This window comes from Lolium perenne, chromosome 7 (genome assembly GCF_019359855.2).
Source record: "Lolium perenne isolate Kyuss_39 chromosome 7, Kyuss_2.0, whole genome shotgun sequence".
Taxonomy (NCBI): Eukaryota; Viridiplantae; Streptophyta; class Magnoliopsida; order Poales; family Poaceae; genus Lolium; species Lolium perenne.
The window spans coordinates 27,362,520-27,434,608 of NC_067250.2; the positions used below are offsets into that span (position 1 = coordinate 27,362,520).

Genomic DNA, 72,089 nt, shown 5'->3' on the forward strand with positions numbered 1-72,089 from the left:
CTGGATCTGGATCTGGAACATTTTTTTTGAATTTTTTTTGGCTCGTTATTTTTTCTCGTTTTTGTTGCTAGAATTATTTGTGCAATGTTCATTCTCATTTTTCTTAGCCTAACCGCTGGTGAGGATGGATGAGAGAGGTAGGAGAGGTGAAGAGAGGTGAAGAGAGGTGAGGAGATGGAGGATGTAGAAGAGGATGAACAAGAGGACGAAGGCTAGAGGTAATGGAGGCCAGAGGGTCGCCGGAGGGTCGCCGGAGGATCGTCGGAGAGTAAGGTCACCGGAGGTCACCATAGCGGAGGAGCTCGCCGGAAAGTAAGGTCACCGGAGGTGGTCACCGGAGGTCGACATAGTGAGGAGGTCGCCGGAGGTGAAGAGAGGAGGAGAGGAGAGGAGAGGAGGAGAGGAGAGCAGGAGGAGAGGAGAATGAGAGCAGCAGAATGTGTGGAGGAGGAGGGAGGAGGGGGTAAGTGGCTGGCTCCTTCCACTTTGAATCCCGGCCATTTTGAAATTCGTGGGCGGGAAGCTTAGCTGTGGCGCACCAAGGCATGGGTGCGCCACCGCTATTTTTTTTCTATTTTTTGAAAAAAATTCATCAAAATCTAAAACCTGAAAAAGTCATGTTTCTGTTTTCCAATTGACGAATCCATTTTTTGTCCAAACGGCCGTAGGCAGTTGAATTCGAATAGGAAATTTCGAGTAGATCGATTTTGATATAAAAAAGTTTTTCATCGGAGGTCGTATGCAACCAGAAATCTCGTTTTACCGAAACATGACGCCATTTTGCATAATACATCGAAATTCAAATTTTCAAAGTTTCACTAAAACTAGATCACATATTACATGGGCATCTCGAAGGATTTTATTTTTTGAAATTTCTATCTATTTCTTTTATTTTTTCCAAACCCGAAAAGGCGATCCACGGGGGGGGGGGGTGTGGAAATGTTTGGGCACCAGTTAGCAGTGGCACACCAAGCATGGTGCACCACTACTAAGTGATGCCCAAACATGTCCATCATCCCCTTTACATAGCAATGGCGCACCATGTAGAGGTGCGCCACTGCTACATAAAATAGCTGTGGCGCACCTCTACATGGTGCGCCATTACTATGTATAAGGCTGGGTCAAACCCATGGTCAAACTTAGTGGTGGCGCACCACAGAAGAGGTGCGCCACTACTACATTTTTTATAGTGGCCCACCACTTTCCGGTGCGCCACTGCTAAGTAGTAGTGGCGCACTGCCCTCCTGGTGCGCCACTAACACCCATCTTACGGCTAGGCCTTTTCGTATTAGTGTGCGCCTGGTGGCAGAGGCTATGGCATGGCGAGGCAGTGCTCGCGCGGCCATAGCAGCTGCAAGACCCAGGGTAGGCGCCGGCGTTACGCCGACGAGCACGAACACCACCACAGCAGCACGACACGGAGACGATGGCACTGGTACTGCAAGCAGCACCGCACCAGGTCGGTCTCAGGGGGCTCGCATGTCGACGGCGAGGACGGGAGTTCGCCGGAGACCACCAAATCGCCCGAGGCGATTCTCCAGTGGATCCAGAGAGGAGGCGATTCGCCAGGAGAGGAGGTAATCGGAGAAACCACGCGGACAGATCGACAGATCGTCTCGCGGCGGTTCAGATCAGGTAGGTGGCGAAGGTAGGGAGGCCAGGAGATGGCCGGAGCACGGCGGCGGCCATGGCGGCGACGCCATCGCCACGGGAGTCGCGAGAGATTAGGGTTAGGGCGAGCGAGTGAGAGAGACGCGTGAGTGAGCGAGGTGGGCCGCTTCGGCGCCACCGAACCGCTATGGGGCATGCCTTAGTGGGTTGTCCCATGGGCTTAGGTTAATGGGCTGGCCCAATAGGGGCCGGGGGGTATTTTGGACTTTTCACAATTTAGAAAAAGGCCAGAATTTCACCAATTTTAAGTAAATGAAATACAACTCTAAAAATCCATTAAAAATTGGATTGGTGAATGAAAAATAATTCTTAACCAGAATAAAATATAAGACAGAATTTAAGAAACAAATTCACATTTATGAATTTGATGAATTTAAAATAATAAATTGGAATTTCAAACTATTATTTCCTTGTATTTAAAAATCAAGGAAAAATCTCAAATAAGTTCAAATACTTATTTTCAAACATTTCAAAATGAAATTATATTATTCCAAGTCATTTCTATTGAGAAAGGTATTTTTCAAAGAAAAATACTCTATTCCCTTTTTATTCCAAAAATATAGATGCAGCTCTATTATTTCAACTCATTTTTGGAATGAATAATGAATCACCAAGTAAAGTAGTTTTACTTTGAATTATTTTACTTTATGTGAATTAAAGTGGTTTACACATTAAATCAATTGCAAGTTACTGCCAAAGGCATAAATCTTAACTCAACCCTAAATTTGCAATAACTCATTGGGGTAAAGGGGTTCAACATAAAATAATACATTCATGATTGCATTATTTGGATTTTATAACATTGTCCTTACCGGACAATGATGCTTCTTACAGAACCCGAGGTCCAGGTTCCATCAACTGCGTTTAACTGCACTATCTCGCAGTCCACAGGCAAGTTCACCCTTGCTCATGTCAACTTGAGTATTTTCTACTACTTTAATGCAAAGCTATATACTTATCATTCCTGCATCGCAAATAAAATGTTACTTTCCAACTATGAATATGACTATGTGGCTGGCAATGGAACCATGGTATGTGTTGATATGGTGGAGGTTCCATTGCATGGGTTATATTAACCTAGGATTAACCACCAATACCGTACAGTGATTCTAGCGCCGTACGAACCGCGTTAACCATGAGATCTATAATGGCTCTAGGGAAGCCAGCCGTATCTTTTCCCTTCTGCACGCTGACGGACTGGTAGAGCTGCGGGGTGTTGGAGGCACTGTCGTAGGTTGGGATAGCCTTTTAAATCCCCATCCATTAGTGATGTTAGCTCTACGGTCTATGATGGATTGTCCGGAGTACACCGTGAGTAAAGCCGTATTATCGGAAGAAGTCTACTGGGGGTGTACGGTCGGACAAAAGGGTGGGTTTGCAGTCGCGAAGAAGGCGGTGTGGGCTTGGATATTTATACCTGGCCTCACACCAAAGGAAGTGTGAACGGGGGCAAGTCCCTGCGGATGGCAAAAAGGGTGGGATCTCTTGTGGGAAAAGTAACGCACCTCTGCAGAGTGTATCAAATTGTGGCTATCACTCCTTGTTCCGGGAAGGGAACTGCGAACGCGGCAGGAAAGGAACTCCACGAAGTTCTGGTCAACCTGTGAAGACTGACGGGCATAGTTTTCATAATAAAAGCAACCTTTTGAAGAAATGATTTCAAAACATGCATTGACCTGCGATTTCCTGATCAATGGTCGTAGCTAGTGCATCAAACATTTTTTACTCTTTTAGAACTTGCTGAGTACCTCTGTACTCACTTTCTTTCGACACCCTTGCTAGACTGTGATCCGGAAGTGGAGGCCATCAACGATGGAGCACCAGAAGGAAGCTACGAGCTGGTCTACGAGGAACCTGATCTTACCGGTGGAGTTGAAGGAGTAGACTATGGGATAGTCTACGTAAGCGATGACACGGAGGTGGAGGAGTAGTGATATACCCTAGCATCATAGAGCCGAGCAACGTAGAACTTACCTAAATAAGTTGTTGAGCTCTCTTTTATATATGTTATAAGTTGTAATCGTACTTAAGTAGTATCTTAGGGTGTTCTCATAGGACCTGTGAGAATACCAACTTGTTAAGACAATGTTTGTAATAATATATGGAGTGTTATGACCTGCAATATTTCTGTTGTACCACTCTGAGGGATATGGCAATTTGTGAAGAAGTCCCTTCACAAAGATCATATCAACGACTTGTATACTACAACATGCAGTGGTATGCTGGGTCACCGCAAATAAGTTCCAGGCGGCGTATGATCATGTGAGGTGGGTTCCCGTTAGCGGCATCGGCATGAAGGACTTGGTATAGTTCTCAACCTCAACTTGTTCTTTCGTTGTTTGCACATACGTTTGTCATTGTTGTCTCGCTTTGCTCTAGGTGTGGCAAGCTTTGGATTACTTCAAAACGGTGAATGAAGGAAGGACCTTTGCCTTCTCTCATTATTGGAAGGAACTCCCGGGAACCCCCAAGTTCAACGAGGGGTACAAGGGGTACATGGCGAGCTTGATTGGCAGCAAGACTGCCAAAGATACCACTGTCATTGACCTTGATGGTGGCCAGCCTTGCGGTAGCTCCGCTTCTCGTGCAAGCCGTCCACGAGGCCACAAGGCAACCAAGGCCAACATGAAGCGTTATGCTTCGGCCATGCATTTGTTCGGCACCTTGAAAGTATTGTATGCTGAAAAAGAGGTGTCCACGGACAAGAGGGATGAGAGGAAGCGCCGGGAGAAGGAAGAGGACATGAAGAACAAATACGATGTCTAAAACAGGAAGCTTGAGATTGAAGAGGCCAATGCCAAGACAAGGGCTAGGGAAGTGGAGCTCAAAGAGAAAGAATTGGATCTCATTGCAGCGGTAAAGGCCAAAAAGGTGGATCTGAAGGAGGAAGAAGTTGAGCTAAAACGCCAATCCGGGGACCACATGATCATGACCGCCGACTTGACCGCTATGAACGAGGTCACGAGATCTTGATTCGAGAAGAGGTAGAAGGGGATGTCATGGTACATTTTATTTGATATTAATCTATATTTTTAGATGTTATTTATAAATCTATGTGACCAAATGGCCGATATTGGCCGCGTTGGCCAAATGAGGTGGCCGCTGCGTCGGGTGCACATCGCGACCCAAAATTTCGGACGCCCACCCAAACGGACGCAAACGGGCTCGCGGGCGCGCCCATTTGGGTCGCCCATTAGAGATGGCCTTAGAGCATCTTCAACAGACACACTTGGCGCACCGCGCGGAAAAACAATCATCCATCGTTGCTTTTCCAGTTTTAGCGCGCACGTTAGCGAGTCGCTTCACCAGATGCTGGAAAATTTAGCGCTTCGCTATCAAGCGCTTCACCACGCGCGTGGGGCAGGATTTTGGCACTTGATCAAATACAATATGCAACCACGTGAACACAAAAAAATGAAATATATGGGAGACATGGTTCAAGAGCAAGACATAATTCAAGACCACCAACTAAAGGAAACATAGTTCATTCATCATCACCATCTTCTTTTGCACCTCCATCTTATTTTTCATCTTCATTTTGAACTTCGGTTGTGTGTGCACCATTGGGAGTAGAATGAATTGGAGGGGATGATGTGAAGCTACCATTGGGAGTAGGCATGAATGACATTGTAGAAACCATTGACATGAATCCACCCGGAGTAGGCATGGATGACATTGGAGCTCCCATGGCATCCATTCCTACATTCCCTCACATGCCTTCCATTCATCCAATTGAACTCATCCCTCCCATGGAACTCATCTCTCCCTTGGAACGCATTCCTCCCATGCTTCCCATGGTACTCATGCCTCCCATGATACTTATTCCTCCATAGCCTCCCATGCCACCCATAGAACTCATTCCACCCATGACTTCATAGCATCCCATGGCTCTCATGGTACTCAACCTTTTCTGCGCCAAGATTTGATCATGCATGAGGTTGATGTACTCCTTTTGTCTGTCATCAAGGTTGTATGTGTCCATCAAAAAGAAGTTCTTCGATCTCATTCTCAATGAGGCACCTCAGTCTCGGCCCTCTTCTCCTCTAGTGCCAACCTTCTCTCGTCAGCGGCCGACACCCTCCTCCTTTCAGCCTCGACATCTTTCTCTCTACTCAACTTCCTCTCCTCTGCCGCATCATTTCTCTCTTGCACCATAGCTGCTATAACTTTGTTAAAATCTTCATCTTTGGACTTGTTCCTTGCTAGTTTAGCTTGTTTCTTTTCAATTGGTCTTCCCCTTGTTGTTTTTGCAATCGAGTTAGGAGCTTCTTCACTTGATGATGAATCTTCAAGGCCAGTGACACCATCTATTGTTTCCTTGATTGCTTTTCTTAACTTGATTGGGACTTCAAATCCATCATGATTCCTCCACTTTTCTTCATTCTTTAGTTTACTCCAACAATGGTACAAAACAAATTTCTTCCCTTCAACCATCTTGCCCTTCTTGTTCGGCTTAGGATCTCCCATGAATAAATTCTGAGCAATCTTGTTCTACATAAGTAAAAATAGTTATTAGTGCAAATAGCACAAATAAACATGATGAAAGTAACAATTTAGTGCATATGAAACTTACCCTATCTTTCTCATTGGTGCCACTTGTGTTTATTTTGTCAAGTTGTGCCAACACCCCCGACAACTTTGAACAATCGGTGTTGATAACTCCCCATCACCATCTGCATCCCCTTGTGCAAATTCTATTGTATAAGTCTATAATTCTTGCCTAGTATGTATCTTTTGTTTGATCTGTGACGGTAGACAGATCCATACCCACCTTGCACCACGTTTGGCAAAGCAAAACATCTTCTTTGGCAGTGACCAAACCCTCACCATCTGCATCCACTCTATATGTACGTACCACTATCAAGATGTATAGACGAATATTCTTGCGAATAACTAGAGCCAACATTCATGTGTGACATAAATGTCTCATCATAACACTACATACAAATTGCTATCAAATCCTATTTATCCACACAAATACTATTCATCTAAACATGTATGTAGCAAAGAGTAAGTCCATAACTTGATGTCATATCGTCGCCCATGTTGGGCGTGCCTGAATCCGGTGCAAATGATCGTGAAAAATGTTTAACTATGAATCTATGATGTCCAGCCACCTCCGTCCCTGTAGATTTTCACAACAAAAGTTAAGCTGGAGTAGCATACAGCTGGCTACTTGCTCCTAGGCAGCAGGGCGCTGTTGGATTGCCTATGAACTGCCCAATTGATGAACTGGAAATTAAGGAGAGCGACCAGATCGTAACAAGCACTCCGTCCAGCACAAAGAATCGTACTATGACAAGAACTCAGAGTTATTCAAAGACAAGAGTACGGACCAGACTCTCATCAGTTTTCTACATCTCGTAGAGGACGGCCGACTCATGCCGGAAGTCGGGATCCTCCACTGCTATATAAGCAGAAGTACCCGCCCTCTTGTCTCCACCAAACGAACCAAGCAAATCAATCGAGCCAGCACCACAAACCACATACCAGCATCGAAAACAACTTCTCCAGCCAGCGAAACACGAAACCTCGAGCAGCTAGCTACCGACGGGAATCAACATGGCCATCGGCACTAGGGGTCTCGCCGCCGTCGCGATGATCTCCGTCGCCCTCCTGCTCCTGCTCATCTTTCCTACCACCGCCGCCGCGGCCGCCGTTCCAAGCATCGACGCCAGGCGGACGCGCCACCTGCCGCTGCCACCAGGACTCCTGCGCGGCCCGGAGAGCGTCGCCTTTGACAACAAAGGCCAGGGCCCCTACAGCGGCGTCTCCGACGGCCGCGTGCTCAGGTGGAACGGGGACGCTCTCGGATGGACGACCTACTCGTACAGCCCTGGCTACAGCAGCGAAGCGTGCACGGCGTCCGCCCTTCGCCCGGAGACTGCCACCGAGAGCCAGTGTGGCCGCCCGCTCGGCCTGCGCTTCCACCTCAACTCCGGCTACCTGTATGTGGCCGACGCCTACAAGGGGCTCATGCGGGTTGCGCCAGGTGGTGGCGAGGCGATGGTGTTGGTCACCGAGGTTGATGGCGTGCCTCTCCGATTCACCAACGGGGTGGACGTTGACCAAGTCACCGGTGAGGTCTATTTCACCGACAGCTCCATGACCTACCAAAGGTCGCAACATGAGATGGTCACGCGAACCGGAGACTCGACTGGACGGCTGATGAGGTACGACCCACGAACAGGAAAGGTTGTCGTGCTCCAGTCCGGCATCACTTACCCCAATGGCCTTGCCATGAGCGCCGATAGGACACATCTCATCATCTCATCGACTGGACCATGCAAGCTACTAAGGTATTGGATCAAGGGCTCCAAGATTGGCACAATGGAGCTATTCGCTAATCTTCCGGGCTATCCCGATAATGTGAGGCCCGACAAGAGAGGAGGATATTGGGTGGCGCTACACCGTGAGAAGAACGAAGATCCCTTCAGGGTCGATAGCCACTTGCTAGCTTTGAGGGTAAGTGGTCAAGGACAAATCATTGAGGAAATGCGAGGACCCAAGAGCGTCAGGCCAACCGAGATAGTGGAGAGGAAAGGTGGAAGACTATTCATGGGATCCGTCGAGCTTCCTTACGTATCCGTTGTCACACGCAAATCAACGCAAATAGAGATCAATTAGGGATGTGTAGTATAAGATATTTCGTAGTGTTACCTTATTTTTTTTCTGTTTCGTATATTTTATTATTATTAGCATATATTTTTTTACTTGATTTTTCTATTGTAAGACGATCATATACCATCATTAATAATATATATATCAACTGATCTTCATGTTCAAAATAAAAATATATCAACTGATCTTCTATGAAAACACTATAAAATAGTTCAGTCATGAGTTTAAAAAGACACTTGCGGTTTGCAGTGAATACCGAGAACTGTTACAAGTCACAAGAACGAAAACTCTAATCTGCTTGCAAAAAGAAAAATTCAATGGAAGCCAGGCCACGACTCAAACTACAAACCCTGACAGCGTTACCGCTGAACAAGGAGATGATTTTGGACTACGCAACCCACAAACTTAACAACATATTCGTTCATGCATTTGATCCAGAAAAGAAAAACCGTTCACGGACCAACACAGGGTAACTTGTATGTTGCACAAAAACATCACAGATCTTCCTTTACACTACAAAGAATTGTCACATTATTGTTCATCGCACCAACTGTCCATGAATAATCCAATCTCCAGACGTATATATATCCCCACTCACCTGCACATACGAAAAACGCCATATACAAAATACACAAGTGCCAACTCGGACCGATTCAATGAACAGCTACACCCCTCACTCCCGATCAACAGCTGTGTCACTCCCTTCTCCTACCTGTGCTACAACATGCCGTCACAGCGGCAGCCAAGAAAAAAAGAGCGTGAAAAGAACATGGGTAGAATAAGTTTCCATCTGCGAACCACTGTACTTCCTGCCTAGATTAGCCCGGTGTAGGTATTGCCTGTGCCTGCGTGGAGGGGCATCATTCCGGTGCTGGCACCACCATAAGGGTGGTGAGCACCGGCAGGTGCGAACGGGTTGGCTCCGAACGGGTTCGCAGGGGCTGCCTGGAATTGCTGCTGCTGGTGGACCTGAGGGTGGTGGCTGGCCATCATCATCTGCTGCTGGAGCATGAAGGCCTGCTGCTGCTGGGCCATGGTGGCCATCTGCACAGCATGGGGCGCCGCGTACCCGTTCGAGCCGTAGAATGGATCCTGCATTGGTGCTGGCTGCTGCATCATCAGGGCGGCACCGGGGGTCTCCCAGGGGTTATAGCTCGCGGGCTGGCTCGCTCGTCGGTTCGCATCATCGTATAGGCTGTCAAGGGTGAGCAAGTCTAGTCCACCAGCCTGCAAAGAAGCCAAGTTCAGCATGGTCAAGGATTGTTCAGCAAGACAGAGTGTTGTTGCACATACAGAAAAAATGTATCGTACCAATTTTTTGCCTGAAGCGGCAGCAGTTTCATTTGAACTGGGTGCAGTGACAAGGGCCAGTTCCCAGCCCGTGACTCCATTTTCAAAAGAGGGAGCGGCTTTGGGCACGTCATCTGCAGTGATGAGCAGACAGTAAGTGGCGTGCATTTCACTTGGACCAAAGTCAAGCAGTGAAAGAAGCACCAGTTTTTTGTTCACCAAAGGGATATTTACCTATTGGAATAATTGCCAGCGCTAGAGCGTTCTTCTCATCAATTTCAGCTACAGAAGGGTGTGTCTCATTCAGACCCTAACAAGGAAAGGAAGTATTAGCAGGATCATACATGGCTAGTGACCTCTTTGTCAGTAGCACGGAATGTTACCAGCAAGTCAGCTGGTTGAGATGCAGGTGCTTCCTCTGTTACTGGTTCTGGTTCTGGCTCCGGCTCTTGTTCCACTTCGGGTTCTGAAACAGGAGGAGGTGAAGTTGGCTTCACTTCCTCCTCTGGCTCTTTGTTGTACTCTATAGCCAGTATGGCCTAAAAACAGATCAAATGTGATTAGAGAGAACTCAACAAGGGACTCATAAGGAAGGAAAATCGCGCGAATCAATGATTGAAATGGTTGAAGGGCATCCTAAAAGACTCCATACTAAGTAATTACTACCAATTTGCATTAGATGAGAAATTCCAATTTTATGCAATTGTGCACAGATCTGATCATGCTAATCAATTATTAGGATCAACATATTTGTTCTTCTAGTTTAAAGCTCATTTGGCATGCAGTGCATGAATTTAAGCTACAACTTCTTATATATTCAGATCAGGACTAACACACCCGCTTACCACAAAGCTAACTGGAGAGAGTAACATAATTAAAAAGAAATCCCAAATAACAACAGTAGCAACCAATGCTAGTTCTTTTGTTAGAACTCGTTCTAAACTAAATTTATTATCTTCTTGATAGTGAATATACTCTGATATCCTCATAAAACATATCTTACTTGGTGTCCAAACAGACCAATAACAAAGTTCAGGTTTTAACAGTTTCCAGACCTTATCTTTCATTGCAGGAGCATCTGCCACATATTCTTCCATAGTTTGCAAAAATGACAACGGAGGCTGCATACGTTACCATTAGAATATTGTCAGCAGCTTGCTAATGTAGAAAACAAATACCAGAGAATTGAAAATCAAATATTTAACGAACCTGTTCAATTTTCAAAAACTTCTCACCACGTCCTACATGAATTGTTTTACACACTTCATAAAATTCCGATAATCTCTCAGACTGGGTAACACAAATGAAAAAGAAAAGTATATGAGCACCCAATGATATCAGTTAGGTTACATACTTAGTCAACATAGTTCACAAAGATGAAATCAGTGATTCAGAATTTCAATTTGAAAATGGCCCAGCATCACTAGAGCTGATGATGTTGAAGTGGGAAAAAAACATGCTTGAGATGCATACAGCTAACTCTCATTGAAGAGAAATATCACATGGAGAAGAGATTGCTTAAATGGACTGAGGTGGCTGCCTCAATATTAGTCAGACTGTTTTCATCAAATCAAGCACCGAAGAAAAAATAGTCTATCTATGGGCAAGATCACAAGAATCTATAAATAACCCTAGTCTGTCTTGCCGAAGTGCTAATATATTTCCAGCACACTTTATACTGGCCAAGATTTTGAGTTATGTTGTGATAAGCAATGGAAAAACAATCCAACAAACAATTTAAGAGTGGGTGGGCACCAGAACGGAATAGGAGATGTACCTGGTTAGTTGCTCTTTTGTATATATCAAGTGCCCTAACAGCGTCATTTCTTTGCATCTCAAAGAACTGCAACAGTGAATATGGTGTAAATTGGACAATAATAAAATAGCTAGTGATTTAGCAGTTTTATTGTAAACTTATCGCAAGTGGCAAGGACAGGAATTTCACCTTGTCAACAAGATTGATTGTTCCATCACTAATGGCGGTGTAGATCTTAACACTCTCCAAAGCAACCTTCCAGTGATGCATAAAACAAAGTCAAGTGATGCCGAAACCGTTCATATAGTAATATACAATGATAAAAATGAAACAAGCATGACATCTAAAAAAAGAAAGAGAGGAAATAAGCATGCTACTTACCATTGAAAGCGCATGTTGGATTATAACATTATAAGAGGATGCCCCTTGTGGCTGCAAAATTGGAGTACTTCGCATTTAACACTTCAACATTACATAAAAATAGGAGTTGGTGAAACTGAAGACATCATGGTGGGCAAAATCCTCATTACCTGGCAAGCAAGGAGTCGGAAAAGAAGCTGCTGCAGTGGTGGCAGATGATCAAGCACACCAACAGTATCAAGATCCCTAGTCCTCTGGGAATATCAGAATTGTCCATAAAAACAAAATGTGAATTGACTGTTGTAACACATTCATTTTATGTATTGGCATATATTTCAAATAGTATAAAAAGATAGTTGTAAGTTCAGAGGGAATTATATTATGCATTGAAAATGCTATGTAGTAACCATCCAAACAAATGTAACATGCTCCATATTATTATATTAACTGAAGGAAAATATAAAATGAAAAAATTCAAGAAAGTCTCACAAATACAGGTAAGATGACTAAAACTAAATTGTTTATATTATTACTTCAGTTATTGAAGGGAAAACTAGCATCGGGTTACATACCGGAGGGTCTGACTCCACATCATACTTCAGCACGCGGAAACATTCAAGTCTCTCTTCTAAATATAAAGCATAAGTGCGTACCCATGCAGAATAATCCCAAGCTGAATGGACCAGCAGAGAGCAAACAATCATGAAACATTCTCAAATCATAATCTCCAATGGAAGTACAACGGTAGTACTAGTATGAAACTAGAAATAGTACCTCCTGAACTAGAATCATCCTTAAAGTAGGCCATATTTAGCATATGTGATCTAGATCTTCCATAATTAATTAGCTCTTCACGAAATGTGGGATCAACTTCTCGAAGGGCACGGTGTATGACAATTAATGTCTTCAGTGCAACCTAAAGAATAAATAATCAAGCAAATAATGTCCATAAGTTCTTTGCTGCATCACATCATCAACCATGAAAACCGTTATTAACAAACGGAAAACGTTCACCATTGAAATATAGATTTTTGAGAAAATTATAAAAACCCAAATTTGAATTTGCTGAAGTTTAAACACATATGTAGTTCTTCGAATATTCATAATTAAGCGCCATAACGGAGGAGATAAGTTATTTTAACAGGAAAAAAATCAGATATGCCTCCAAGTTTGGAACAAAATCCAGCATGCCAAGCCAAACCATCCATCCAATCCCGACAATACTATTATAAAAAAGGCAACTAGAGTGGTGTACAAAACTTGAAGTTAAGACATTTCAAGTTTTAGAAAGGGTAAACATATACATTTTATCATAGTTTCATGAATATTATAGATACAAAAGGTTTAAAAAGATTACACATAATACTTGAGGTAAAACAGGTTCCCAATAACGAAACACAACTACTACATTCTAACAGCACATAGTGAGAAGAAAACAAAGGTGACAACATCATATTTGAGTATATCAAATGGCAGAAATAAGTCCATACCGCCCAATTTCGTGTCTTCGAAAGACGCCTGGCAAGGGCATGAATGCAATAAGCTACATCTGCCCGTGGCCTTGCAGCAGAAATGGAAAGGAAAATTTCTGCAAACCAATATTCATGTGATTGATGGAGGTTAGAAAATATAATTACTAATAGTCCAAGTAAAAATTAGCATGTCGGCAATATGATACCATGTTTCTACAAACAAAAGTACGCATTCCAAAATAAGTGAATTTATAGCAGAGCAGTGCATGTCGTTGAAAAATATTTTGTTCTGACATATATTCAGTGGGATTTGAATGCATGCTAAAAAAATTCACAAAGGATGTACAGCTTGGCTTTCATCTAAGAGACAGGATATGCATTACCTCTTATGTATTTCTCCCTTGATGGACGCTCACTATGGTTCGTGGCTTTCACAATTGCAATGTCCAGTTCCTGTTTTCGGGAGAAACATTAAGCCAGCAATGAGTGAAGTGTAATAACACTAGAGGTCCAAACATGGAAAGTTTCAAATACTATACATATGAATCATAAATAAAATAAACTCCAACCTTATAATCACTGTTTACTTTCGCCAAGCTCACAGTCGTCGTGTCCTTGAGGGCTCCAAGGTACTTCCTGAGGCTCTGCTGAGTGCCACCGCCCGCCATTGTCCTCAGTTCAGAGTGTGTATCCTAGCTGGTCTGATTGTGCAGCAAAGAAACAAACATGGTGTAAGAGGTTGTTTTCCAACAGACTGAACTAACAATCAAACATATAATAGTTGGATGACAGATACACCGGGACAGCTTCATTTCAGCAAAGCAAACAAGGGTGGAGGGACAAGACACTATCACCTAACTAAGAATCATTTATAAAAAGTCCACTGCAAGCGTAAGCTCGAATCGACATCAAAACAAGTACTGCATATTATTAACAGAGTTAAACAAGATGTTCACAGCAACGATCCAAGAACAACTTCACCAAAACAAAATGTTTTCAGATGAGCTGCCAACAGAAGAGGGCGATGCAGGCGAACAAACACTACCAAAATCTCTGACGCAAACAACGGCAAAGAGGAACATGAACATGATACGGAAGTGGATTCACATAATTCACCGAATAACAGAGCAAGACACCACTCACCCACAGGCCACAGAGTGGAATCGCAGCAAGAACACCAAGAGGATCAAAGTAGAGCTAACGTGATTGCAAAAGACTAGTTGAGAGTCCGTGACGACTATGATAGATTACCGACGGTGGAACCAAGCCTACGCCGATCTTGGTCAACGTAAACCGACAGCAGCGGGAATGAGATGGATCAGAGGAGCGCGGATGGGTTCCCTGAACTGACTAAGTACAAGGCAGGAACTTCGTCCGGATTCGCCGGAAAAGCAGCCGACAAAGAAGGGGACAAGAATTTTCAAACTTCAGCTCAACGCAATGGACAATTCAATTCAGCGTAGAAAGGCAAGAAGAGTCCACCTGCTCCTACAAGAAAATCCCCAAGAGGTCGGATCCAGTTGAGCAGCCGCAAAACCAGGGATCCGACTGACTGAGCAGGAGTCAAATAACAGCAACACGGGATTTCAAACTGAGCCCGGGCAAAGGGACCAAACAAGCCAAGCGAATAGACAATCATCCGCCTTCACGGCGCCCCAGGAAAACAAAGACTTTAATCAGAGCTCGAGCCCTGCGCCGCCATGGCCAGAAAGAATCGCCCAAAAGCTACCACGCGCAACGCCGCAATCGAGAACTGTAGACCCATACAAAACTAGCAACCAGGGAATCGAGCACTACTAACCAAGGAGTTGCAGGGCCGCCTCCGCAGGACCGCAGGAAAAATCTGGAAAAGGTGCGCCTTTTCTGCACGGGGGAGGACAGGAGAAGGAAGAGGGGGGATGTGCGGGCTCTGGGTTCTTGGCGACGAGGAAGAAGAGGAGGAGGAAGAGGAGGAGGGGAGGTCCCTTTCGAAGCTCGGCCAACCCGGACGCGAACCACCACCCGGTGGCCGGACAGGGACGCGATACCGGAGATTAAAAACAAAGGGGAGACGCCCCGCTGCGGCTGCCGCACAGCGCAGCTACAGCCACAGACAGAACGGATTAGCGTACAGGCTCAGCTTGATAGTTAAGAGCGCATTAAGCTGAGCTCCCCCGCTAACCGTTCCATTGTTTAAGTGCCTGATTGGTTTGCCCCTCCTTTTTCTTTGCACCGTCCTCTTTTTAAATTCGTCTTCTCCCGTCGGTGGAGAGGAATGGGAATACACATTTGTGGCATTTTAGTTCTTTTAGGATTTTCTAGAGGAAGAAGATGCTACCACTAGGACCAAAGTTTTGTTTCAGTCAACAATTAAAGACATCTTTGGTTCCTAGAAAAAGTGGAGAAGAAATAAAGACGATTAGTTTTTTACTGACGTTATTATGCACCCATTCAGCATGGAGCCAATGAAAAAGAGAAAATAGTATCATTTTTGAATTTTAAAGAGAAATATAAGAATCTTACAAATAACTTTGACATCATTTTAGGCTTTACTGCATAAACATCCTAGTTATACTTTTTCTTATGTGGTTTCTCTTTACTACATTATTGGGATTGTTATGCTTTCACTTTAGTTGATAATGTCATGTAGCGTTGGCACCGGTCATATTCTCCATTGATAAAATAATGTAGGATTGAAATGTTATGCCTTTTACAATTTCACATTGTTAGAAAACTACAAGATTTTGTATACATGAGTGTTTAATTGCACGGGAAAAAAGTAGAAAGATATTGGAGTGGAGGGATTTTTTTCCAAAATAGAGTGCAAAAGACTCCTCTGTATGAATTCTAAAGGATTCTAGCTCTGCAAATCAAACAAACTTTTTAGACAAATTCAAATAACGCAATCCTTAAAAAATTCTACACAATTCCTTTGAATCAAAGGAGTCCATAGTGTATAACCCTTATAAACTTGCTTGTTTGGTGTACATGTAAGAAGAGAAAGTTTCATTTCCGCAACCAAAACTAGGGATGTAATTGGATTGGCTTTGGTTGTTATCATATCCCATGTCATATTTTATTGACGGATTCAGAGAGGATCAGATAATGACCGGTTGCAGATTCAAATACATATATATGAAACAACGGATTCACAACGAACACATAGCGGACTTGGGGCAAAAACAAAATTAATCAGATATCTGCCGGCATAAGTAGGTTTGTAAACCATACAATAAAAAATAACTAATAAAATGAGTTTAATAAAACACTCATAAAATAAATAATGTAATACAATAGAGTGAACAAATACGACATAACCACATGAAAAAATAGGGTCATGTGGATGCAATAACCCAAACACAAGAAACAGGATAACATCGACGTATGCTTCAATAGCCGAGTATCGGAACAAGTTTTAACTCCATATTCGATAGAGTGACTATATAAGTGAGTTGTTGTTTAACTGACGAACTTGGCAACTCACTAACTACAAAATATGCTCTATTAGCTTGAATGTTTCCGACGTAAATCAGATCATCGAATACTTCTAAATAATTTTTGGATACAGATATCAAGGTGCTATATGCATGTCATATCCTATACTGTATTTGACATCATGTTTAAAATCAAATATCCTTATTTGTTAGATTCTTTTAAACTGGACATTGATTCTATAAACGGATACGGAAATGAAATCGATTTCCTATCCATCTACACCCCTAACCATAACTTGTTGTGCCTTTTCACTTCCCCGCCCCTATGCAAAATAACTTCACCAATATGTCACTATATTCAGCGAAGATAATCTTTGCAGAGAATTTATGCTATGCCTCATAAAATTTTGTAGGCTATACGATGAACTATTGAAATATGGTTCGATCTATGTTTGAGTGGTATTGTTTGAAAAGAAAAGAATTTAATGTGGAAGACATGTCCTTATTCGCTTTCAAGGTTTGGCAGATGAAACAAAGCATTTGCCGACCCTTGGTTGCATGGAAGGAAACCACAAAAGGAAGGATAAACATAAGAGTAGAGGATTAAGTTATTTTTGTGGACTCACAGTACTCTGGGTAGAAACAGGCCATTATATTATTCCAAGTGTACGTGTATTACCTGCATTGGCAGGGTGTCCTAACTTAATTAAGTGGTATGATTAGGATGAGTGACCGGTGACGCACGTGGGACAACGAATGCAGAAGTGGAAGGAGGTTAGATTAGCTAGATGGTCAGTGCTACCGGCTGTTTTTTTATTCCACACAAGGCATATAGGTGCTCGTTTTTGTGCGAAAAGTTTACGTATTTTTATTGGTGGTCCACCGTAGCCGCTAGTCGAAAGAGAGTGGGATAATAATTGGGGGTGCAATATCGTGGATGCTGAGTAGGACTTGCTTGTCTCAGATTTCCTTTTTTTCTCGCCTCACCAATGGTCGGATTGCCCTTTTTGCACACCGGTGCTCCACGTTTCGCCGTCTCAGTACGTTCATGAGTACGGTCACGTCTTGCGCTACTCCTGCTCCATTATAGGGTAGCTTTAGACCATCTCCAGTCGCGTCCCCCTGACGTTTGGGGAACAGCAGACAAAAATAGAGAAAAATGCGTTCCAGCGCGTTTCCCAAAGCTAAATAGCGCCTCATTTTATGTCCGGCGTCTCCGGTAGAGACTCTATACACAGAGTCTCTACCGGGGACGCCGGACACAAAAAACAGCGTCCGGATCATGCATGCTGCTCCTACTCCCCACATGTCATTCTCTTTCCCCACACTTTCCGTCACCTAATTTTCCCACATGGGATGGTCCCCTCTATTAAAATGCATGCATCCGGATGCTGTTTGAGGGACGCGGCTGGAAAGGGCCTCTTTTTTGTACTCCCTCCGATTCATATTAATTGACTTCAATATGAATGTATCTAAAACTAAAATGTGTCTAGATACATCCATATTAGAGTCAATTAATATGAACCGGAGGGAGTACATATTTTTAGTCTCTTTTTGTCCGGCGCTGTCTCCAAACGAGCCCCAAATCATCATGCCGGATGTTTTTTGAGGGACGCGACTGGAGGTGCTCTTAATAATATGGTGAGGTTGCAGATATATCCTCCACACATCTTGGTAATTTGGGATCCGTGAGTTGAATGAAATTTAGGAATAGGGAAATACATAAATTACATGTCATGGCTTGTTGCATCCTACAAGAAATAAAAACATATGAATAAATTATGAGTGTTGAGTGAACCAAGGCATAGCCCGGGTGGTTGGGAGGTATTGATACCTCCCTACCCGCGAGATCCAGAATTAGAGTACTAGCACCCGCTCTTTCACCGAACACACTCAAAAATTCTTCTACTGAATCGTTTAAAGGCTATCTAACCTCCAAATCTCAATTTTTTCTTCAATTGTGAGTGTTGATTGGTTGCACTACATGAAAAACATAGGATTTGTCAGGGTGCATAATAGTACTAATCATCAAAACAAACCCAAAAAAAATCCATAAGTTTGGACTTGACGGGTTTTCTTTCTACGAGGTTGCATGCGAAGTAACAAAATTATATTGTTACCAGTCATACAAACCAAACAAACTATATAGAAAAAAATTACTATGGAGTAGAATCCTCCCTGAATCTATGAAGTCCCATTGAACCAAAGGTTCCCTAAAAGAGAGAGGAGATGCTGGCAAGTAATTGTCAAATGCCTTGTCAACCCAAGCAAAGTCAATATATATGGCCATGTGGGATGGGAAGGAGGTGTGTTGTGGTGGCTTTTTTTTGGAAGGGAGGGGGAAAAACATCTAGGATTCCTTGAATACTGTGAAATCTCATCCCGAGTTAATCAACAACCCTTCCTCCTCTTACTAATACCGCATAATGTTGTTACAAATTATGGCCAATAGAAGAAGTGATTTCAAATTCAAAGGTGACAACTTTGCTTACGGCGTAATTGTTTATCTTTGTGGGTTAATAATGGAAGAGTTGAGGGATAAATCATCCTTACTATGAGATTTTTATTTCATACGGCTCCTTGGCCAGTTATTTTGAAGGGGTACTTTTTCTCGTTTGAGAGTCTCCATCATTCTTCCACTCCGACCAGAGGACTGCCTAAGACGATTTGAGCATAACTTTATGCCCATGTAAATTTTATGCGATGCTCTTCCGTTGACAATACATAGGTTGATGCAAAAGAAGCCAAATGACAAACAATGTTTTTTTTAATAAAACAAACACTTGGTTCCTAATTAGCACAACCATCTAGCTTGAACGGGAAGGAAGGAATCCATTAGTGGCCATTTCTTCTCCCTTGTACAATTCATTGCTCCACCCAAGCCGAACGAGGACGAGCATTCACATGATCACGTCCATTTCACCCAGGTAACAAAAGAGCCCTGCTCAAACTCCAGCCAGAGCACTTCATCTCTCCAAACTTTTGTGGATTAACCCAGTCGTTTTCGAGGGTCTCCACCGCGAAAGCCGAACCTTTACCTAATCCAGTTGTCCCTTGCGCGGCTGCTTACATGAATATAATTTCGCGTGGCATGTGAGCTGGTGAGACGAATAAACTAGAGCGACCGAGATGGGATCGTTGGAGACTTGGAGTTGAGTAGAATGTGGGGGAGGAAGCTGCACCGAAGAGTACACGTGGTATAAAAAAAAGTAGTGAAGGGGACATAAAAGTCGTAGAAATTGGGTAAAGCATCTAATCCTGCAGGCTAGATCGGCACCATCATCACCAGCCTGCCAGACAGAAGAGCAAAGGCAGCTAGCGGCCTAGCGCCGACATTCCCTGCCACAGGCACGGGACATGGTGATCATCATCCCTTCCTAGTTTCTCGTTCTCTCCTCCGCTTGCTGCTGGTTAATCTAGTTGTTAACTTTTCTAGGATCAACAATAATTGAGCTCGATCACGGCATGTGGTAGTAGATTGCGTTCCTTTGCTGTTTTTGCGAATAGAACTCAGTCATCTGGCACTAAGAGAAACATCGAACAGTATAAAACATCCCACAAAAATAAAAATTACAACAATTTTTTTGAAATGCCTTCATTTTCAACCTCTAGACTGCGTCGACGCGCGTCGCCGCTTCTGCAAAATGGTCTGCCATTGTCTGTTTTTGTCCTCGTGGATAGGACGATATGTAAAACATTGTCCAATAGTCCGACACAAACGGATCGAGGCGTCCGCGGGAAAACCATTCCAAGCCTAAATTTGGGCTTCAAATGTGTCTGCGCGTCCATCTACGTGTCCTCCCGATTCGGGCTTGGGTCCGCATGGCAGCGACCTAACGGTCGCTTCGCCTTCTACGCGCTAGCCCCTTTTGCACCACCATCAATGGTCTTGCCTCGCCTTCCGCACGCATGCTAGTACTAGCATGCAATGCTGGTCTCCCGCGTCGCCATCAATGGTTGACACACTTGGGGTGCTGCCCTGCCATTGATGGCGACCGCATCCATGTCCCCTTAAAGGTAAAACGGGGCACTTGCACACCTCCACACCAATCTGCACCATTGCCACTTTCAACCCCTGTCTCTAGAGAACCAACAGGGCCCCTCTCGAGAGGACCATGGGCTGGCTATGGAAGAAGACGAAGAAAGATAGTGAGGCTAGGTCCTCGCGACCGAAGCTGAAGCGCTCCCCCGTCAACATCAAGATAGACGTGGCGTGGCCACTGTACTGATATAAGAAAAATATAGGATTACAATGGCGTGCTTATTTTATTTTTGTAGAATTACATATGCAGTTAATAGCATAAAACCACTATTTTTGGGCTAAATTTCAACTCTGCTACAACTTTATGTTTTGGTAGCAAAACACCACCACATTTTTCTCCAGTCTTCTCGAAAAACACTAAGCTCGCTCTAAGCATGAATGTGGTAATTTTCTGCTCCCAACATATGAAGTGGTACCAAACTAAAGATTTACCCTGAAAAATGGTGATTTTATGCTATTAATTCTTGCGTATGCACATAAATTTGTTTGGTTTCATCAAAAGAAAACACAAAGGATTCTTACAATGAGGTTTGAGGTGACATTAGATTTTCTACAAGATGTAGTACATATTAAGTGTCACTGATTTAATATAAGCACTAAATCAACGACACTTAACACAGATTGGAGAATACAAAGAATTCCTTAAAAGTATCAATGAATTCAATCTTACAAATCAAACATGCACGATAAAAAAAATTATACTCCCTCCATTTATAAAAAGATATCGTAACTTTGGACAAATTTGGATGTATATAGATATTAATACGGGTCTAGATACATCTAAATTTTAACAAAGTTAAGATATCTTTTATAGATGGAGAAAATATAAGAATCCTTAATCAAAGAAGCCTTTACAAGGGGAAAAACGTACGGCTACATTTCTCTTTGAACTTTTTTCGAAGGGAATATACTAATATCGATAGATACCAATTACACCTAGCCTCTGGAATAATGCAGTACCCTAATGGTAGTACGGATACACACAACCAAAAAAAATAAAAATAAAACTAAGAAAAAGAAGTCTCACTACGGTACCCCAATCCTAGCAACAACAGTACAACCACCACGAAGACAACACCTGAAATCCAGGCTCTCCATAAGCGATGTCTCCAAGAAGGGAACAGTGCACAACTGTCGTCGTCGTCCGATCAAAAGATCTTAGGTTTTCGCCCTGGAGATAGTCCGCGCTCTAAAAAAAAACAATGCCTTCAACAAGACCATTGCCAGACACAACCAATTAAGGCCAGACCTTGGATTTTCAGCCTGAAAGGTAAGACTCTGAACTTCACATGTGTTGCTGCCTCCACTTTCATACTATTGTTATGAGACCGAGAATACCAAGCAAATCCCTCAACAACACCACGACTCGATCCTCCGCTTCTAGTCCTCCAGTCCGGCCTTCAAGAAACTCTCCGTTTCTGATACACCATGGACCAGAATGTCATCTGCTGGCAACACAGAATGGAGCTTCGCGCCGCTCCCTCTAGAACCAAACACAGTGCATTGTCCTTTGAGAGTGGATTTTGTACACCCACGCATGGGTGTGGATGTTTCCGCCATCATTCATTGTGCTTTGAGATTCGGATAAAAAGATGAGAGAGAAAGGAATCTTTCCATCTACCATGGTGGGCACGAATCTCGGGGAATAAATGGACGGTGACGGAAACAACCAAAACCATGCGTGGGTGTACAAAAGTATTTCCTAATTTGAAATATATATAAAATATTTTAATATATATAAACACTATTTAATGTATAGATGCCTTCAAGCTGAAACAAATCTAAAATGCCTAAGCAGACTAGAGCAGTAAGTTTACCAAAGGGGGCACATTGTAAGTCAGCGCGTGATTCTCATTCTGTTGATATATGATACGTCTCAAATGTATCTATAATTTTTGATGATTCATACTTGTTTTACACCAATTGCTATATGTTTTGTTTACACTTCGTGGCACTTTTATGCTTTTTCCGGAACTAACTTATTGACAAGATGCCACAGTGTCAGTTCCCTATTTTCTGTTGTTTTTTGTATTTCAGAAAAGTTTTACAGGAAATATTCTCGGAATGGGACGAAACAAAAGCTAAAGTGCCTATTTTACCGTAACGAAGACGAAGTCCGAAGGAGGGGGGGTCGAAGAGGCGCAGCAGGGCGACCAAACCACCCATAGGCATGGTCTAGACCTGGCCCGCACCTAGGGTAGGTGTGGGGCTACCAGGCCTCCACCGACCTCGCCCTTCTGCCTATATAAAGCTCCTGATGCAAAAAACCCTAAATATAAAAGCCTCCATCCACGAAAAGTTCCGTAGCTCCGTCGCCATCGCAGACAAGATCCGGGGGACAGAAGTCTGTTCCGGCACCCTGCCGGGTTAGGGAATTGCCACCGGAGCCATCTCCATCGACTCCACCACCATCTCCATCGCCGTTGCTGACTCCCATGATGAGGAGGGAGTAGTTCTCCCCGGGGCTGAGGGCTCTACCGATATCTATGTGGTTTATCTCTCTCCCATGGTGTGATCTTTATGTGATCATGAGCTTTGTATCTAGATGTCGTTATGCTATTCAAGTGGATTTTACTAATGTGATCTTCGGAGACTCCTTGTCCCACGTGTGTAAAGGTGGAGTGTGTGCACCGTGTGGGTCTCTTAGGCCATATTTCACAGAATACTTGTTCACCGAATTATGATTTGAGTTGGATGTCTCTATGAAATTGTGGTGTGTTAGTACCTGATGACCCACAAGTATAGGGGATCGCAACAGTCTTCGCAGGAAGTAAAACCCAATTTATTGATTCGACACAAGGGGAGCCAAAGAATAGTTGTAAGCCTTAACAGCGGAGTTATCAATTCAGCTGCACCTGGAAACAGACTTGCTCGCAAGAGTTTATCAGTAGCAACAGTTTTATAGCAGTAGCAGTAGTGAAATATCAGCAGCAGTGTAACAAAGACAGTAGTAGTGATTATAGTAAACAGCAGGATTAAAATACTGTAGGCACAGGGATGGATGAACGGGCGCTGCATGGATGAGAGAAATCATGTAACAATCAAGGCAGGGCATTTGCAGATAGTAATAAAACGGTATCCAAGTACTAAACAATCCATAGGCATGTGTTCCATATTTAGTCGTACGTGCTCGTAATGAGAAACTTGCACAACGTCTTTTGTCCTACCAGCCGGTGGCAGCAGGGCCTCTAGGGAATCTACTGGAAATTAAGGTACTCCTTTTAATAGAGCACCGAAGTAAAGCATTAACACTCCGTGAACACATGTGATCCTCACATCACCGCCTTCCCCTCCGGTTGTCCCAATTTCTGTCACTTTGGGCCTCGGGTTCCGGACAGCAATATGTGTATACAACTTGCAGGTAAGATCATAAAACAATGAATATCATCATGAAACAATAACATGTTCAGATCTGAGATCATGGCACTCGGGCCCTAGTGACAAGCATTAAGCATAACAAGTTGCAACAATATCATAAAAGTACCAATTACGGACACTAGGCACTATGCCCTAACAGTCTTATGCTATTACATGACCAATCTCATCCAATCCCTACCATCCCCTTCAGCCTACAGCGGGGGAATTACTCACACATGGATGGGGGAAACATGGCTGGTCGATGGAGAGGCGTCGGTGGTGATGATGGCGATGATCTCCTCCAATTCCCCGTCCCGGCGGAGTGCCAGAACGGAGTTTCTGGTCCCGAGACGGAGTTTCGCGATGGCGGCGTTGTTCTGGATGGCTTCTGGCGATTTCGTCTATGTTATGTGAAAATAGTGTAGGGATTCGTTGCATAGAAAACAAAAAATTTCCTACCACGAGAACGCAATCCAAGCCAAGATGCAATCTAGAAGACGGTAGCAACGAGGGGATGAACGAGGCTCACCCTTGAAGATTTCCAAAGCCTACAAGATGAGGCTCTTGTTGTTGCGGTAGACGATCACTTGCCGCTTGCAAAAGCGCGTAGAAGATCTTGATGGTGCCACAATCGGGCAGCACCTCCGTACTCGGTCACACGTTCGGTGTTGATGAAGATGGCATCCTTCTCCCCGTTCCAGCGGGTAGCGGAAGTAGTAGCTCCTCCTTGAATCCGGCAGCATGACGGCGTGGTGGCGGTGGCGATGGAGAACTCCGGCGGAGCTTCGCTAAGCGTTGCGGGAGAGGTGGAGGAGAGGGGGGCGGCTAGGGTTTGGGAGAGAGGGAGGTGGCCGGCCACTATGAGGGGTGCGGCCACAATGGCTTTGGTGTGGCCGGCCCCCTCCCCTTGCTCCTCATTATATAGGTGGAACCCCCAAGTGTTGGACTACAAGTCTTCGAATAAGACCCCAACCCAAAACCTTCCATGTGTAGGGAAACCTACCCAAGGTGGGACTCCCACCTCAAGTGGGATTCCCACCCTTCCATGAGGGGAGGTGGCCGGCCCCCTTGGTGGAGTCCACCTTGGACTCCCCCCTCTAGGGTTGGCCGGCCATGGGTGGTGGAGTCCCACCGGGACTCCGCCATCCAAAGTGAATTCTTCCGGACTTTTCTAGAACCTTCCATAAATTCACCGGATCATTTTCAAACTTATAAAATGACTTCCTATATATGAATCTTGTTCTCCGGACCATTCCGGAACTCCTCGTAATGTCCGGGATCCCATCCGAGACTTCGAACAATACTTCGAACTCCATTCCATATTCAAGTTCTACTATTACAACATCAAACCTTAAGTGTGTCACCCTACGGTTCGCGAACTATGTGGATATGGTTGAGAACTCTCTCCGACCAATAACCAATAGCGGGATCTGGAGATCCATAATGGCTCCCACATATTCAACGATGACTTAGTGATCGAATGAACCATTCACATACGATACCAATTCCCTTTGTCACGCGATATTTTACTTGTCCGAGGTTTGATCATCGGTATCACTCTATACCTTGTTCAACCTCGTCTCCTGACAAGTACTCTTTACTCGTACCGTGGTATGTGGTCTCTTATGAACTTATTCATATGCTTGCAAGACATTAGACGACATTCCACCGAGAGGGCCCAGAGTATATCTATCCGTCACCAGGATGGACAGATCCCACTGTTGATCCATATGCCTCAACTCATACTTTCCGGATACTTAATCCCACCTTTATAACCACCCATTTACGCAGTGGCGTTTGATGTAATCAAAGTACATTTCCGGTATAAGTGATTTACATGATCTCATGGTCGAAAGGACTAGGTAACTATTGATGGCGTGTAACTCACACGTTCGTTGGGAACCCCAAGAGGAAGGTATGATGCGCACAGCAGCAAGTTTTCCCTCAGAAAGAAACCAAGGTTTATCGAACCAGGAGGAGCCAAGAAGCACGTTGAAGGTTGATGGCGGGGGGATGTAGTGCGGCGCAACACCAGGGATTCCGGTGCCAACGTGGAACCTGCACAACACAACCAAAGTACTTTGCCCCAACGAAACAGTGAGGTTGTCAATCTCACCGGCTTGCTGTAACAAAGGATTAACCGTATTGTGTGGAAGATGATTGTTTGCAGAAAACAGTAGAACAAGTATTGCAGTAGATTGTATTTCAGTAAAGAGAATTGGACCGGGGTCCACAGTTCACTAGAGGTGTCTCTCCCATAAGACAAACAGCATGTTGGGTGAACAAATTACAGTTGGGCAATTGACAAATAAAGAGGGCATGACCATGCACATACATATCATGATGAGTATAGTGAGATTTAATTGGGCATTACGACAAAGTACATAGACCGCCATCCAACTGCATCTATGCCTAAAAAGTCCACCTTCAGGTTATCATCCGAACCCCCTCCAGTATTAAGTTGCAAAGCAACAGACAATTGCATTAAGTATGGTGCGTAATGTAATCAACAACTACATCCTTAGACATAGCATCAATGTTTTATCCCTAGAGGCAACAGCACAACACAACCTTAGAACTTTCTGTCACTGTCCCAGGTGTCAATGCAGGCATGAACCCACTATCGAGCATAAATACTCCCTCTTGGAGTTACAAGCATCTACTTGGCCAGAGCATCTACTAGTAACGGAGAGCATGCAAGATCATAAACAACACATAGATATAACTTTGATAATCAACATAACAAGTATTCTCTATTCATCGGATCCCAACAAACGCAACATATAGAATTACAGATAGATGATCTTGATCATGTTAGGCAGCTCACAAGATCCGACAATGATAGCACAATGGGGAGAAGACAACCATCTAGCTACTGATATGGACCCATAGTCCAGGGGTAGACTACTCACACATCACTCCGGAGGCGACCATGGCGGCGTAGAGTCCTCCGGGAGATGATTCCCCTCTCCGGCAGGGTGCCGGAGGCGATCTCCTGGATCCCCCGAGATGGGATCGGCGTTGGCGGCGTCTCTGGAAGGTTTTCCGTATCGTGGCTCCCGGTACTGGGGGTTTCATCACGGAGGCTTTAAGTAGGTGGAAGGGCAAGTCAGGAGGGGGCACGGGGGCCCCACATCACAGGCCGGCGCGGCCAGGGGGGGGGGGCCGCGCCGCCCTAGGGTTTGGGCACCCCGTGGCCCCACTTCGTTTCGTCTTCGGACTTCTGGAAGCTTCGTGGCAAAATAGGCCCCTGGGCGTTGATTTCGTCCAATTCCGAGAATATTTCCTTACTAGGATTTCTGAAACCAAAAACAAAGTAGAAAACAAGAATCGGCACTTCGGCATCTTGTTAATAGGTTAGTTCCAGAAAATGCACGAATATGACATAAAGTGTGCATAAAACATGTAGATAACATCAATAATGTGGCATGGAACATAAGAAATTATCGATACGTTGGAGACGTATCAGCATCCCCAAGCTTAGTTCTGCTCGTCCCGAGCAGGTAAAACGATAACACAGATAATTTCTGGAGTGACATGCCATCATAATCTTGATCATACTATTTGTAAAGCATATGTAGTGAATGCAGCGATCAAAACAATGTATATGACATGAGTAAACAAGTGAATCATATAGCAAAGACTTTTCATGAATAGCACTTCAAGACAAGCATTAATAAGTCTTGCATAAGAGTTAACTCATAAAGCAATAAATCAAAGTAAAGGCATTGAAGCAACACAAAAGAAGATTAAGTTTCAGCGGTTGCTTTCAACTTGTAACATGTATATCTCATGGATATTGTCAACATAGAGTAATATAATAAGTGCAATAAACAAATATGTAGGAATCAATGCACAGTTCACACAAGTGTTTGCTTCTTGAGGTGGAGAGAAATAGGTGAACTGACTCAACATTGAAAGTAAAAGAATTGTCCTCCATAGAGGAAAAGCATCGATTGCTATATTTGTGCTAGAGCTTTGATTTTGAAAACATGAAACAATTTTGTCAACGGTAGTAATAAAGCATATGTATCATGTAAATTATATCTTACAAGTTGCAAGCCTCATGCATAGTATACTAATAGTGCCCGCACCTTGTCCTAATTAGCTTGGACTACCGGATCATCACAATGTACATGTTTTGACCAAGTGTCACAAAGGGGTACCTCTATGCCGCCTGTACAAAGGTCTAAGGAGAAAGCTCGCATTGGATTTCTCGCTATTGATTATTCTTCAACTTAGACATCCATACCGGGACAACATAGACAACAGATAATGGACTCCTCTTTTATGCATAAGCATGTAACAACAATTAATAATTTTCTCATTTGAGATTGAGGATATATGTCCAAAACTGAAACTTCCACCATGGATCATGGCTTTAGTTAGCGGCTCAATGTTCTTCTCTAACAATATGCATGCTTAACCATAAGGTGGTAGATCGCTCTTACTTCAGACAAGACGAACATGCATAGCAACTCACATGAAATTCAACAATGAATAGTTGATGGCGTCCCCAGTGAACATGGTTATCGCACAACAAGCAACTTAATAAGAGATAAAGTGCATAATTACATATTCAATACCACAATAGTTTTTAAGCTATTTGTCCCATGAGCTATATATTGCAAAGGTGAATGATGGAATTTTAAAGGTAGCACTCAAGCAATTTACTTTGGAATGGCGGAAAATACCATGTAGTAGGTAGGTATAGTGGACACAAATGGCATAGTGGTTGGCTCAAGTATTTTGGATGCATGAGAAGTATTCCCTCTCGATACAAGGTTTAGGCTAGCAAGGCTTATTTGAAACAAACACAAGGATGAACCGGTGCAGCAAGACTCACATAAAAGACATATTGAAAACATTATAAGACTCTACACCGTCTTCCTTGTTGTTCAAACTCAATACTAGAAATTATCTAGACCTTTGAGAAACCAAATATGCAAACCAAATTTTAGCATGCTCTATGTATTTCTTCATTAATGGGTGCAAAGTATATGATGCAAGAGCTTAATCATGAGCACAACAATTGCCAAGTATCACATTACCCAAGACATTAATAGCAATTACTACATGTATCATTTTCCAATTCCAACCATATAACAATTTAACGAAGAAGAAACTTCGCCATGAATACTATGAGTAGAAACCAAGGACATACTTGTCCATATGCTACAGCGGAGCGTGTCTCTCTCCCATAAAGTGAATGCTAGGATCCATTTTATTCAAACAAAACAAAAACAAAAACAAACCGACGCTCCAAGCAAAGCACATAAGATGTGATGGAATAAAAATATAGTTTCAGGGGAGGAACCTGATAGTATTGTCGATGAAGAAGGGGATGCCTTGGGCATCCCCAAGCTTAGACGCTTGAGTCTTCTTAATATATGCAGGGGTGAACCACCGGGGCATCCCCAAGCTTAGAGCTTTCACTCTCCTTGATCATGTTGCATCATACTCCTCTCTTGATCCTTGAAAACTTCCTCCACACCAAACTCGAAACAACTCATTAGAGGGTTAGTGCACAATAAAAATTAACATATTCAGAGGTGACACAATCATTCTTAACACTTCTGGACATTGCATAATGCTACTGGATATTAGTGGATCAAAGAAATTCATCCAACATAGCAAAAGAGGCAATGCGAAATAAAAGGCAGAATCTGTCAAAACAGAACAGTTCGTATTGACGAATTTTAAAATGGCACCAGACTTTCTCAAATGAAAATGCTCAAATTGAATGAAAGTTGCGTACATATCTGAGGATCATGCACGTAAATTGGCTTAATTTTCTGAGCTACCTACAGGGAGGTAGACCCAGATTCGTGACAGCAAAGAAATCTGGAACTGCGCAGTAATCCAAATCTAGTACTTACTTTACTATCAAAGACTTTACTTGGCACAACAAAACACTAAACTAAGATAAGGAGAGGTTGCTACAGTAGTAAACAACTTCCAAGACACAAAATAAAAACAAAGTACTGTAGGTAAAAACACATGGGTTGTCTCCCATAAGCGCTTTTCTTTAACGCCTTTCAGCTAGGCGCAGAAAGTGTGTATCAAGTATTATCAAGAGATGGTGTGTCGTTATTATGAGCTCCCCCATCCGCAGTGGTACTAAGGGCTTTGTCAATTTTAGGCCTATAATAATACTTCTTTGGTTTAGGCACTTTAGAGACATACATAAACTTTTGCTCCTTACCCACATAAGCTTTCTCCTTATATTTAAGAGAAGAAAATGTTGAACCCAAGGTTCCCATAGCCTTTTCAAGTTCATCAATCCTATTGATTTGATCATCATGGACAACACAAGTTCCTAGGACACTAATTCTTTCATCAATTCCTCCTAAGGATTTATCAAGTTCATCAGTTTTATCAAGTAACATTTCCAATTCAGCTTCAATACTTGGAAAAAATTTCTCTATGGTTTCCAATTTTTTCATAACATCTTCAAGAGAGATTTCAGTTTTAACTTTATCAACAGGGGGTATTCCAAATAAACTCTCAATAATGCAACTAGCTTCTAATGCAGGAGTACTTAGGAAGTCACCTTTTGCGAGACTATCAAGAACATATCTATTCCAGCTAGAGATACCAACATAAAAATTCCTGAGTAAAATAATGGTGGAGTGTTTCTTAGTGCATCTATTATGGGCATCGCTAATTCTATACCAAGCATCTCTCAAACATTCTCCCCCTCGTTGCTTAAACGTACGAACTTCAACTTCAGGATTACTCATTTTAGTAGTAGTAAATAAAGCAAACTAGATAAAGTAAATGCAAGTAACTAATTTTTTTGTGTTTTTAATATAGCAAACAAGATAGCAAATAAAGTAAAACTAGCAACTAATTTTTTTGTATTTTGATTTAGTGCAGCAAACAAAGTAGTAAATAAAACTAAGCAAGACAAAAACAAAGTAAAGAGATTGAGAAGTGGAGACTCCCCTTGCAGCGTGTCTTGATCTCCCCGGCAACGGCGCCAGAAAAAGAGTTGTTGCCGTGGGAGGCAATTCTCTGTGGTGTAGCTTTTCTTCAGTTCCCCGGCAACGGCGCCAGAAAAAGAGCTTGATGGCGTGTAACTCACACGTTCGTTGGGAACCCCAAGAGGAAGGTATGATGCGCACAGCAGCAAGTTTTCCCTCAGAAAGAAACCAAGGTTTATCGAACCAGGAGGAGCCAAGAAGCACGTTGAAGGTTGATGGCGGCGGGATGTAGTGCGGCGCAACACCAGGGATTCCGGTGCCAACGTGGAACCTGCACAACACAACCAAAGTACTTTGCCCCAATGAAACAGTGAGGTTGTCAATCTCACCGGCTTGCTGTAACAAAGGATTAACCGTATTGTGTGGAAGATGATTGTTTGCAGAAAACAGTAGAACAAGTATTGCAGTAGATTGTATTTCAGTAAAGAGAATTGGACCGGGGTCCACAGTTCACTAGAGGTGTCTCTCCCATAAGACAAACAGCATGTTGGGTGAACAAATTACAGTTGGGCAATTGACAAATAAAGAGGGCATGACCATGCACATACATATCATGATGAGTATAGTGAGATTTAATTGGGCATTACGACAAAGTACATAGACCGCCATCCAACTGCATCTATGCCTAAAAAGTCCACCTTCAGGTTATCATCCGAACCCCCTCCAGTATTAAGTTGCAAAGCAACAGACAATTGCATTAAGTATGGCGCGTAATGTAATCAACAACTACATCCTTAGACATAGCATCAATGTTTTATCCCTAGTGGCAACAGCACAACACAACCTTAGAACTTTCTGTCACTGTCCCAGGTGTCAATGCAGGCATGAACCCACTATCGAGCATAAATACTCCCTCTTGGAGTTACAAGCATCTACTTGGCCAGAGCATCTACTAGTAACGGAGAGCATGCAAGATCATAAACAACACATAGATATAACTTTGATAATCAACATAACAAGTATTCTCTATTCATCGGATCCCAACAAACGCAACATATAGAATTACAGATAGATGATCTTGATCATGTTAGGCAGCTCACAAGATCCGACAATGATAGCACAATGGGGAGAAGACAACCATCTAGCTACTGCTATGGACCCATAGTCCAGGGGTAGACTACTCACACATCACTCCGGAGGCGACCATGGCGGCGTAGAGTCCTCCGGGAGATGATTCCCCTCTCCGGCAGGGTGCCGGAGGCGATCTCCTGGATCCCCCGAGATGGGATCGGCGTTGGCGGCGTCTCTGGAAGGTTTTCCGTATCGTGGCTCCCGGTACTGGGGGTTTCGTCACGGAGGCTTTAAGTAGGCGGAAGGGCAAGTCAGGAGGGGGCACGGGGGCCCCACACCACAGGCCGGCGCGGCCAGGGGGGGCCACGCCGCCCTAGGGTTTGGGCACCCCGTGGCCCCACTTCGTTTCGTCTTCGGACTTCTGGAAGCTTCGTGGCAAAATAGGCCCCTGGGCGTTGATTTCGTCCAATTCCGAGAATATTTCCTTACTAGGATTTCTGAAACCAAAAACAGCAGAAACAAAGAATCGGCACTTCGGCATCTTGTTAATAGGTTAGTTCTAGAAAATGCACGAATATGACATAAAGTGTGCATAAAACATGTAGATAACATCAATAATGTGGTATGGAACATAAGAAATTATCGATACGTTGGAGACGTATCAACTATGTATCGAAAGCTTATAGCAAATAACTTAATGACGTGATCTTATGCTACGCTTAATTGGGTGTGTCCATTACATCATTCATATAATGATATAACCTTTGTTATTAATAACATCCAATGTTCATGATTATGAAACTAATCATCTATTAATCAACAAGCTAGTTAAGAGGCTTACTAGGGACTCATTGTTGTTTACATATCACACATGTATCAATGTTTCGGTTAATACAATTATAGCATGGTATATAAACATTTATCATAAACATAAAGATATATAATAACCACTTTTATTATTGCCTCTTGGGCATATCTCCAACAGTCTCCCACTTGCACTAGAGTCAATAATCTAGATTACATTGTAAGGTACCTAACACCCATGGCATTCTGGTGTTGGTCATGCTTTGCCCTAGGGAGAGCTTTAGTCAATGGATCTGCTACATTCAGATCAGTGTGTACTTTGCAAATATTTACTTCTCCATCTTCGATGTACTCGCGAATCGAGTGATAACGCAGCTTGATATGCTTCAGTCTCTTGTGTGACCTTGGTTCTTGTGCATTAGCGATGGCACCCATGTTGTCACAGTAGATGACTAGTGGGTCCAATGCACTAGGAACCACACCAAGCTCTACAATGAACCTCTTCATCCATACCGCTTCTGATGAAGCCTCTGAAGCCGCTATGTACTCTGATTCTGTTGAAGACTTCGCCACCGTGCACTGCTTCGAGCTTGCCCAGCTTACTGCAGCACCATTCAATATAAACACGTACCAGCATGTGACTTAGAGTCATCAGGATCAGTGTTCCAACTTGCATCGGTGTAACTTGTTACAACGAGCTCTTGGTCACCTCCATAACAAAGAAACATATCCTTAGTTCTTTTCAAGTACTTCAGGATATTCTTGACCATTGTCCAGTGTTCCATCCCTGGATCACTTTGATATCTGCTAGTCAAACTAACAGCATGTGCTATATCCGGTCTAGTACATAGCATGGCATACATGATAGAGCCTACTGCCGAGGCATAGGGGATCTGATTCATCCTTTCTCTTTCTTCTGCCGTAGCCGGACCTTGAGTCTTACTCAAGACCTTGCCTGGTAACATAGGTAAGAATCCTTTCTTACTTTCGTCCATTCTAAACTTCTTTAGAATCTTGTCCAGGTATGTACTCTGTGATAGCCCTATTAGGCGTCTTGATCTATCTCTATAAATCTTGATGCTAATATATACAATGCTTCACCAAGGTCTTTCATTGAAAAACTATTATTCAAATAACCTTTTACACTGCTTAATAGTTCTATATCATTCCCAATCAATAATATGTCATCTACATATAATATCAGGAACGGTACAGAGCTCCCACTCACTTTCTTGTAAATACAGGCCTCTCCATGACACTGTATAAACCCGAAGTCTTTGATCACCATATCAAAGCGTCGGTTCTAACTTCTTGATGCTTGCTTCAGTCCATAAATTGAACGCTGAAGTTTGCATACTTTGTCAGCATTTTTAGGATCGAAAAAACCTTTGGGTTGTACCATATACAACTCTTCCTCAATGTCTCCATTAAGGAACGCCGTTTTGACATCCATCTGCCAAATCTCATAATCGAAAAATGCAGCTATTGCTAAAAAAATCCTTACAGATTTTAGCTTTGCTGCAGGTGAGAAAGTCTCATCGTAGTCAACACCTTGAATTTGTCGGAAACCCTTTGCGACAAGTCGAGCTTTATAGACAGTAATATTACCATCATCATCTGTTTTTCTCTTGAAGAACCATTTATTCTCGACAGCCTTGCGGCTATCTGGTAAGTCTACCAAAGTCCATACTTTGTTATCATACATGGATCCCATTTCGGATTTCATGGCTTCTTGCCATTTGTTGGAATCTGGGCTCATCATCGCTTCTTCATACGTCGCAGGGTCTTCATCATTGTTGTCCACAATCATGACATTTAGATAAGGATCATACCAATCATGAGTGGCACGCTCCCTTGTCGATCTGCGAGGTTCAGTAGCTATCTCGTTCGAAGTTTCATGATCATTATCATTAGCTTCCTCTGTTGCCAGTGTAGGTGGCACAGGAACAACTTCCGGTACTGCGCTACTCTGATCAACGAGTGAAGATTCATCAATCTCATCGAGTTCTACTTTTCTTCCAGTCACTTCTTTAGTGAGAAATTCTTTCTCAAGAAAGGTTCCGTTCTTAGCAACAAATATTTTCCTTCGGATCTGTGATAGAAAGTGTACCCTATAGTTTCCTTAGGGTATCCTATGAAGACGCATTTCTCCGCTTTGGGTTCTAGCTTGTCCGGTTGTAACCTTTTTACATAGGCTTCGCAACCCCAAACTTTAAGGAACTACAGCTTAGGTTTCTTATTAAACCATAATTCGTACGATGTCGTTTCAACGGATTTTGATGGTGCTCTATTTAAAGTGAATGCGGCTGTCTCTAATGCATAACTCCAAAATGATAACGGCAAATCAGTAAGAGACATCATAGAACGAACCATATCTAAGAGAGTTCGATTACGACATTCGGACACACCGTTTCGTTGTGGTGTTCCCGGCGGTGTCAATTGTGAAAGTATTCCACATTTCTTTAAATGCATGCCAAACTCATAACTCAGATATTCACCTCCACGATCAGATCATAGAAATTTAACTTTCTTGTTACGTTGATTTTCTACTTCACTTTGGAATTCCTTAAACTTCTCGAAAGTTTCGGATTTATGTTTCATGAAATAGATATACCCATATCTACTCAGATCATCTGTGAAGGTTAGAACATAACGATAACCACCGCGCGATGCTACACTCATTGGTCCGCACACATTGGTATGTATGATTTCCAATAAGTCAGTAGCTCGCTCCATAATACCAGAGAATGGAGTCTTAGTCATTTTTCCCATTAGACATGCTTCGCATCTATCAAGTGACTCAAAGTCAAGTGATTCAAGTAATCCATCGGTATGGAGTTTCTTCATGCGTTTCACTCCAATATGACCAAGACGAAAGTGCCACATATAAGTAGAATTATCATTTAATTTAATTCGCTTAGCATCAATGTTATGTATATGTGTATCACTACTATCGAGATCTAACAGAAATAAGCCATTCTTTTCAGGTGCTCGACCATAAAAGATATTATTCATAAAAATAGAACAACCATTATTCTCAGACTTGAATGAATAACCGTCTTGCATTAAACAAGATCCAGATATAATGTTCATGCTCAACGCGGGTACAAAATAACAATTATTGAGGCTTAAAACTAATCCCGAAGGTAGATGTAGAGGAAGTGTGCCGACAGCGATCACATCGACTTTGGATCCATTTCCAACGCACATCGTCACTTCATCCTTCAATAGTCTTCGTTTATTCTTTAGTTCCTGTTTCGAGTTACAAATATGAGCAACCGAACCAGTATCAAATACCCAGGTACTAGTACGAGAACCAGTAAGATAAATATCTATAACATGTATATCAGATATACCTTCTTTCTTCTTCTTGACAAGGCCGCTCTTCAGATCAGCCAGATACTTGGAGCAATTACGCTTCCAGTGTCCCTTCTCCTTGCAGTAATAGCACTCAGCATCAGGCTTAGAGCCGTTCTTAGGTTTCATAGGAGGCGTGGCAGCTTTCTTGCCACCCTTCTTGAATTTTCCCTTAGACTTGCCCTATCTCTTGAAACTGGTGGTCTTGTTGACCATCAACACTTGGTGCTCTTTCTTGATCTCAATCTCAGCAGACTTTAACATGGCGAAGAGTTCAGGTAACTCTTTGTATATTGTAGTTCATCACAAAGTTCTTGTAACTAGGTGGCAGTGATTGAAGGACACGATTAATCCCCAGTCTGTTAGGAATCACTATTCCCAAGTCACTGAGTTTCTTCGCATGCCCGGTCATGGCGAGCATGTGCTCACTAACGGAGCTGCCTTCTTCCATCATGCAGCTGAAGAAGTGTTTCGATGCTTCATAGCATTCCACGGCCGCATGAGTTTCAAAGATAGCTTTCAGCTCATTGACCAACTCATGAGGATCGTGGTGCTCAAAACGTTTTTGAAGATCGGCTTCCAGACTGCACAGGATGGCACACTGAACTTGAGAGTACCGAGTTTTCTGAGTCGCGTAAACATTCTTTACTTCATCGGTTTCAGTTTCTGCCGGAGGGTCACCTAGCGGTGCATCAAGCACATATTGCAGGTTTCCACCAACGAGGAAGATCCTCACATGACGGAACCAGTCGGTGAAGTTGCTACCGTTGCTCTTAAGCTTTTCTTTCTCTAGGAACTGGTTAAAATTGATTGGGGACGCCATATCTACAACATATATTTGCAATAGTTTAGACTAAGTTTATGACAAATTGAGTTCAAATTTTAATTCAACATGATTAAAAACTAGGTGAACTCCCACTCAAAACAATATCCCTCGAATTGTCTTAGTGATCACACGAACCAAATCCACCACACCAAGTCCGATCATCACGAGACAAGATGTAACTTCAATGGCGAACACTCAAAGTGTTCATCATATCAATCATATGATTCATGCTCTACATTTGGGTATCACATGTTCCAAGACCATGTCTGTACATGCTAGGCTCGTCAAGGCCACCTTAGTATCTGCATGTGCAAAACTGGCTTGCACCCGTTGTATGCACTTGTTGATTCTATCACACCCGATCATCACGAGATGCTTCGAAATGACAAGTCTTGGCAACGGTGCTACTAAGGATGAACACTTTATTATCTTGATATTTTAGTGAGAGGGGTCATCTTATAATGCTACCGTCGCGATCTAAGCAAAATAAGATGCATAAAAGGATTAACATCACATGCAGTTCATATGTGATATGATATGGCCCTTTTGTCTTTGCGCCTTTGATCTTCATCTTCAAAGCACGGACATGATCTCTGATACGTCCAAAACGTATCTACTTTCCCGAACACTTTTGCTATTGTTTTGCCTCTAATTTGTGTATTTTGGATGCAACTAACACGGACTAACGCTGTTTTCAGCAGAACTGCTCTGGTGTCTCGTTTTTGTGCAGAAATCCAACTTTCAGGAAAATCCTCGGAATTTATGCAGAAGGTCCTATTTTCCCAGAATATTGGCGGAGCCAGAAGGGCAAGCCAGGTGGAGGCCCGAGGGCCCCACACCATAGGCCGGCGCGGCCCAGGAGGGGCCCGCGCGGCCCTATGGTGTGGCGGCCTCGGTTAGCCTCCGACGCCCTCCTTCGGACTACTTATTGCCTTCGACCTAAAAACGCACGGGGAGAAGTCGAAGTTGCCAGAAAGCCTCCAGAACGCCGCCACATCGCGAAACTCCGTCTCGGGAGCCAGAAGTCTCCGTTCTGGCACTCCGCCGGGACGGGGAATTGGAGGAGATCATCGCCATCATCATCACCGACGCCTCTCCATCAACCAGCCATGTTTCCCCCATCCATGTGTGAGTAATTCCCCCGCTGTAGGCCGAAGGGGATGGTAGGGATTGGATGAGATTGGTCATGTAATAGCATAAGATTGTTAGGGCATAGTGCCTAGTGTCCGTAATTGGTACTTTGATGATATTGTTGCAACTTGTTATGCTTAATGCTTGTCACTAGGGCCCGAGTGCCATGATCTCAGATCTGAACATGTTATTGTTTCATCATGATATTCATTGTTTTATGATCTTACCTGCAAGTTGATACACATGTCGCTGTCCGGAACCAATGGCCCCGAAGTGACAGAAATCGGGACAACCGGAGGGGATGGTAGTGATGTGAGGATCACATGTGTTCACGGAGTGTTAATGCTTTGCTCCGGTACTCTATTAAAAGGAGTACCTTAATATCCAGTAGATTCCCTTGAGGCCCGGCTGCCACCGGCTGGTAGGACAAAAGATGTTGTGCAAGTTTCTCATTGCGAGCACGTACGACTATAATTGGAACACATGCCTATTGATTGCTTTGTACTTGGACACCGTTTTATTATTATCTGCAAATGCCCTGCTATGATTGTTACATGAGTTTCTCTCATCCATGCAACGCCCGTTATCCGTCCCCGTGCCTACAGTATTTTAATCCTGCTGTTTACTATAATTACTACTGCTGTCTCTCATTACTCTGCTCTTTGTTATTTCACTATCGCTATCGCTATAAACTGTTACTATCGATAAACTCTTGCGAGCAAGTCTGTTTCCAGGTGCAGCTGAATTGACAACTCCGCTGTTAAGGCTTTCAAGTATTCTTTGTCTCCCCTTGTGTCGAATCAATAAATTGGGTTATACTACCCGCGAAGACTGCTGCGATCCCCTATACTTGTGGGTCATCAAGACTGTTTTCTGGCGCCGTTGCCGGGGAGCATAGCTTTATTTGGAAGTTCACTTGGATTGATATTGTTCGCTGCAAATTCTCCATCATGGGTAAACCTCGCGATTCTAAAGTCGCCATATTACCATCCACTACAAGAAAAGGTACAACTCTGAGTACCTCTGCTACTCTTGATTCACCGTCTGTGATAAGTCAACTTGTTTCACCGTCACAAGCTTCACTTGCTGGTACTACTGCTGAATCTGAAAACTCTCATAATATTGATAATGTTTCTGCTGTGCTTGATGATAGTGGTTCATTGGGATCCTTTCTAGATGCTACAATTGCTAGGTATAGACAAATTGAAAATGCTGAAACTCCTAATGAAAATGCCACTACACCTGTTAGTTCACCTGAACTTGATTATTCTAGTGATGATCCTGATGAAGATTATGTGGAGCTTAATGATGATTTTATTAATAGATGCAATGCTACTGCTGATGCAAGTAAAATTAAAAAGTTTCTTACACAATATACTGTTAGACATAAGCTATCTCCTGATCCTAAATTTGCCACATCTCCTATATGCATTAAGGATAAAGATTATGATTTTTCTCTTGATCTATCTCATATAGCTATTGTAGAGAAAGCACCCTTTTGTGGTACTGAAAAAGAAAGTGCTGTAGAACACATGAATGAACTTTCTTCTATGAGTAGCTTGTTTTCTGATGATGACAAGATGCGTACTTACTTTGTCATTAAAAAATTTCCTTTCTCATTAAAGGATGATGCTAAAACTTGGTATAACAATTTGCCTCCTGGTTCTATTAAAAGCCCAACTGATTTGCGTGATGTTTTCTTTCGGAAATATTTTCCTGCTAGTGCTCAACATATTGCTTTACAGAGAATTTATAGGTTTGACCAGGGAGATGAAGAGAAATTGCCTGCGGCATGGGCAAGATTTTGTTCTCTTATTAGAGCTCGACCTGGACATGATTTAGAAAAGAATGATCTACTTGATATATTTTATAGTGGACTAACCATTGAATCTAGAGCATATTTGGATAGTTGTGCTGGTTGTGTTTTCAGGAAAAGAACTCCAGATGAAGCTGAAGAATTATTGGCTAGAATAAGCCGGAATCATGATGATTGGAATACACCTGAACCAACTCCAACGCCAATATTGAAGAAGAGGGGTTTAATTGAATTGAATGATGAAGATATGAGGGAAGCTAAGAAGTCTCTCAAGGAGAAAGGTATCAAATCCGAAGATGTGAAGAATCTACCTCCCATAGAAGATATATGTGAGATAATTCCCCCTTCATCCATGATTGAGGTAAACTCCCTTCAACGCTTTACTAGGGAAGATATTCCGTATTCAAAACCTCCTGCACAATGCTTAGATGAGTTTGATAATTATATTGTTAAGCAAGAAAATTTTAATATGAGAGTAGAGAATCATCTAATGGAAAATTCTCAAGCTATTAGCAATTTGCATGATATTGTGGAGAGAACCTCCAATGATGTTAAGATGCTTGTTAAACATTTTCAAATGATTCAAACTCAAATTGATCAACTCACTAAAGTGCAAAATGACTTGCTAAATAATAATTCTAAAGAGAAGCATGCTTATGAAGTAACAACTAGAGGTGGTGTCTCTACCCAGGATCCTCTATATCCTGAAGGGCATCCCAAAAGAATTGAACAAGATTCTCAACGCATTGAACCTAGTGCTCCTTCTAAGAAAAAAAAGAAGAAGAAACATAAAAATGTTGTAGAATCCTCTGAACCTGTTAATGATCCTAATAGTATTTCTATTTCCGATGCTGAAACTGAAAGTGGTAATTAACATAATAATGATAATGATAATGATAAGAATGATGCTTCTGATAAAGAAGAGGTTGAAGATGAACCTGAAAAGCATGCTAAAAATAAAAAGTATACTAAAGAAGATTTTATTGCTAAGAAACATGGTAATGAAAGAGAACCTTGGGTGCAAAAGCAAATGCCTTTTCCTGCTAAGAAACTAAAATCAAAGGAAGAAGAACACTATAATAAATTTTGTGATTGGATGAAACCTTTATTCTTGCAAATCCCTTTGACTGATGCTATTAAATTGCCTCCTTATTCAAAGTATATGAAAGATATTGTTACTAACAAAAGGAAAATCCCCAATGAGGAAATTTCCACTATGCTTGCTAATTACTCTTTCAATGGCAAAGTGCCAAAGAAGTTGGGCGACCCAGGTATACCTACTATTCCTTGTTCTATTAAGAATAATTATGTTAAAACTGCTCTATGTGACTTGGGAGCCGGTGTTCGTGTTATGCCTTTTTCTCTTTATAAGAGACTTTATTTAGATAAGTTGATACCTACTGATATATCTTTGCAAATGGCTGATAAATCTACTGCTATTCCTGTTGGTATATGTGAGGATGTTCCTGTTCAAGTTACTAATAACTGCTTGATATTAACTGATTTTGTTGTGTTGGAAATGCCTGAAGATGATAATATGTCTATTATTCTTGGGAGACCTTTTCTTAACACTGAAGGGGCTGTTATTGATTGCAATAAAGGAAAGGTTACTTTCAATGTTTATGATAAGGAGCATACCGTCTATTTCCCCAAGAGGATTGATAAAGTATGTGGAGTCAATACTATTTCTAATGTGAGAACTATCAAAATTGGAACTATCGATTGTCCTATATATGAGCCTAAAGAAGGTTATCAAAGTCTTATGATTGGATCCATATCAATACAATTCAAGGTAACATGATTGATTTGAGGTTTATTTCTTCATATGCTATGTAAAATTTATTTGGTGGCAAGACTTGATCAACCTTGTTAACAAATACCTTTTATATGCATAGAGGAGGTAAACAACATCTCTTTCTCCCTCCACTTGTTCTACTTGCTGTAGCACTTTTGATTTGCAAAGTTCCTTAGTTAATTAGAGATTTCAAAAAATTTCCTGGTCAGTAATAATAAACTTAATACCCAGAAATGTGCATTTTTCAAAGTTTTTAAAAATTCACAAAAATTATACCGTTGGTCCTATTTTTCAAAAATGCACCGGGGAGCACCTGGAGATGACCTGTGGGGCACCCCAGGGTGGCACCCCACAGGCTGGCACGGCCAGCAAGGGGGGCGCGCCACCCTGGCGTGTGGGCCCCCCTTTGCCCCACTTTAGCATCTCTTCCTCCCAGACTCTTCTCTCTCCCGAAAAAATCGACACCAGCTTTCTCTCAAGAGCTCAGGATTTTTCGATCTCTTTGCTCAGCCCAGACTTCTGTCTGAAATTTGGCACATTTGCTCTCCGGTATGTGACTCCTCCGATTATCCAAGTAGAATTTTGTTTGGTTGAGTATATCTTGAGTATTTTGCTGCTGTAGGTAACATGTTTAGTGAGCTTGCATGCTTGTTCTAAGTTGTATAAACTAGTTTTGATGCATGATTAGTACTCTAGCAAGTTCCTATAGTAGTTCCCCTTGATTATATGTCACCAAATCAAGTTTTATATCACTTGTTGAAAAATTTCAGAAAAGGAAGATGAAGAAGTTCAACTTTGGAGAATTGTTTCAGAGGGGAACAACCAGCACCGGGAGGCCTTCTAGGGCCGCCACCCGACTTAGGCGATCCTACAATGAGGATATCATCGCGCCAAGCTTCGCGCCCGAGGAAGACAATGGGGCTCCTAATGCTTCGTCCTTCCCATGTTATGATTTTCTGAGAAATGCAGGGATATTGGATGATTTCTTCACCCTCGTCAACAGGGCGGGCTTAGCCGCCTACGTGGGAGATGAAAGGGAGCAATACTACATGCTCACCAAAATCTTCGTCGAGAGCTTCAAGTTCCATAACAGGCAATATGGGCCGACAGTTGCATTCAAGATCTATGGTAATCCTGTTACTATGGAATTGGAAGAATTTTGTCGTGCATTGGATATTGCCCCTGTAGGTACAGCAAGGAGGATTGATGACAACCCTCGGGATCTGTTGGAGCTCTATCGAGGGATCACCGATGATGATTGTCGCACCATTCAGCGTGGCAAGATAAGAAACATCCAACTCCCCGCCATTAAGTATTTTGCCTATTACATTGCTACTAGCATTCTTGGTAGGGAGAACACTAGCAATATTTCTAGCTACCATCTTGCTTTCTTGAATGCTGCACTTACTGGACAGACATCATATCATCTTGGTTCTCTTATTGCTCGCCGCCTGTCTAACAGGGGGCCTATTTTTGGAGGAACTATTGCATTGCGCATTTTAACACATTTGAGACTTCCTCTTGATTCTAATGATGTGCCATTAACCCCTAGGAGGCTTGATATTGCTGCTATGAAAAGCCATCATTTTGTTACCGCTGATTCCACTTTAGATAATATGGTCTATAGAATGTTGTTTGCTGACGGGGATGAGAAGGAAATTCCTCTTCCCCAGCCAGGTTTGTTCAGTATTGACAGGCAACCATGGTCGCGCACTAAGGAGGAGGTGGAGGAAAATATGAAGATACAAGACTTCCACCAGCAGCATGACTCCGAAGACGCCGAGCCCTCCTATGACTACACCGTCACGTATCCGGGTGCTTCTTCTAGCACATACCCGGAATATGATCCATCTTCGTCGTACTACGGAGATGCTACCTCATGGCCTCGATGGGATTGAACTCCACTTAGGCCAAAAGCCTAAGCTTGGGGGGAGGTATACCGGCATCACTCATTCTTTGCATATTATGATTGCTGGATACTTGTATATACTTGTTTAGTTTGTTTGAGTGGTTTTCTAATGAGAGGGAGATGATATTTGGGGAAGTGCTGCCTGAAAACATATTCTGGACTGTTACCGAAAAAATTCCCAAAAATAGCCAGAACAGTATTTTGCGAAGCCAATTTTTGTTCATGTTCCCCAGGTTGTTATCTAACTTTCATTAGTTGAACACTTTTCGATTTGAGCAGTGGAAGAATTTCTTAAAAATCGAGTACTGTACTGCTGTCAAGTTTGACGAATTCCTGCTGCTTTGTGTTTATGTGACTTTTCTAGTTTGCTATTTCTTGTTTTCGCTTTGTTTCTTTCCCAAAACACAAAAAGACCAAAAATATTCCTGTTGTTTCTCTTCATAATTTGTTTGCTTTGATTTCTTGCATTTATTTCGCTTGATTTGCTATTGCTAGTATGCTATAAGAAAACCCAAAAAGATTTTGCTTTGTTTGCTTGTTTCCTTTTGTTCTTGTTTCTAATTCGAAAACACCAAAAATATTTGCTGTTCTTCTTTGGTTTGTAAAGTTTATCATGAGTTCAATGTTCTTCGGTGGCTGGAGCGTGGTTTTCATTTCATATTATCCCAGCTACACAAGTGAAAGGCAATAATGACGATCTACGACAATTGGACTGTGGTGAGAGGCTGGTATGAACTCTATTTGTTTTCATTTTTGTACATCTACTCATCCATGTGAGCATGCTTAGTTGGTTCATGTGAGGTATATGTCATTTGAGAAAGTCTAGTAGTTCATGATCTCTCATGTTTAGCTCCAATTTATTAATATGAGTAGCATGTCATGGATGTTTGCTTGCATTGTTTTATTCATAAGTAGGTATGGCATTGTGGTATCCTCCTCTGAATAATTCATTTATATCGACTTGGCACATGCTCACGCATGCATATGACTGAACAAAAGTCAATTAAGCCTCAATGATTTACATTGCTTCGGAGTTCTTGTATCACTTTTATGCCTCCGTTAATTTATTTTGCCGCAAGCATGATTATGACAGTTACTGCTCTCTTGATTTGTCGCTCCCCAGTCTATTGCTAGCCTTCACTTGTACTGAGCGGGAACGCTGCTCGTGCTTCCAAACACCTAAAAACCAAGTTGTTCCAAAGTGTCCACCATAAATACCTATGCATGGCATTTCAAACCATTCCAAGTAAATTCTCATGCGCTACCTTTAAAACCTTCAAAATGCTTCCCAGTTTGTGTTAATGTTTCATAGCTCATGAGGAAGTATGTGGTGTTTAACTTTCAACCTTGTCATTTACTTTTGACGGACTTTCATTATGGACTAGTGGCACATCCGCTGATCCAATAATTTTGCAAAAAGAGCTGGCAATGGGATTCCCAGTCCCAAATTAATTAACCTAAATAGACACTCCTCCATGGTATGTGATTGTTGGACGGCACCCGAAGGATTCGGTTAGCCATGGCTTGTGTAAGCAAAGGTTGGGGGAGTGTCATCATAATAAAACTAAAATAAAAAGGCACTCCTTCATGGTATGAGATTGTTGGCAGGCACCCGAGGATTCGGTTAGCCATGGTTTGTGAAAGAAAGGTTGGAAGGAGTGCCACATAAACATAAAAATAATTCATGGGAGCCGCTCTTGGAAGTCCGGTTGGCGAGGTAGTTGGTGTACCCATTACCATTCGTTGACAACAACAAACACCTCTCAAAATAATTTTACTCCTGTTTTAAAAATGAAAATCTCTAGCGCATGTTAATCCCTGCTTCCCTCTGCGAAGGGTCAATCTTTTACTTTTATGTTGTGTCTCCATTCTTTCTTTGAGCACTATCTTGAGAGCACAACTGTCATTCTTAGTATAATATGCTTGTCTCAAAATATGATTGATTGTGGTATAACTTTGATGCTTTTATCTTTGACAATCACTACTTCTAGTCTTTCTATGAACTTCAGAGGTGCCTGGGCATTTATGTTTTGCCGATCAAATACGGGCAAGCGAGATACCACTTTATCATACTCTCTTATGAACATTGCAATCCTGCTTATATACATGATTCATGATGCTTATTATTAATTGTTGGTACCTCTCCATGATTGACATAGCTGTTAGATGATCTTATTTGCATGTATCTCATTATGAACTGCCTAAGTGTTAGCCATAGCATGAGGATATATACATCATATGAGCAAATGTGTTCGTGAAAGTTCTTTTATCGCTCAGTTGTTAACTGAATTGCTTGAGGACAAGCAATAAGCTAAGCTTGGGGGAGTTGATACGTCCAAAACGTATCTACTTTCCGGAACACTTTTGCTATTGTATTGCATCTAATTTGTGTATTTTGGATGCAACTAACACGGACTAACGCTCATTTCAGCAGTACTTCTCTCGTGTCTCTTTTTTGAGCCTAAATCCAACTTTCAGGAAAATCCTCGGAATTTATGCAGAAGGTCCTATTTTCCCAGAATATTGGCGGAGCCAGAAGGGCAAGCCAGGTGGAGGCCCAAGGGCCCCACACCATAGGCCGGCGCGGCCCAGGAGGGGCCCGCGCGGCCCTATGGTGTGGCGGCCTCGGTTGGCCTCCGACGCCCTCCTTCGGACTACTTATTGCCTTCGACCTAAAAACGCACGGGGAGAAGTCGAAGTCGCCAGAAAGCCTCCAGAACACCGCCACATCGCGAAACTCCGTCTCGGGAGCTAGAAGTCTCCGTTCTGGCACTCCGCCGGGACGGGGAATTGGAGGAGATCATCGCCATCATCATCACCGACGCCTCTCCATCAACCAGCCATGTTTCCCCCATCCATGTGTGAGTAATTCCCCCGCTGTAGGCCGAAGGGGATGGTAGGGATTGGATGAGATTGGTCATGTAATAGCATAAGATTGTTAGGGCATAGTGCCTAGTGTCCGTAATTGGTACTTTGATGATATTGTTGCAACTTGTTATGCTTAATGCTTGTCACTAGGGCCCGAGTGCCATGATCTCAGATCTGAACATGTTATTGTTTCATCATGATATTCATTGTTTTATGATCTTACCTGCAAGTTGTATACACATGTCGCTGTCCGGAACCAATGGCCCCGAAGTGACAGAAATCGGGACAACCGGAGGGGATGGTAGTGATGTGAGGATCACATGTGTTCACGGAGTGTTAATGCTTTGCTCCGGTACTCTATTAAAAGGAGTACCTTAATATCCAGTAGATTCCCTTGAGGCCCGGCTGCCACCGGCTGGTAGGACAAAAGATGTTGTGCAAGTTTCTCATTGCGAGCACGTACGACTATAATTGGAACACATGCCTATTGATTGATTTGTACTTGGACACCGTTTTATTATTATCTGCAAATGCCCTGCTATGATTGTTACATGAGTTTCTCTCATCCATGCAACGCCCGTTATCCGTCCCCGTGCCTACAGTATTTTAATTCTGCTGTTTACTATAATTACTATTGCTGTCTCTGTTACTCTGCTGCTGTTTTTTCACTACTGCTACTGCTATAAAACTGTTACTACTGATAAACTCTTGCGAGCAAGTCTGTTTCCAGGTGCAGCTGAATTGACAACTCCGTTGTTAAGGCTTTCAAGTATTCTTTGTCTCCCCTTGTGTCGAATCAATAAATTGGGTTATACTACCCGCGAAGACTGCTGCGATCCCCTATACTTGTGGGTCATCAATCTCCATCATCAACGGGCATAATCTCCATCATCATCGGCGTAGCGTCAAGGTCAATGGCGCCGTCTTCATGATTGTTCTCCCATGTAGCAACTATTATAACTTCTTTGAAATACTACTCAACATGAAATTTAAAGACAACCATAAGGCTCCTGCCGGTTGCCACAATACAATAATGATCATCTCATACATATTCATCATCACATTATGGCCATATCACATCACCAAACCCTGCAAAAACAAGTTAGACGTCTCCAATTTGGTTTGCATATTTTACGTGGTTTAGGGTTTTTGAGTGAGATCTAATCTACCTACGAACATGAACCACAACGGTGATACTAGTGTTGTCAATAGAAGAGTAAATTGAATCTTCACTATAGTAGGAGAGACAGACACCCGCAAAGCCTCTTATGCAATACAAGTTGCATGTCGAACGAGGAGCAAGTCTCATGAACGCGGTCATGTAAAGTTAGCCCGAGCCGCTTCATCCCACTATGCCACAAAGATGCAAAGTACTCAAACTAAAGACAACATAAGCATCAACGCCCACAAACCATTGTGTTCTACTCGTGCAACCATCTATGCATAGACACGGCTCTGATACCACTGTAGGGATTCGTTGCATAGAAAACAAAAAAATTCCTACCGCGAGAACGCAATCCAAGCCAAGATGCAATCTGGAAGACGGTAGCAACGAGGGGATGAACGAGACTCACCCTTGAAGAATTCCAAAGCCTACAAGATGAGGCTCTTGTTGCTGCGGTAGACGATCACTTGCCGCTTTCAAAAGCGCGTAGAAGATCTTGACGGTGCCACAATCGGGCAGCACCTCCGTACTCGGTCACACGTTCGGTGTTGATGAAGACGACATCCTTCTCCCCGTTCCAGCGGGCAGCGGAAGTAGTAGCTCCTCCTTCAATCCGGCAGCACGACGACTTGGTGGCGGTGGCAATGGAGAACTCCGGTGGAGCTTCGCTAAGCGTTGCGGGAGAGGTGGAGGAGTGCGGGGCGGCTAGGGTTTGGGAGAGAGGGAGGTGGCCGGCCACTATGAGGGGTTCGGCCACAATGGCTTTGGTGTGGCCGGCCCCCTCCCCTTGCTCCTCATTATATAGGTGGAACCCCCAAGTGTTGGACTACAAGTCTTCGAATAAGACCCCAACCCAAAACCTTCCATGTGTAGGGAAACCTACCCAAGGTGGGATTCCCACCTCAAGTGGGATTCCCACCCTTCCATGAGGGGGGGTGGCCGGCCCCCTTGGTGGAGTCCACCTTGGACTCCCCCCTCTAGGGTTGGCCGGCCATGGGTGGTGGAGTCCCACCAGGACTCCGCCTTCCAAAGTGAATTTTTCCGGACTTTTCTAGAACCTTCTAGAACCTTCCATAAATTCACCGGATCATTTTAAAACTTATAAAATGACTTCCTATATATGAATCTTATTCTCCGGACCATTCCGGAACTCCTCGTGATGTCCGGGATCCCATCCGAGACTTCGAACAATACTTCGAACTCCATTCCATATTCAAGTTATACTATTACAGCATCAAACCTTAAGTGTGTCACCCTACGGTTCGTGAACTATGTGGACATGGATGAGAACTCTCTCCGACCAATAACTAATAGCGAGATCTGGAGATCCATAATGGCTCCCACATATTCAACGATGACTTAGTGATCGAATGAACCATTCACATACGATACCAATTCCCTTTGTCACGCGATATTTTACTTGTCCGAGGTTTGATCATCGGTATCACTCTATACCTTGTTCAACCTTGTCTCCTGACAAGTACTCTTTACTCGTACCGTGGTATGTGGTCTCTTATGAACTTATTCATATGCTTGCAATTTAGGGATTCGTTGCATAGAAAACAAAAAAATTCCTACCGCGAGAACGCAATCCAAGCCAAGATGCAATCTAGAAGACGGGAGCAACGAGGAGATGAACGAGACTCACCCTTTAAGAATTCCAAAGCCTACAAGATGAGGCTCTTGTTGCTGCGGTAGACGATCACTTGCCGCTTTCAAAAGCGCGTAGAAGATCTTGACGGTGCCACAATCGGGCAGCACCTCCATACTCGGTCACACGTTCGATGTTGATGAAGACGACATCCTTCTCCCCGTTCCAGCGGGCAGCGGAAGTAGTAGCTCCCTCTTGAATCCGGCAGCATGACGGCATGGTGGCGGTGGCGATGGAGATCTCCGGCGGAGCTTCGCTAAGCGTTGCGGGAGAGGTGGAGGAGGTGGGGCGGCTAGGGTTTGGGAGAGAGGGAGGTGGCCGGCCACTATGAGGGGTGCGGCCACAGTGGCTTTGGTGTGGCCGGCCCCCTCCCCTTGCTCCTCATTATATAGGTGGAACCCCCAAGTGTTGGACTACAAGTCTTCGAATAATACCCCAACCCAAAACCTTCCATGTGTAGGGAAACCTACCCAAGGTGGGACTCCCACCTCAAGTGGGATTCCCACCCTTCCATGAGGGGGGGTGGCCGGCCCCCTTGGTGGAGTCCACCTTGGACTCCCCCCTCTAGGGTTGGCCGGCCATGGGTGGTGGAGACCCACCGGGACTCCGCCTTCCAAAGTGAATTCTTCCGGATTTTTCTAGAACCTTCTAGAACCTTCCATAAATTCACCGGATCATTTTCAAACTTATAAAATGACTTCCTATATATGAATCTTGTTCTCCGGACCATTCCGGAACTCCTCGTGATGTCCGGGATCCCATCCGAGACTTCGAACAATACTTCGAACTCCATTCCATATTCAAGTTATACTATTACAACATCAAACCTTAAGTGTGTCACCCTACGGTTCGCGAACTATGTGGACATGGTTGAGAACTCTCTCCAACCAATAACCAATAGCGGGATCTGGAGATCCATAATGGCTCCCACATATTCAACGATGACTTAGTGATCGAATGAACCATTCACATACGATACCAATTCCCTTTGTCACGCGATATTTTACTTGTCCGAGGTTTGATCATCGGTATCTCTCTATACCTTGTTCAACCTCGTCTCCTGACAAGTACTCTTTACTCGTACCATGGTATGTGGTCTCTTATGAACTTATTCATATGCTTGCAAGACATTAGACGACATTCCACCGAGAGGGCCCAGAGTATATCTATCCGTCATCGGGATGGACAAATCCCACTGTTGATCCATATGCCTCAACTCATACTTTCCGGATACTTAATCCCACCTTTATAACCACCCATTTACGCAGTGGCGTTTGATGTAATCAAAGCACCTTTCCGGTATAAGTGATTTACATGATCTCATGGTCGAAAGGACTAGGTAACTATGTATCGAAAGCTTATAGCAAATAACTTAATGATGTGATCTTATGCTACGCTTAATTGGGTGTGTCCATTACATCATTCATATAATGATATAACCTTTGTTATTAATAACATCCAATGTTCATGATTATGAAACTAATCATCTATTAATCAACAAGCTAGTTAAGAGGCTTACTAGGGACTCATTGTTGTTTACATATCACACATGTATCAATGTTTCGGTTAATACAATTATAGCATGGTATATAAACATTTATCATAAACATAAAGATATATAATAACCACTTTTATTATTGCCTCTTGGGCATATCTCCAACAAATAGGCCCATTGGAATTAATCCCGGGGATTTTCCTGAAAGTTGAGTTTCTGCACAAAAACGAGACACCAGGGCAATTCTGCTGAAAACAGCGTTAGTCCGTGTTAATTGTATCCAAAATACACAAATTAGAGGCAAAACAATAGCAAAAGTGTTCGGGAAAGTAGATACGTTATGGACGTATCAACTCCCCCCAAGCTTAGCTTATTGCTTGTCCTCAAGCAATTCAGTTAACAACTGAGTGCGATAAAAGAACTTTCACGAACACATTTGTTCATATGATGTAAATATTCTCATGATATGGACAAGTACTTAGGCAATTCATAATAACATACATGCAAATAAAATCATCTAATAGCTATGTCAATCATGGAAAAGGTACCAATGAATTAATAATAAGCATCATGAATCATGTCTATCAGCAGGATTGCAATGTTCATAAAAGGATATGATAAAGTGGTATCTTGATTGCCCGTATTTGTACAGCAAAACATAAATGCCCGGGCACCTTTGAAGTTCATGGAAAGACTGGAAGTAGAGATTATCAAAGATAAAAGCATCAAAGTTATACCACAGTTAATCACATTTTGGGACAAGCATATTATACTAAGAATGACAGTTGTGCTCTCAAGAAGGTGCTCAAAGAAAGGATGGTGACTCAATGTAAAAGTAAAAGATTGGCCCTTCGCAGAGGGAAGCAGGGATTAACTTGCGCTAGAGCTTTTCATTTTTAAAACAGGAGTAAAATTATTTTGAGAGGTGTTTGTTGTTGTCAACGAATGGTAGTGGGCACTCCAACTACCTCGTCAACCAGACTTTCAAGAGCGACCCCATGAAGGACGTCATCTTTACCAGCAAGGTAAATCATCCCTCTTCTCTTTTGTTTACACACGTACTTTAGTTTTATTATGGATGACACTCCCCCCAACATTTGCTTACACAAGCCATGGCTAACCGAATCCTCGGGTGCCTTCCAACATTCACATACCATGGAGGAGTGTCTATTTGCAAATTAAGTTGCTTACTGATAAATCAGAGCAAAACATGTGAAGAGAATTATTGATGAGAGTTAATTAATTGGTGCTGGGAACCCCGTTGCCAGCTCTTTTTGCAAAATTATTGGATAAGCGGATGTGCCACTAGTCCATTGATGAAAGTCTGTGTTTTCTGCCAAAACCCACCGGCGAGCAGCGACGAGCAACACGAAGAGCCGGGAGGCTCCCAGAACTGCTGGTGGGCCCTGGTCCCTCGGGCGACGGCCCGCAAAATCCGGCACACGTCCTGGCTATTGCGAGGGTGTGCCACCTGACCTATACCTGGTCAGGAAGGTGATGGATTGCTTCAATTAGTTTCCTGCATGGCAGACACGTAAACATTAAATCTGAGCCTCGATCGGCTCTCAGGTTACCCTGTGAACCGGCTCAAAGAGCCGATTGACCCATGGTTCGTATTGGATCTACGACAACATGGGGATCCTGCTTTATCCATACCAAGTTAAATCGATCTACCACAGTCTAGGGCTTTCACTGCATAATTGGAACGTCCTACGCATAGTTGAGCCTGGCAGATACGAAAGATAACAGAAAACTAGTCCTAGAAGAGGCCTAAAAACCAACACAGAGTCGATTCCTGGAACAACCCCTCTTGGATCGGCAAACCATACCTTACGCACTACTGGATCGTTCAACCCGTTTGCAAGGCCTAACCATGCGGATGTCAAACTAATCCTTGGAGAACAAGGAACAACCATAACAGATCATATCTACTAAATAAAGACCAAGCAAGATGCTGCCCTTACACCTAAGATAGGTGCAAAGGCAGCTAGATATTTAGGGGCAGCATAACTAAGCAAACATATCAGAAAAGTATCGATGTTAGCCCCAAAACATCTATGATAACGGTATTACTCGCCATCAACAAGGCTTCAGTACGAGCAACACAAAACAACGAATAAGCGATATCGCCCGTATCGCAAGATGCGATCTGGGCAGCATGACGCTTACCCGGAAGAAACCCTCGAAACAAGGGGTGGCGATGCGCCTAGATTGTGTTTGTTATGAACGTGATCGTCCTCCTTTCTCAATAACCCTAGGTACAGTACATATTTATAGTCCGTAGACTTTCTATCTTTGGAATAAACCTAACTGTGTACGAACCAAACTCTATCTCTTAATTCTAAACTGAAACGTGATCTACCATAATGTACAGATATACGGGCAATCTAGCCCAAACTCTCGCACGAGGCCGATTCAGAAACACTTTATGTGCAAATCCTCTAAGCCCATCTCAATCACGGCCCATCTCCTAATTTGGCTAAAATTCGGCGATAACACATGACCCCCTGGTTTTGGCAATAATAATTCCAAAACCACTCTGTTTTCCTTCATTGGGTTACGCGTTGCAGAGCAGAACCGCTATAGTGCCCTTCCATCATGATGCCTTGCCTTCTCAACTTCTCCGTACTGCACGATTTGATAGTTTTGGCACCATATCCTCGAAAACCGCCACAACATTGAATCATCTTCCACTGTATCCCCTTTATTTAACCTCATCCGAGCAGTTTGCCTCCTCATCCTCTTGTTCTGCATTAGCAATCGAAACTCCCCTCCTCTGCAACCATGGACTCCTCCTCTGCCTCCTGCTCTTCGGGTCTCTTCTCCCAATCCTCCTCCTCCCACGAGCCGACGCCGGAGTACGACCCGATAGCGGCGTACGAGGCCCTCGCCCCACTGTGGTGGGACGAGGCGGATTGGGATTTCGACGTCAGGTCAGAGGATGATGAATCCTTGACCGATGGGGAGGATAACTTCCAGTTCCTCGTTGACGGGGAGTTGGAGGAAGAGAGCAACGACGACGCTTTCTCCTGGGGCGAGGACATCTCCTCCGACGAAGAGGATGAAACGGAGGACGACACCTCCTCCGATGAATACCCGCCGACGAAGCGCTTCCGCGCCGGGTCGGAGGACGATGATGGCGTGTAACTCACACGTTCGTTGGGAACCTCAAGAGGAAGGTATGATGTGCACAGCAGCAAGTTTTCCCTCAGAAAGAAACCAAGGTTTATCGAACCAGGAGGAGCCAAGAAGCACGTTGAAGGTTGATGGCGGCGGGATGTAGTGCGGCGCAACACCAGGGATTCCGGCGCCAACGTGGAACCTGCACAACACAACCAAAGTACTTTGTCCCAACGAAACAGTGAGGTTGTCAATCTCACCGGCTTGCTGTAACAAAGGATTAACCGTATTGTGTGGAAGATGATTGTTTGCAGAAAATGAGAACAAGATTGCAAGAGATTGTATTTCAAGAAGAGAATTGGACCGGGGTCCACAGTTCACTAGAGGTGTCTCTCCCATAAGATAAACAGCATGTTGGGTGAACAAATTACAGTTGGGCAATTGACAAATAAAGAGGGCATGACCATGCACATACATATCATGATGAGTATAGTGAGATTTAATTGGGCATTACGACAAAGTACATAGACCGCCATCCAGCATGCATCTATGCCTAAAAAGTCCACCTTCAGGTTATCATCCGAACCCCCTCCAGTATTAAGTTGCAAAGCAACAGACAATTGCATTAAGTATGGTGCGTAATGTAATCAACAACTACATCCTTAGACATAGCATCAATGTTTTATCCCTAGTGGCAACAGCACAACACAACCTTAGAACTTTCTCACACGTCCTGTGTGTCAATGCGTGCATGAACCCACTATCGAGCATAAATACTCCCTCTTGGAGTTAAAAGCATCTACTTGGCCAGAGCATCTACTAGTAACGGAGAGCATGCAAGATCATAAACAACACATAGATATAACTTTGATAATCAACATAACAAGTATTCTCTATTCATCGGATCCCAACAAATGCAACATATAGAATTACAGATAGATGATCTTGATCATGTTAGGCAGCTCACAAGATCCGACAATGATAGCACAATGGGGAGAAGACAACCATCTAGCTACCGTGATGGACCCATAGTCCAGGGGTAGACTCCTCACACATCACACCGGAGGCGACCATGGCGGCGTAGAGTCCTCCGGAGATGATTCCTCTCTCCGGCAGGGTGCCGGAGGCGATCTCTGGATCCCCCGAGATGGGATCGGCGTTGGCGGCGTCTCCGGGAAGGTTTTCCGTATCGTGGCTCTCGCATGCGGGGGTTTCGTCACGGAGGCTTTAAGTAGGCGGAAGGGCAAGTCAGGAGGGGGCACAGGGGCCCCACACCATAGGCCGGCGCGGCCAGGGGGGGCCACGCCGCCCTAGGGTTTGGGCACCCTGTGGCCCCACTTCGTTTCGTCTTCGGTCTTCTGGAAGCTTCGTGGAAAAATAGGCCCCTGGGCGTTGATTTCGTCCAATTCCGAGAATATTTCCTTACTAGGATTTCTGAAACCAAAAACAGCAGAAAATAGCAACTGGCACTTCGGCATCTTGTTAATAGGTTAGTTCCAGAAAATGCACGAATATGACATAAAGTGTGCATAAAACATGTAGATAACATCAATAATGTGGCATGGAACATAAGAAATTATCGATACGTCGGAGACATATCAGCATCCCCAAGCTTAGTTCTGCTCGTCCCGAGCAGGTAAAACGATAACACGTATAATTTACGGAGTGACATGCCATCATAATCTTGATCATACTATTTGTAAAGCATATGTAGTGAATGCAGCGATCAAAACAATGTATATGACATGAGTAAACAAGTGAATCATAAAGCAAAGACTTTTCATGAATAGCACTTCAAGACAAGCATCAATAAGTCTTGCATAAGAGTTGACTCATAAAGCAATAATTCAAAGTAAAGGCATTGAAGCAACACAAAAGAGGATTAAGTTTCAGCGGTTGCTTTCAACTTGTAACATGTATATCTCATGGATATTGTCAACATAGAGTAATATAATAAGTGCAATAAGCAAGTATGTAGGAATCAATGCACAGTTCACACAAGTGTTTGCTTCTTGAGGTGGAGCGAAATAGGTGAACTGACTCAACATTGAAAGTAAAAGAATGGTCCTCCATAGAGGAAAAGCATCGATTGCTATATTTGTGCTAGAGCTTTGATTTTGAAAACATGAAACAATTTTGTCAACGGTAGTAATAAAACATATGTATCATGTAAATTATATCTTATAAGTTGCAAGCCTCATGCATAGTGTACTAATAGTGCCCGCACCTTGTCCTAATTAGCTTGGACTACCGGATCATCACAATGCACATGTTTTGACCAAGTGTCACAAAGGGGTACCTCTATGCCGCCTGTACAAAGGTCTAAGGAGAAAGCTCGCATTGGATTTCTCGCTATTGATTATTCTCAACTTAGACATCCATACCGGGACAACATAGACAACAGATAATGGACTCCTCTTTTATGCATAAGCATGTAACAACAATTAATAATTTTCTCATTTGAGATTGAGGATATATGTCCAAAACTGAAACTTCCACCATGGATCATGGCTTTAGTTAGCGGCCCAATGCTCTTCTCTAACAATATGCATGCTTAACCATAAGGTGGTAGATCTCTCTTACTTCAGACAAGACGGACATGCATAGCAACTCACATGAAATTCAACAATGAATAGTTGATGGCGTCCCCTGAACATGGTTATCGCACAACAAGCAACTTAATAAGAGATAAAGTGCATAATTACATATTCAATACCACAATAGTTTTTAAGCTATTTGTCCCATGAGCTATATATTGCAAAGGTGAATGATGGAATTTTAAAGGTAGCACTCAAGCAATTTACTTTGGAATGGCGGAAAATACCATGTAGTAGGTAGGTATGGTGGACACAAATGGCATAGTGGTTGGCTCAAGTATTTTGGATGCATGAGAAGTATTCCCTCTCGATACAAGGTTTAGGCTAGCAAGGCTTATTTGAAACAAACACAAGGATGAACCGGTGCAGCAAAACTCACATAAAAGACATATTGAAAACATTATAAGACTCTACACCGTCTTCCTTGTTGTTCAAACTCAATACTAGAAATTATCTAGACCTTAGAGAAACCAAATATGCAAACCAAATTTTAGCATGCTCTATGTATTTCTTCATTAATGGGTGCAAAGCATATGATGCAAGAGCTTAATCATGAGCACAACAATTGCCAAGTATCACATTACCCAAGACATTTATAGCAATTACTACATGTATCATTTTCCAATTCCAACCATATAACAATTTAACGAAGGAGAAACTTCGCCATGAATACTATGAGTAGAAACCAAGGACATACTTGTCCATATGCTACAGCGTAGCGTGTCTCTCTCCCATAAAGTGAATGCTAGGATCCATTTTATTCAAACAAAACAAAAACAAAAACAAACCGACGCTCCAAGCAAAGCACATAAGATGTGATGGAATAAAAATATAGTTTCAGGGGAGGAACCTGATAATGTTGTCGATGAAGAAGGGGATGCCTTGGGCATCCCCAAGCTTAGACGCTTGAGTCTTCTTGATATATGCAGGGGTGAACCACCGGGGCATCCCCAAGCTTAGAGCTTTCACTCTCCTTGATCATGTTGCATCATACTCCTCTCTTGATCCTTGAAAACTTCCTCCACACCAAACTCGAAACAACTCATTAGAGGGTTAGTGCACAATAAAAATTAACATATTCAGAGGTGACACAATCATTCTTAACACTTCTGGACATTGCATAATGCTACTGGACATTAGTGGATCAAAGAAATTCATCCAACATAGCAAAAGAGGCAATGCGAAATAAAAGGCAGAATCTGTCAAAACAGAACAGTTCGTATTGACGAATTTTATCGAGGCACCAGACTTGCTCAAATGAAAATGCTCAAATTGAATGAAAGTTGCGTACATATCTGAGAATCACGCACGTAAATTGGCATATTTTTCTGAGCTACCTACAGGGAGGCAGGTCGGAATTCGTGACAGCAAAGAAATCTGAAACTGCGCAGTAATCCAAATCTAGTATCAACTTTTCTATCAACGACTTTACTTGGCACAACAAAACACTAAACTAAGATAAGGAGAGGTTGCTACAGTAGTAAACAACTTCCAAGACACAAAATAAAAACAAAGTACTGTAGGTAAAAACATGGGTTGTCTCCCATAAGCGCTTTTTCTTTAACGCCTTTCAGCTAGGCGCAGAAAGTGTGTATCAAGTATTATCAAGAGACGAAGTGTCAACATCATAATTTGTTCTAATAATAGAATCAAAAGGTAACTTCATTCTCTTTCTAGGGAAGTGTTCCATACCTTTCTTGAGAGGAAATTGATATTTTATATTACCTTCCTTCATATCAATGATAGCACCAACAGTTCGAAGAAAAGGTCTTCCCAATATAATGGGACAAGATGCATTGCATTCAATATCCAAGACAACAAAATCAACGGGGACAAGGTTATTGTTAACGGTAATGCGAACATTATCAACTTTCCCCAAAGGTTTCTTTGTAGAATGATCAGCAAGATTAACATCCAAATAACAATTTTTCAGCGGAGGCAAGTCAAGCATATTATAGATTTTCTTAGGCATAACGGAAATACTTGCACCAAGATCACATAAAGCATTACAATCAAAATCTTTAACCTTCATCTTAATGATGGGCTCCCAACCAACCTCTAGCTTTTTAGGAATAGAGGCTTCGCGCTCTAGTTTCTCTTCTCTAGCTTTTATGAGAGCATTTGTAATATGTTGCGTGAAAGCCAAATTTATAGCACTAGCATTAGGACTTTTAGCAAGTTTTTGCAAGAACTTTATAACTTCAGAGATGTGGCAATCATCAAAATTCAAACCATTATAATCTAAAGCAATTGGATCATCATCCCCAATGTTGGAAAAAATTTCAGCAGCTTTATCACAGGCAGTTTCAGCAGTTTTAGCAGCTTTCAGTGCGGTTTCTCGCTTTGCATTAGAAGTGGAAACATTGCTAACACCAATTCTTTTATTATTAATAGTAGGAGGTGCAGCAACATGTGTAGCATTAGCATTACTAGTGGTGGTAATAGTCCAAACTTTAGCTACATTCTTCTCTTTAGCTAGTTTTTCATTTTCTTCTCTATCCCACCTAGCACGCAGTTCAGCCATCAATCTTATATTCTCATTAATTCTAACTTGGATGGCATTTGCTGTAGTAACAATTTTATTATGATGATTTTCATTAGGCATAACTTTTGATTTCAAAAGATCAACATCAGCAGCAAGACTATCGACTTTAGAAGCAAGTATATCAATTTTCCCAAGCTTTTCTTCAACAGATTTGTTAAAAGCAGTTTGTGTACTAATAAATTCTTTAAGCATGGCTTCAAGTCCAGGGGGTGAATTCCTATTATTGTTGTAAGAATTCCCATAAGAATTACCATAGCCGTTGCCATTATTATAAGGATATGGCCTATAGTTGTTACTAGAATTGTTCCGGTAAGCATTGTTGTTGAAATTATTATTTTTAATGAAGTTTACATCAACATGTTCTTCTTGTGCAACCAATGAAGCTAACGGAACATTATTAGGATCAATATTAGTCCTATCATTCATAAGCATAGACATAATAGCATCAATCTTATCACTCAAGGAAGAGGTTTCTTCGACAGAATTTACCTTCTTACCTTGTGGAGCTCTTTCCGTGTGCCATTCAGAGTAGTTGATCATCGTATTATCAAGAAGCTTTGTTGCTTCACCAAGAGTGATGGACATAAAGGTACCTCCAGCAGCTGAATCCAATAAATTCCGCGAAGAAAAATTTAGTCCTGCATAGAAGGTTTGGATGATCATCCAAGTAGTCAGTCCATGGGTTGGGCAATTTTTAACCAGAGATTTCATTCTTTCCCATGCTTGTGCAACATGTTCAGTATCTAATTGTTTAAAATTCATTATGCTACTCCTCAAAGATATAATTTTAGCAGGGGGATAATATCTACCAATAAAAGCATCCTTGCATTTAGTCCATGAATCAATACTATTCTTAGGCAGAGATATCAACCAATCTTTAGCTCTTCCTCTTAATGAGAAAGGGAACAATTTTAGTTTTATAATGTCACCATCTACATCTTTATATTTTTGCATTTCACACAATTCAACAAAATTATTAAGATGGGCAGCAGCATCATCAGAACTAACACTTAGAAAATTGCTCTCGCATAACAAGATTCAAGAAAGCAGGTTTAATTTCAAAGAATTCTGCTGTAGTAGCAGGTGGAGCAATAGGTGTGCATAAGAAATCATTATTATTTGTGGTTGTGAAGTCACACAACTTAGTATTTTCAGGGTTGGCCATTTTAGCAACAGTAAATAAAGCAAACTAGATAAAGTAAATGCAAGTAACTAGTTTTTTTGTGTTTTAGATATAGCAAACAAGATAGCAAATAAAGTAAAACTAGCAACTAATTTTTTTGTATTTTGATTTAGTGCAGCAAACAAAGTAGTAAATAAAACTAAGCAAGACAAAAACAAAGTAAAGAGATTGAGAAGTGGAGACTCCCCTTGCAGCGTGTCTTGATCTCCCCGGCAACGGCGCCAGAAATTTAGCTTGATGGCGTGTAACTCACACGTTCATTGGGAACCCCAAGAGGAAGGTATGATGTGCACAGCAGCAAGTTTTCCCTCAGAAAGAAACCAAGGTTTATCGAACCAGGAGGAGCCAAGAAGCACGTTGAAGGTTGATGGCGGCGGGATGTAGTGCGGTGCAACACCAGGGATTCCGGCGCCAACGTGGAACCTGCACAACACAACCAAAGTACTTTGTCCCAACGAAACAGTGAGGTTGTCAATCTCACCGGCTTGCTGTAACAAAGGATCAACCGTATTGTGTGGAAGATGATTGTTTGCAGAAAACAGTAGAACAAAGATTGCAAGAGATTGTATTTCAGTAAAGAGAATTGGACCGGGGTCCACAGTTCACTAGAGGTGTCTCTCCCATAAGATAAACAGCATGTTGGGTGAACAAATTACAGTTGGGCAATTGACAAATAAAGAGGGCATGACCATGCACATACATATCATGATGAGCATAGTGAGATTTAATTGGGCATTACGACAAAGTACATAGACCGCCATCCAGCATGCATCTATGCCTAAAAAGTCCACCTTCAAAGTTATCATCCGAACCCTCCGGTATTAAGTTGCAAAGCAACAGAACAATTGCATTAAGTATGGTGCGTAATGTAATCAACAACTACATCCTTAGACATAGCATCAATGTTTTATCCCTAGTGGCAACAGCACAACACAACCTTAGAACTTTCTCACATCGTCCCTGTGTCAATGCGTGCATGAACCCACTATCGAGCATAAATACTCCCTCTTGGAGTTAAAAGCATCTACTTGGCCAGAGCATCTACTAGTAACGGAGAGCATGCAAGATCATAAACAACACATAGATATAACTTTGATAATCAACATAACAAGTATTCTCTATTCATCGGATCCCAACAAATGCAACATATAGAATTACAGATAGATGATCTTGATCATGTTAGGCAGCTCACAAGATCCGACAATGATAGCACAATGGGGAGAAGACAACCATCTAGCTACTGCTATGGACCCATAGTCCAGGGGTAGACTACTCACACATCACACCGGAGGCGACCATGGCGGCGTAGAGTCCTCCGGGGGATGATTCCCCTCTCCGGCAGGGTGCCGGAGGCGATCTCCGGATCCCCCGAGATGGGATCGGCGTTGGCGGCGTCTCTCGGAAGGTTTTCCGTATCGTGGCTCTCGTGACCGGGGTTTCGTCACGGAGGCTTTAAGTAGGCGGAAGGGCAAGTCAGGAGGGGGCACAGGGGCCCCACACCATAGGCCGGCGCGGCCAGGGGGGCCACGCCGCCCTAGGGTTTGGGCACCCTGTGGCCCCACTTCGTTTCGTCTTCGGTCTTCTGGAAGCTTCGTGGAAAAATAGGCCCCTGGGCGTTGATTTCGTCCAATTCCGAGAATATTTCCTTACTAGGATTTCTGAAACCAAAAACAGCAGAAAACAGCAACTGGCACTTCGGCATCTTGTTAATAGGTTAGTTCCAGAAAATGCACGAATATGACATAAAGTGTGCATAAAACATGTAGATAACATCAATAATGTGGCATGGAACATAAGAAATTATCGATACGTCGGAGACGTATCAGACGACGACGACGATGAAGAAGAAGAAGAAGCCCCTGCCGACGGCTTCAGCAGCAGCGACGAAGACATCGCCGGCAGCAACACCGATGGCAGCGAGGACGGCGACGACGAGGGCAGCGACGGCAGCGACGGCGCCGGCCCCTAGATTAGGGACTACTAGAATAGGGCTAGTAGTAGTACATTAGGTAGCAGATCTCCCTTTTCTGAGCAATCGGCTCCTATTGTAAAAACCCCTTTTAATCAATGAAGAATGCTTCTATGTCTGATTTTTCCGATTGTCAAAGTAGGTCAACGCACAAAGAGCCGATAGCAACGCATCGGTCTTTTACCATAAAACGCCAGTAAGGCCAGACTCAGTTACCTATTTAGACAGGTCCAAGCGGACATTCCCCAAATTCAAACGGTAACCTGTGACCCTCGTCTAAAGGACCAAACTCAGATCTCCAATTGCCCATCGAACAGATTCAACCCGCGGCAACGCGAATCCCAGATCCCCAACCGCGCAGATTCATCTCCGCCAGCGAATCAGATGGCGGAATCGTCCAACGCCAACGCAACGGTCTCTGGCCTGAAGGTAATCTTTAACTGCCCCTCGCCATCCGAGCATAGTGTTAGAACTAATAGCAAACATCTAAATTAATGCCTTATTCCACCATTAATTTTAGGTATCAGACATTCTGTTGCCGCATCCTTCTCTTCCAAACTCTCTTTGTCTTGGCCCCCGTACTGTCGAGAGTCCTGCCCATCTGATTTCTTGCGAGGCCCATAGGATCCCCTTCGTGAACCAGAATTTAGATCTACCTTTTTGGGCCGACTGCTTACGAGCCTGGCCTAGCCCTCCTGAAGATTGGGTTTCCTGGTACAGTAAAGTATCCAAAACTTACCAATCCAAATGGGAAACCACAGGAATAGCCGATGCTCTGTCCTTATCATTGTCTCCCCTTGAGAAGCATGAAAACCTTCTAAAAACCATCGGCTACTTCGGTCCGATGCTCAATCGCTTCATGTTTGGCCACGACCCCATGACACCAACTCTGCTAGATGTGGTAATGATCACTGGCCTAGATGTTACATCCCCCAGCCCCTCTGCTTTTATGCTGCCAAGGGTCCCTTTCAAGCTCTCTTCCAAAACAGAGTGCACAAACTGGGGTGCTTACCTTCGACGCCACATGAAAAATAAAGGCCCTATAACAGAGAAAGAACACACGGCCTTCCTAAATTTCTGGTTGGAACACTTCATATTCTGTGGCCCTTCACTTGCTCCGACCAAGAATTATCTTCCCTTGGCCTATGAACTTGCCAGAGGCACCCAGCTTGGCATCGGCAAACCGTTCATTGGAGAGGTCTATCGATATCTCCAACTAATTTCCGTCAAATTATCTTCCCAACAAACAGTCAGAACAGGAGGTCCCTGGTGGTTTATTCAGCTATGGGCTCAGCTGTATTTCCAGAACCATATCCCAAACTTCCCACTTTTGGCCACTTGCACCTTTCCATATGCTAACGGGAAGCAGATCCGATGCACTAGCTACGGCCAAGCCTTGTATAGCCTTCCAGGTAGTAAACTGATCCCCAAGGAAGCATCAAAGTGGTTCAGCATTTTCTTCCAAGGCCTGGACAATCCTCTCTTCTTTCCTTACACGGAATCTGAAAATTTTGAAAACCCAGTCTCCTTCAGGCTAGACAGCTTTGCCGATGACACCAAAGACCCGGCAATTGTATTCCACCATGATCCGTCCCTCGCTTCCTTCCAGCTTGGCATGAGCACATCAAACAGAATAATCAAACCTGGTTATGAGTCCTATCAGCCTGGCCGTAGCAGCCCGGCAGTTTGGTCTTGGGCAGGTGTCTCCCCATTTCTTCCTCCACCACTTAACAGAGAGCAGAGCTGACTTGCCCGATCTCCTCACCGGTCAGAGGTGTTACTCTTTCTTTGATGCTCTAGCCATCCCAGTCCCTAACAACCTCTCTTTCACCTCGTCAACCGATGGTTTTGAGACCTGGTGGTCAATGTGGAAAACTCATGCCTTCAGGAGAGCTCTGGGACCGTTGCTGAAACAACTCGATGTTGAATATAATATCCCCGCAGAACAGGTACTACCACTCGCAAATTTTCTTGAAGTGGCCTACAATGATTTTTATAACCTTGCTCTGTCTCCTTGCAGCAACAAGATGGTCCAGAACCTACACATGATGACGGCTCCCCCTTTGAATTCATCCCACCGGCTCCTGTGGTCCTCTTCTGCAAAAGCTCGCCACCCTTGAAAAAGGTCGTGATGCAGAGCCAGCCGATTTCACCAAAATCGGCTTCCAAGAGCAAAGTATCTTCCGGGCCAGCTGCCCCCCGAGCCCCAACCAAGGCGAGAACGATGGTGAGGAATGTAGCCGCCAGGAAAACTTTGAAGCGCCGGAGCCCTTCTCCAGATCAAGAGAGCTTGCACATACGTTGATCCATGCCTTGACTGATTTCATCTATCCTTATGGGCTTCTGCAAACATGCTTGTGCTTACTAACTCTTTTTTATAGGCCTCCAGCGAAGACAACTCCAGCGAGGAAACACAATCCAATCGAGGGGATTCGAGCTCGGGCAACTCTGGGAAAATCACCACGCAGAGCCAGCCAGATTTGCCACCATCGGCTTCCAGGAAAAGGCCAGTTCCTGAACATGTTGCCCCCAAGCTCCAATCAAAGCGGGGCAAGGCGTGAGCGCCAAGAGGACTCGAAAGGAACCGCAAGCCCCTTCATCAAACCAAGAGGCTTCAAATGTAATTACCCTCCATACTCTCCCCGGCGCATCTTTCATGCTAATCCATTGCTGCTCACATCGGCTAACCACCTCCTTTGCAAACTGATGACACTTCTAGTGGGGGAGTCGAGGAAGTACAGATGCCCTCCGCAAACCTGGATCCAGTAATCCCTAAAGGTGCCGTTGACAAGGTCGCCAATTTGGCCAAGCCCCCAGCAGAAACACAAGAGCCGATTACCTCATCATCGGCTGTCCCCCTGGTCTCAGGAGAGGTATACTCCTTTCGTTTGGCTTACCCTTCCCTTTTGCTGCATACTGACGCTGTTTTTGTTTGTCAGGGTTGTGACCTCTCGGGCTTGCTAACGTTCGACCCTGAATCCATCGCACCAGCTCCTTCTACGGCATGCGATGAACCACGACCCAGCGCTGTCCTACGTCAATTCCAGCGTCTCAAAGCCTTGCTTTCCTCCCCGATCGAGACGTTGGTCGAAGACCCCGAGGAAGTGAAGAGCGTTCTTGAAGAAATCAAGCACCATCTCCCGGTAATGTTGCAGGTGAAACTTTGGCCAGTTGTGACTCTGTCTGTCTACGGGTCAAGGGTGAAGTTAGCTCATCAGAGAATCGATCTACGCCACGCCCAACTTCCGTTGAAAGCCGACATTGCAGACAAATGTTAGCGGCTCAATGAGAAAAAGGCGGCCTTAGATGCCAAAACTGACACCTCTGTTAGCACCGCCGAACTTGAGACCTTGCGAAAGGAATTGGAGGACCTTGAAGAGAGGGTCCGGGCAACCAAACAGCTTATTTACGATAAGGAAGCTCTTATTTCCCGCTCCCAAGAGGAAGCAGAAGGCCTCAAAGCTCAACTGAAAACAGATCTGGCAGAAATACGTGCCCAGAACAAACTGCTAGTGACGGGCGAGGACGAAGATGACGAGGCCGAGATCGCCGAGGTGGATCGTGTCCGTGCTGACGCCCTCCGTGCCTTCGAGGCATTCCTTCAGTAGAGCCTATCCATGTAACCTGATACCTGCTCGTAACAGTTTGTACCTCTAGAGTCGATGGCTGCGCATCGGCTTTTAGTCTAAAGTCGATGTCTGTGCATCAGCTATGCTTTGCGTCCTGTTGCTTTGTATATTTTTTTTTACTGGCCGATTTCATGCATCGGCCCCCTGATACGTCTCCGACGTATCGATAATTTCTTATGTTCCATGCCACATTATTGATGATATCTACATGTTTTATGCATACTTTATGTCATATTTATGCATTTTCCGGAACTAACCTATTAACGAGATGCCGAAGAGCCAGTTATTGTTTTCTGCTGTTTTTGGTTTTAGAAATCCTAGTAAGGAAATATTCTCAGAATTGGACGAAATCAACGCCCAGGGGCCTATTTTCACACGAAGCTTCCAGAAGACCGGAGAGCTGACGAAGTGGGGCCACGAGGCGGCGCCACGCTAGGGCGGCGCGGCCCAGCCCTTGGCCGCGCCGACCTAGTGTGTGGGCCCCTCGTGACACCCCTTGACCTGCCCTTCCGCCTACAAATAGCCTTCGTCGCGAAACCCCCAGTACCGAGAGCCACGATACGGAAAACCTTCCAGAGACGCCGCCGCCGCCAATCCCATCTCGGGGGATTCAGGAGATCGCCTCCGGCACCCTGCCGGAGAGGGGATTCATCTCCCGGAGGACTCTACGCCGCCATGGTAGCCTCCGGAGTGATGAGTGAGTAGTCTACCCCTAGACTATGGGTCCATAACAGTAGCTAGATGGTTGTCTTCTCCTCATTGTGCTTCATTGTCGGGTCTTGTGAGCTGCCGAACATGATCAAGATCATCTATCTGTAATGCTATATGTTGTGTTTGTTGGGATCCGATGAATAGAGAATACTATGTTATGTTGATTATCAATTTATATCTATGTGTTGTTTATGATCTTGCATGCTCTCCGTTATTAGTAGAGGCTCTGGCCAAGTTTTTACTCTTAACTCCAAGAGGGAGTATTTATGCTCGATAGTGGGTTCATGTCTCCGTGAATCTGGGGGAGTGAGAGAAACCTCTAAGATTATGGATGTGCTGTTGCCACTAGGGATAAAACATTGATGCTATGTCCGAGGATGTAGTTATTGATTACATTACACACCATACTTAATGCAATTGTCTGTTGTTTGCAACTTAATACTGGAAGGGGTTCGGATGATAACCTGAAGGTGGACTTTTTAGGCATAGATGCATGCTGGATAGCGGTCTATGTACTTTGTCGTAATGCCCAATTAAATCTCACAATACTCATCATATCATGTATGTGCATGGTCATGCCCTCTCTATTTGTCAATTGCCCAACTGTAATTTGTTCACCCAACATGCTATTTATCTTATGGGAGAGACACCACTAGTGAACTGTGGACCCCGGTCCATTCTTTACATCTGAAATACAATCTACTGCAATTGTTCTACTGTTCTCTGCAAACAATCATCATCCACACTATACATCTAATCCTTTGTTACAGCAAGCCGGTGAGATTGACAACCTCACTGTTTCGTTGGGGCAAAGTACTTTGGTTGTGTTGTGCAGGTTCCACGTTGGTGCCGGAATCCCTGGTGTTGCGCCGCACTACATCTCGCCGCCATCAACCTTCAACGTGCTTCTTGGCTCCTACTGGTTCGATAAACCTTGGTTTCGTACTGAGGGAAAACTTGCCGCTGTACGCATCACACCTTCCTCTTGGGGTTCCCAACGGACGCGTGATGTACGCGTATCAAGCTCTTTTTCTGGCGCCGTTGCCGGGGAGATCAAGACACGCTGCAAGGGGAGTCTCCACATCCCAATCTCTTTACTTTGTTTTTGTCTTGCTTTATTTTATTTAGTACTTTGTTTGCTGCATTATATCAAAATACAAAAAAATTAGTTGCTAGCTTTACTTTATTTACTGTCTTGTTTGCATACTCTATATTAAAAACACAAAAAAAATTAGTTACTTGTTTTACTTTACTTAATTCCATGCATGCTTTTATTTCACTAGTTAGGCTTAATGGAAAACAACAAAAATATTAGAGATCTTTATAGTATTTATCTTGAGTTAGGACATGAGGTGTTTGAAGAGAAAATTAAAAAACCCATGGAACTTTGTTTGCAAAATAGTTGTAGCAATGTTATTAGCATGAACTCTTTGAACACTATTATTGCTAATGCTATGGAAGAATTTAAGCTTGGGGAAGCTGGTTTTGATGAGCAAGATATTTTTAGTCCCCCAAGCATGGAGGAGAAAATTTACTTTGATGATACTTTGCCTCCCATTTATGATGATAGTGGTATTTTCGTGCCACCTACTACGGAGGATAAAGTTTATTATGATTACAATATGCCTCCTACATTTTATGATTATGGTGATGAGAATAATAATGATAGCTACTTTGTTGAATTTGCTCCCACTACAATTAATAAGAATGACTATGCTTATGTTGGGAGTAGTAATTATTTTATGCATGAGACTCATGATAAGAATGCTTTAAGTGATAGTTATATTGTTGAGTTTGTTCATGATGCTACTGAATGTTATCATGAGAGAGGGAAACATGGTTATATGCATCTTAATAATATTAAGTTTCCCCTCTTTATGTTGAGAATCTTGAAGTTACTTGTGTTTTATCTTCCTATGCTTGTCACTTTGTTCTTCATGAATTTATTTGTGTACAAGATTTCTTTTCATTGGAAGTGGGTTAAACTTAAATGTGTTTTGAATTTGCTTCTTGATGCTTCTTTTGCTTCAACTCTCATCCTTATGTGAGCATCATTAAATATACTGAGCCCATCTTAATGGCTATAAAGAAAGCGCTTATGGGAGACAACCCATGATTTTACTACAGTAATTTTATTTTATATTTGAGTCTTGGAAGTTGTTACTACTGTATCAACCTCTCCTTATCTTAGTTTTGTGCATTGTTGTGCCAAGTAAAGTCGTTGATAGTAAGGTTCATACTAGATTTGGATTATTGCGCAGAAACAGATTTCTTTGCTGTCACGAATCTGGGCCTAATTCTCTGTAGGTAACTCAGAAAATTATGCCAATTTACGTGAGTGATCCTCAGATATGTACGCAACTTTCATTCAATATGAGCATTTTCATTCGAGCAAGTCTGGTGCCTCAATAAAATTCGTATTTACGAACTATTCTGTTTTGACAGATTCTGCCTTTTATTTCGTATTGCCTGTTTTGCTATGCTTGATGGATATTTCGATTCCATTGACTTTCAGTAGCTTTGTGCAATGTCCAGAAGTGTTAAGAATGATTATGTCACCTCTGAACATGTATATTTTGATTGTGCACTAACTCTCTAATGAGTTGTTTTGAGTTTGGTGTGGAGGAAGTTTTCAAGGATCAAGAGAGGGAGATGATACAACATGATCAAGGAGAGTGAAAGCTCTAAGCTTGGGGATGCCCCGGTGGTTCACCCCTGCATATATCAAGAAGACTCAAGCGTCTAAGCTTGGGGATGCCCAAGGCATCCCCTTCTTCATCGACAACATTATCAGGTTCCTCCCCTGAAACTATATTTTTATTCCATCACATCTTATGTGCTTTGCTTGGAGCGTCGGTTTGTTTTTGTTTTTGTTTGAATAAAATGTATCCTAGCATCCTTTGTGTGGGAGAGAGACACGCTCCGCTGTTGCATATGGACAAATATGTCCTTAGGCTTTACTCATAGTATTCATGGCGAAGTTTCTTCTTCGTTAAATTGTTATATGGTTGGAATTGGAAAATGATACATGTAGTAATTGCTATAATGTCTTGGATAATGTGATACTTGGCAATTGTTGTGCTCATGTTTAAGCTCTTGCATCATACACTTTGCACCTATTAATGAAGAAATACATAGAGCATGCTAAAATTTGGTTTGCATAATTGGTCTCTCTAAAGTCTAGATAATTTGTAGTATTGAGTTTGAACAACAAGGAAGACGGTGTAGAGTCTTATAATGTTTACAATATGTCTTTTATGTGAGTTTTGCTGCACCGCTTCATCCTTGTGTTTGTTTCAAATAGCCTTGCTAGCCTAAACCTTGTATCGAGAGGGAATACTTCTCATGCATCCAAAATACTTGAGCCAACCACTATGCCATTTGTGTCCACCATACCTACCTACTACATGGTATTTCTCCGCCATTCCAAAGTAAATTGCTTGAGTGCTACCTTTAAATTTCTATCCTCTACCTTTACAATATATAGCTCATGGGACAAATAGCCTAAAAACTATTGTGGTATTGAATATGTACTTATGCACTTTATCTCTTATTAAGTTGCTTGTTGTGCGATAACCATGTTCCTGGGGACGCCATCAACTACTCTTTGTTGAATATCATGTGAGTTGCTATGCATGTTCGTCTTGTCTGAAGTAAGGGAGATTTACCGCTAGAATGGTTAGAGCATTGCATAATGTTAGAGAAGAACATTGGGCCGCTAACTAAAGCCATGATCCATGGTGGAAGTTTCAGTTTTGGACAAATATCCTCAATCTCATATGAGAACATTAATTGTTGCTACATGCTTATGCATTAAAGAGGAGTCCATTATCTGTTGTCTATGTTGTCCCGGTATGAATGTCTAAGTTGAGAATAATCAATAGCGAGAAATCCAATGTGAGCTTTCTCCTTAGACCTTTGTTCAGGCGGCATAGAGGTACCCCTTTGTGACACTTGGTTAAAACATGTGCATTGCGATAATCCCGGTAATCCGAGCTAATTAGGACAAGGTGCGGGCACTATTAGTATACTATGCATGAGGCTTGCAACTTGTAAGATATAATTTACATAACACATATGCTTTATTACTACCGTTGACAAAATTGTTTCTTGTTTTCAAAATCAAAGCTCTAGCACAAATATAGCAATCAATGCTTCCCTCTGCGAAGGGCCTTTCTTTTACTTTTATTGTTGAGTCAGTTCACCTATCTCTCTCCACCTCAAGAAGCAAACACTTGTGTGAACTGTGCATTGATTCCTACATACTTGCATATTGCACTTGTTATATTACTTTACATTGACAATATCCATGAGATATACATGTTACAAGTTGAAAGCAACCATTGAAACTTCATCTTCCTTTGTGTTGCTTCAATACCTCTACTATGAATTATTGCTTTATGAGTTAACTCTTATGCAAGACTTATTGATGCTTGTCTTGAAGTACTATTCATGAAAAGTCTTTGCTATATGATTCAGTTGTTTACTCATGTCATTTACATTGTTTTGATCGCTGCATTCATTACATATGCTTACAATAGTATGATCAAGGTTATGATGGCATGTCACTCCAGAAATTATCTTTGTTATCGTTTAACTGCTCGGGACGAGCAGAAACTAAGCTTGGGGATGATGATACGTCTCCGACGTATCGATAATTTCTTATGTTCCATGCCACATTATTGATGATATCTACATGTTTTATGCATACTTTATGTCATATTTATGCATTTTTCGGAACTAACCTATTAACGAGATGCCGAAGAGCCAGTTGCTGTTTTCTGCTGTTTTTGGTTTCAGAAATCCTAGTAAGGAAATATTCTCGGAATTGGACGAAATCAACGCCCATGGGCCTATTTTCACACGAAGCTTCCAGAAGACCGGAGAGCTGACGAAGTGGGGCCACGAGGCGGCGCCACGCTAGGGCGGCGCGACCCAACCCTTGGCCGCGCCGACCTAGTGTGTGGGCCCCTCGTGACGCCCCTTGACCTGCCCTTCCGCCTACAAATAGCCTTCGTCGCGAAACCCCCAGTACCGAGAGCCACGATACGGAAAACCTTCCAGAGACGCCGCCGCCGCCAATCCCATCTCGGGGGATTCAGGAGATCGCCTCCGGCACCCTGCTGGAGAGGGGATTCATCTCCCGGAGGACTCTACGCCGCCATGGTCGCCTCCGGAGTGATGAGTGAGTAGTCTACCCCTGGACTATGGGTCCATAGCAGTAGCTAGATGGTTGTCTTCTCCTCATTGTGCTTCATTGTCGGGTCTTGTGAGCTGCCGAACATGATCAAGATCATCTATCTGTAATGCTATATGTTGTGTTTGTTGGGATCTGGTGAATAGAGAATACTATGTTATGTTGATTATCAATTTATATCTATGTGTTGTTTATGATCTTGCATGCTCTCCGTTATTAGTAGAGGCTCTGGCCAAGTTTTTACTCTTAACTCCAAGAGGGAGTATTTATGCTCGATAGTGGGTTCATGTCTCCGTGAATCTGGGGGAGTGAGAGAAAACTCTAAGATTATGGATGTGTTGT

General features: G+C 43.0%; 2 protein-coding genes across 2 annotated transcripts; one reads left to right on the forward strand and one right to left on the reverse strand.

Moving 5' to 3' along the window:
- The first annotated feature begins 7,132 nt into the window (after nucleotides 1-7,132).
- On the forward strand, nucleotides 7,133-8,330 carry LOC127313559 (protein STRICTOSIDINE SYNTHASE-LIKE 10-like). The gene has a single exon (XM_051344042.2). It carries the CDS (start codon nucleotides 7,234-7,236, stop codon nucleotides 8,296-8,298), a length of 1,065 nt encoding a protein of 354 aa, XP_051200002.1. The 5' UTR covers nucleotides 7,133-7,233; the 3' UTR covers nucleotides 8,299-8,330.
- A 469-nt stretch (nucleotides 8,331-8,799) lies between these two features.
- On the reverse strand, nucleotides 8,800-15,242 carry LOC127318007 (putative clathrin assembly protein At5g35200). The gene is made up of 16 exons (XM_051348616.2): nucleotides 14,972-15,242; nucleotides 13,740-13,871; nucleotides 13,554-13,623; nucleotides 13,189-13,286; nucleotides 12,473-12,614; nucleotides 12,271-12,371; nucleotides 11,869-11,952; nucleotides 11,720-11,770; nucleotides 11,528-11,593; nucleotides 11,360-11,425; nucleotides 10,792-10,872; nucleotides 10,638-10,703; nucleotides 9,966-10,121; nucleotides 9,817-9,892; nucleotides 9,604-9,716; nucleotides 8,800-9,519 (listed from the first exon to the last, which is right to left on the reverse strand). Exons 2-16 carry the CDS (start codon nucleotides 13,836-13,838, stop codon nucleotides 9,106-9,108), a joined length of 1,683 nt encoding a protein of 560 aa, XP_051204576.1. The 5' UTR covers nucleotides 13,839-13,871; nucleotides 14,972-15,242; the 3' UTR covers nucleotides 8,800-9,105.
- Nucleotides 15,243-72,089: the final 56,847 nt, after the last annotated feature.

Coding starts and splice junctions, on each gene's coding strand:
- LOC127313559 (XM_051344042.2), top strand. CDS start 7,234: ATGGCCATCGGCACTAGGGGTCTCGCCGCCGTCGCGATGATCTCCGTC.
- LOC127318007 (XM_051348616.2), bottom strand. CDS start 13,838: ATGGCGGGCGGTGGCACTCAGCAGAGCCTCAGGAAGTACCTTGGAGCC. Junction 12,372..12,472: donor GGATGATTCTAGTTCAGGAG/GTACTATTTCTA, acceptor TGGTCCATTCAG/CTTGGGATTATTCTGCATGG. Junction 9,520..9,603: donor CCGCTTCAGGCAAAAAATTG/GTACGATACATT, acceptor GCTTCTTTGCAG/GCTGGTGGACTAGACTTGCT.